Below are 60948 nucleotides of genomic sequence, written 5' to 3'. Positions count from 1 at the left end.
CCCCTGGCTAATGTGTATGATACCGTTAGGATTATTACCATAAAATTCATATGTGCAAATTAAATAGAACAGTTGCATTTTGTTACTACTTTTTTTTAGCCTTTCATTTTAACATTTTGGTTTTATTAGTAAAGCAACATTTTAGCAGCAAATATATTATGTATAATAACAAAACACATAGAGCCTGCAGTCTTTAAAACAAAAAAAAAGAAAATTTTTCAAAGATCTAGTAAAATCTTGTGCATGTTTAAACATGGTTCATAATGTGATCATTCTGTCCAGTATACAGTATAGAGACATATTTATGGCAAATGTGCCTAGCAGTAGCTGACAAAGTAATTACTAGATTGTACACTCAGAAACTGGTATGGTTCCATATATACAAAGTACCCAATATTTCTAAATCTCTGTTTATTTCATCCTTATGTCACCTGACGCACATCCATCAGGGCATCTAGAGAAGATCAATAGAGCTCTTTATGCCAAATCTCTATTCATGCAATTGGTGAACCCTCCATTCTTGGTCATGTGCAGCCGTAATGCTACTACTGGCCTTTCAGTTATAAAGTGTGATTTCAGGGATTAACCAGAACTGTCTTGTAGCCCTTGAGGACCCGGAACTTGTTGCTGCTCAGATTCACTAGAAGCTGTTTGAGGCCTGTTTTATAGGGAACCAGCTCTAGCTCCAGGATTGATTTTTCTTTCTTCTTCATAGTATCCACACTAAAAGGAAAGGGATAGGCACATGTTTTTATTCAGTGGTTATCATGTGACAATAGAGAACTTATATTTACGAAGCGGCGTGTTTTGCATTTAATAATATTGCCGTATTAAATCCTGCCACCAGACCTGCCAACAATTGGAGGCTTTTAAAATCCACCACTCAGTAACTGTACCTTGAGGTTTTCTAATCTGTGGGATTTTATTGGGGCCCTTAGTCAATGTAATAACAGAGTGAGTCCTAATTTAATAAATAGGGATGCAGTCAGGATCCCGATGGTGCCGGTATTGTGACCGCCCAGATGGTCAACGCCAGAATATCGTACCCATCCCAGTAAATACAATTACATTTATTTTTAAATGTAACGCTAAGTGAGTTTTAGAAGAGATGTTGCCCATAGCAACCAATCAGATTCTAGCTATTATCTTCTAGAAGGTGCTAGTTAAATGTTAAGTAGAATGTTAAGTAGAATCTGATTAGTTGCTATGGGCAACATCTCTTCTAAAACACACTTCTAAAAACTCTCACTTTATTACATTGGGCGAGTTTAAAAAGTGTAAGAGGTAAATTTACTAGAGTCCGAGTACAAGCAAACTCGCATGTTTTTAAACTAAAAAAACTCTCACGATTTAGGGGTCTATTTACTAAGAAGTGTTAGGAGACAGAGTGAAAAGTGATAAGGTGCCAGCCAATCAGCTCCCAACTGTCATTTTTCAAACAGCCTGTGAGATGACAGTTGGGAGCTGATTGGCTGGTACCTTATCACTTCCTTATCACTTTTCACGCTGTCTCTTATCACTGCATAGTACACAGACCCCTCTGTCTCCTAACACTGCTTAGTAAATAGACCACTAAACTCTTATGCTGGGTACACACTGACAGATACTTGCTATTTGCGATATTTGCTGCCCGTCGGCCAGTGTGTACCCGCGATATGTCGGTGAACATCACTGTTCACCAACATGTCGCATTGACTGTGCTGCACAGCCGATGGACAGGTATGTCTACAGACACACAGCGGCAGCCGCGAGGTGGGGGGTGTGACCCGAGGGTAGAGGCGGATGATGGCCGTTCAGTGTGTATGAATGACCATCATCTGAAGATATATCTGTCAGGTGTGTACCCACCTTTATCCAGATGATTTCCCATTTTGAAGATAAAACTCGACCAATGTGAAAGTTTACTGCTAAACTCTCACATTTTCTAACCTCTCACCCTATTACATTTGGTTGTAAGCTGTTTACGTTATATAGTTGATTCTTGCAAGCTGTAGATTAGTATAACAACAGTTATTGATAGCTATAAATGTCATAGTATAAATTAGCAACAGTTGTTATAAATTGTAGATTGATGCAACAGCAATTCTGAAAGGCTGTATTACACTTATATAAATACATTGAATATATTTTCAGTTTACCTCAAAACATGTACATGTATGAGGTACATTTTATTACCTAAACACTCTATAAAATATATATGTTCTTATTAAATAGTTTTACCTTACAGGTTTATAATTATATTACTAATTTAATTTATAGAAATAAGTTTACAAATTGGAATTTATAAACCTCTTGTGCCCTATGGTGTTATAACAAATCAGGGCTCCATTAAGGTCAACAATTTGGTACAGACATATTCTTCACACCCATTAAACAACCCAGGTCAGGGCTGGAGCTACCATTAGGCAGTTTTATGCAGCTGCTTAGGGCGCCAAGCTGTTGGGGGCGCCACTGAGGTCAGGAATAAAAAAAATATATTGCTTGCTACTGCATTGCTTACATGTTAGTCGTGGAGCAGCCCAATTCAGACCCATCCCTCACCTTCCTTGTACTCCTCCTCAGCCCCCAGCCTGAAGAAGCTGTAAAAGAGGTGCAGCGCGCTGTGGAGCCACCTAGCAGAGGTCAGTGGCCTGGGTTACTGTGGTGGTGGGGTAGAGCGTAGAGTACTACATGCGTCTCTCACCGGCTACAGAGAGTGACTATAACGTATGTGCAGCTCAGTATCTGGAGGAATCAGTGCAGGGGAGGTCTGTATAGCAATAGCGGCTCACACACTCACAGCCATCATGTTGGATCACAGCATGAACTATGGGAGGAAGGGCTGCTGATTTCTAAAGGTGCTTATATGTAAAGATTAGAGATCTGTTCGGCATCTGCTCTCTGTCGGAGGCTTTCTGACCTTAGTAGCATTTTATTTGAGGAGTGTCAATGTTTATATCCTCATTCCACCACTTTTCAATTACTATGGTTTGTGGTTATGTGGCTTGGGTGTTTAAAAGCAGCACATTACGGTGGACATTTATATGATATTATAAATGGAGAGTTGGGGGAATAGGGTTACTGTCTATGGGTTTCCCTGGTGGTAACATTCTTTTTTCTATAGTGATAGTTACATTTATTTTATTTTATTTATTTATTTATTGGGACTCTACCCTAGAGTGTGATATTCACCCCTCTATCCAGCACAATGCCAGGCTCCTGGAAACAGTGTTCATATAGTATGCTCTATGTAGAATGACTTTTAGTGAATTCCCAGGGACAATAATTACCCTGCATTCGAAGTGACCTCCCCTGAGGCTGCTACTCTCCCTTAATGTACTGCATAAAACCAGTCTCCTGTGTACACCTTTCATACACTATATTAAACATGGACACACTGGGGTAAAGTGTGATTCTTTAGAAGTGGAGATGTTGCCCAAAGCAACCAATCAGATTCTAGCTATTATCTTCTAGAAGGTGCTATTTAATTGTAAAGGAAAATCTGATTGGTTGTTGGGCAACATCTCCAATTCTAAAAACTCTCACTTTAGTAAATATACCCCACTGACTCTTAGGTAATGTCCTGGAATAAGGACTTGCCATTAGGTAACTATAATCCCCCCTAACTTGCTAAGTATTGCAAAATGCCAGTCTCCTGCATACAACATGCATGTACTGTGTTCTGGGCTTGGCTTTTTTATTTGACAAAAGCCGAGTGTGTGAGGTGCTGGGAAGTGGGTAATGTGGAAGTAGAGGGGGAGAGGGTGGGCTATAGCTTTGCCTAGGGTGCCGAGAAACCTTGCACCGGCCCTGACCCAGATATTAGCTCATGAACACCCATATATGACATTTTGGTGGAACCAGTTGGATTTAGTGCTGAGCAAGATAAGACAAGATCAGGAACATCTGTCCATCGACAAACCAATGCAATGATGAATGGATATTCAATACAAATAGCAGAAGAACAAAAAAGTGAATAACACATTATTACTGCTGCTGTGGAATGAAGTATGCAGATCACATATTTAGTTAACACGCAGCAGAACAAATACTAATTTTATTTAGACCCGTGGTTCTCAATTCCAGTCCCCAGGTACCACCAACAGGTTACGTCAGCAAAGCCTTCCAGGCACTGCGCAGATGGACCGCATACACAGGAGCCCCGTCACAGGCAGCGTTAAGTTGCCAGCAGCCCAGCGGAGGTCCCCGCAGAGGAGGAGGACTTTGCTGGACTTCGCTACCAGTACATTTTTTGTTTGTATCACAGTGATACTAAACAAAAAATTGCGTTGGTGTTTACCATCGTTGATAAATGGAAGCCCAACCCCTCCTAAGTATGCCACTGACCACAACTGAAATGAGGATATAAACATTGACACTCCTCAAATAAAATGTTCACTCAAAATCAGTGTCAACTAAGGTCAGAAAGCCCCTGACAGAGAGCAGATGCTGAACAAACAGAGAAGCCCACTCCAGCCAGAAAAGTGCAGATCTCTAATCTTTACATATAAGCATCTTTAGAACTCAGCAGCCCGCTGGTTTTTGTTTTACTTGCCATATATATATATGTTTTTTTTCATTATATGCTTTATGATTATGTGTATTTGCCAATTATTGTATTTTTTTTTTTATGTACATTATATTGGTTATTGCACAATCTCTGTATTATTTTTATTTGCTCCTTTCTGAATAAAAATAAGTAAAAAAATAAAAAGAAATCAGCAGCCCTTCCTCTTATAGTTCATGCTGTGATCCAACCTGATGGCTGTGAGTGTGTGAGCCGCAATTACTATACAGACCTCCCCTGCACTGATTCCTCCAGATACTGAGCTGCACATACACTATAGTCACTCTCTGTAGCCGGTGATAGACGCATGTAGTACTCTGCGCTCTGCCCCACCACAGTAACCCAGGCCACTGACCGCTGCTAGGTGGCTCCACAGCACACTGCACGTCTTATTCAGCTTCTTCAGGCAGGAAGGACTGTAGAGGAGTACAAGGAAGGTGAGGGATGGGTCTGAATTTGGGCTGATCTGCGACTCACATGTAAGCAATGCAATAGCAAGCAATATATTTTTTATTTATTCCTGACCTCAGTGGCGCCCCCAAAAGCCTGGCGCCCTAGGCAGCTGGGTAATGGTAGCTCCGGCCCTGTCTAAATGTTTGCCTTTACATCCTAAAAAGGTAAAATCACCATGTACATAGTTACATAGTTTTGCTTTTTGCAGATATTTGTTCATTCACTTACAGTAATTTCATTGGTGTCTTCAGGAGACCACAGCCTTCAATAACCAGCAGACAGTTGGAAATATCCTCACTGAGAGGATTGCAGATGGTGAGTTGTACTTTGCATGGCTTGTTCACTACAACAGACCCCAGGAACTGCAGGAGACCACACAGAAAGGTTATAGCAGTTAGAATGTAACAGATCTGTAGTCTTCCCTTTGCATTCCAACCCTTCCCCAGGGAGCAAACAACATCAGGACAGGTGCTGCTACCCCGAAGATCTACATCTAAAACAAGACAACTAACAATATGCAGTTGTCTGTGTGTATATCCATACTGAATAGGGTAAAATACTGTAATGTATCCAGACTAAAAAACAAGAGAAGTGATTTAGGGACCTATTTATCAATAGAGCCATGATCGCTGCAATTGTGCTGGGTACACACAGGAGCGATGGATATTCGTTCCGACATTGGAACTAATGCCCTTGAACAGGGATTGCCCTCCCACACTTGAACGAGTTAAAGAACAATGGAACAATCACTGTTTCATCCTTCATTAACTTACCATAGGTCGCTAGCGATGTCGTCAGGTTTGATGTGCAGCACATCAAACCTAGCGATCGTCGATAGCGACTGAGGGAGTGCGCAATCACCCATACACACTGAGCGATGTAGACGATTTGTGGTTATGAAACTCGGCCCGACATTGCTCCAGTGTACCCAGCTTCAGGCTGATTTTTATATTTGATTTTATTGTGCCATATTGTGGCAATTACAATTTAGTTTTCACTACAATGTAACAAATATCTATCTCCGGAGCTGCTGCACAATACTGGGCTAGTGGTAATAGCACATTTGCCTATGTATGAGCTATCTTGCCGGCTTACGTATGTGCTGTGGCAACAAAAGGACCACTAATGTTGAAAAAAAAAAAGTAAAAATAAATAAAATTTATTCAAAATGTTTTAATAATATTTTAAAACAACTGTTCTTTAAATATGTTTTATTCAAAGAGTAAAGCATTGTTCATGTGTCTTTACTCTGTTATTTCCATACTGTTTTTGCAGTAGTCCTTAGATAGTGCCCTACGTATAGTGTGATTGTCTTATGATGCGTCTCTTCTATACTTCAATAGGAATCACTTCACTTTACAAAATCAATATTTAAACCGATTCAACAATGACTAGTGCTCTGACTCTAGGCCTGATTCTGATTTGGGTATAGAGTAAGCAAGAGCAAGTATTGAAATGATTTTATTTAGACACATATTGCTATTCTTAATAACACTGATTCTGTTTGTGTTTTGGAATATTTTGGTACTCTGGCTACAGGTTGGTCCGCCCCAGCGATTCCAGTCCACTAATTGGCCACTGGTTGGTCCATCCTTGTGAGTGTTCCAGTGCACTGATTGGCCTATACTTGTGAGTATTCCAGTGCACTGATTGGCCACTGGTTGATTTACTGTATACTTGTGAGTGTTCCAGTGCACTGATTGGCCACTGGTTGGTCTAGCCTTGTGAGTGTTCCAGTGCACTGATTGGCCACTGGTTGGTCTAGCCTTGTGAGTGTTCCAGTGCACTGATTGGCCACTGGTTGGTCTATCCTTGTGAGTGTTCCAGTGCACTGTTTGGCTAGATGTTGGTATATCCCTGTGAGTGTTCTAATGCTACAGGTTGGGCTATCCTGATGAATGTTCCAGTGTACTGATTAGTTACAGTTTGATCTATCCCTGTGAGTGTTCTAATTCATACATAATTGGTTAAAACATAAAATTATTAGCATAACAAATATTTATAGACAAATATCTATTTACAAACACAGTTGTCTCACATTGATCATGATCTGTGGCATAGCTAAGTTGATATCTTTTTTCACTAGAACTTTCTCCCAGGTTACGTTCTGTTCCCCAACAGCGGTCACTCTAATCAAATTGTTGTCATCAAGGAACTTTCCGTACTGTGAATATGGGATTTGTAACAAAAGCCATTTCTCTGCCAGTGAATAATGACAAAGACATTGTTAGTTATTCATACATTCAATATGCATCACCTGTTGACCATTTGTACTTTTGTGTTTTTTATTATCCATTCTACACTAGGCTCTAGCAACTAGCAGATCTGCCCATCTAAATACCAGTATAATTTCAATTGCATGGCTATTTCAGTATTGAAAGATATTACATTTATGTAATATACTGGTGGGGTGTGTTATGACTAGTCATATACAGTACCTGTAGCTTTTAATCCTTTCCACTTGTGTTCATCTTGAGGTCAAGGTGTATAGTTAGTAAACACATTTTGTGCAAAATCCTCAAAAATTTTTAGTTTTCACAGGATACCTGCAAAATGGAACTACCCCCTGAATGTAATACATTGGGGGCTGCTATGTTGTGAGCTTTACCAAGCCCTGAAATGTGAACCATTTTGGAGTTTAGCCCTGTTAGCTAATGCTATTGTAGTCTATGGGCTACATATTGCATAATTTACCTGGAGAGGGATCCTCCCTCTCTCACTCTCTCACTCTCTCTCTGTCTCTCTCTCTCTCTCTCTCTCTCTCTCTCTCTCCCTTTTTCTGTCTCTTCCCATTTACCTGTTGTTCTTCTGTCTCCCCCTATATTTATTTCTTTCCTCCTGTTGTTCTACTTAGATTGTGCTATTTTTCTTTTGTGTTACAGGCCTCCCATAACAGCCAATCAGATGCTTGATTTAATTTCCTAAACTGTGGAAGAAAATTAAAGTTGGACTCTGATTGGCTGCTATACTTGACATCACATTTGTTAGTTTAGGATTTTCATGACCATAGAACATTTTTTATATATGATCAATAACTTGCAGTATGTGTCTACTGTGTGTACTGTACTAGAGATACTAGACAGAGCCGTAACTAGACTTTTTGGTACCCTGTGCCAGAAAGAGCATTGGCGCCCCCCTCATTTTTCAAAGGGACATAATGTACCCAAAAAAGGGCCATGGCTTCCTGGGGAAGGGCCAGGGAAGAGATAGGGGAGGCCAGGAGATGCTGGGGATGAAATAAGAGGAAGCTACAAGCAAGAATGATAATAAACAGAAATTTGACAGGCCCAAACAGCGCCCCTTGACCTGTGGTGCCCTGTGCGATGGCACCGGCCGCACTACCCTAGCTACGGCCCTGATACTAGAGATGTAATGGTCATTTATGACAGATTCACTCTGTCCCTTACTTTTAGACAGATTAACCGTGCAATAAGATTTAAGTCCATGCTTACTGGAATAATGTTTCTTTAATATTACAAGCCGTGATCCTACTATAGCTATTCATTCTTTATCTCCGTTATTACTACTGCTACTGGATAAGTGTACTTTTTCTAGTATATTAATATTTTGTGTCATTCTTAACAAGAATGATGCATATTTATGTCATACTTGCCGACTTTTTATAGTTACTGTCTGGGAGAAAGCGGGAGAGGAGACTGAGCTGGCCACTTCGGGGGACAGGGCTGGCTACATTGTCATTAGGCCCTGCCCCTGCCATGGTAAACTGCCGGAATTGCGGGACCTTGAGTAGGGGGCAGGCTAAATGACTTGTTTTTTTGCGTCATTTAGCCTCGCCCCCTCCATACGGAACTGCGATTCCCGGAAATTATCTCCCCATCCTTCTCACTTCACAGGGAAGTGGGTGGGATGTGGGAGATCTGGACACTCTTCTGCAGGTGGGGGGGTACTCGAAAATTCAGGAGCCTCCCACAACTTTTGGGAGAGTAGGAAAGTATGATTTAAGTACCACTTGTTTTAACACCCACGCGGGAGATGTATCAACCTTCTAAAGAGGACAAGTGAAGAAGTTGACCATAGCAATCAAGTTCTACCGATCATTTTATAGAATACACTAGAAAGCTAGAAGCTGATTGCTTGCTATTGGAAACCTCTGCACTTGTCCTCTTTAGTAGGTTTGATACATCTCCTCCAGGACCTCTTCCACAATGTTACATTAACTGGGTGCAATAACTGCTGCTTTGACAGTGGCCCCTCGCATCGTTGAGACAGTTTAACGAACCAAACTCTTTTGCTAAGAGTATAGCCTATTTGTTTGCCAAGTGTTATCAGTATATCATTTCAATATAAAGAAATTATTTACATTACCTTCATGAGGCCCAAGATCAATGTACTTGGAGTCCTTCCAAAACTGGTGACCCACTTTCCCCTTGTGCTTCATGGTCTGCCCATTAAAGCTTAGCTTTAAGGTCTTGGCAACTGAGAGCAAGTTCGCAGCCAATAAAACCAAGTTGATGGTTTGTCCAACCTGTGGCGACTCTGTCAATTTAAACTTAAGTAATAATTTAGCGTCTTGTAGTGGACGGTTGAGGGGTTCATGGTCAGGAAAGGATCCATTTTGGGAAGTCTCATCGTGGTCATGTGAAACACCATTGGAAGAAATGCTATTGGTAACATCAGAATGCACACTGCCGTTTGAAGATAACATTATATTTTTCCTTTGTAATTTTCGCAGAGCTTTCTGGAATACTTTTCTTTCTTCATTGGATCCTTATTAAGATACACAAGAAACAAATACTGTAACTTTAAGAGAAGTTTTAAACAAAGGCAATAAAACAAGACAAGTCTGTATAGATTATTTTGCCTTCTGTGAGAACTGGCAAAGACTCCCTATGACTGTGTTTTTGGGATATAAAAAATATTTAAAAAAAATGTTTCATAGACAAAAATAGAGCTTGATGTAGCAGCTTGCATTTGTGAAGTAATGTAATACCCAGTAAAAATAAGTCCAGCACATCTCTCTTTGTAATATCCAACATACAATTTCCGGATAAGCTGCGGAGTTGGACTATCGGCAATAGTTTTTATGGGCTCCAATTGCCTCAAAAGACAAAGATACATGTGTAGGATATTCTATATGGAGTATCCTTAAAACTTGTACCTTTATTTTGTGAGAAATTTTCAACTGCCAAAAAAGAGCTAAACTTTTTTCTAATCATATAAAGACAATCTGTATTGTTTTGTGTTGAAACATTATCTGCCTTGTGGCAATTAAAATTTGATAACTATGTGTTTATATAAACTTTATGATATCTGGAGTTCTGGCCTTACACTGAGAGATAACCTGATGAATCAGACTGATTACCGACCATTCTGAATGATTATCTTTCAGTGTATGAACATGAATGGTAATCTGCCATCGCTCAAGAATGGCAAAAACTATTTTCATATCTTTGAAGTGTATTATACTTCACGATTATTTGTGGAAGATTCTTCAGATAATTTTCTGATGAAACGTCAGCGGACATCTACATAACTTATAGAGATTTAATAAATAAAGTAAACAAAAAAAACAACTGTGGGGATCTCCCTAAATTGTTACTAGCACTAGTGATTTCAGCCTAGTGCTGGTTAACCCCGAAACAGGGGAAAAACTGATGTGTGGTCTGTCTGATTTTAGGGTAACAAGCACTAGACTTTGCGCAGTGGGGGGTCCATCCACCATGGTTCCAATCAGCCCTGGGTCAGTTGCCACCAGGCTGGGCTCCCTAGGAGGATCAAGCCTGCATCTCTAGGGGTACACAGCCCTAGACCATGATTTTGAGTCGCACACAAATTAAAGAAAATATGAAGTGGGCATTCTGGGAGTAAAATAGGCAGCTACCTTGTGGTAGCACACAAAAGAACCATTTTGTGGGAGTGTCATAGTAGTCTCATGGGCATCTATCCATACAGCAAGGCATGCTGTATGGTGAAGAGACATCTGTTTCAGATGGATCTCTTGCACCCAGCATGGTGTCAGGGGCAGGAAGCGGGTACCTATACTCCATGCAAATGAATGGAGCACACGTGTGCTCCAGACATTGTAGGAGCCACCAGCCAATCAGCGGGCATCTCCGTCGGAGCAGCTCGCTGATTGGCTGTGTGTGGTCAGCGTGTCTCCCCCATAGAAGTCTATGGTCGGAACCGTGACATTGTATCTACTGCTGTAACCACAAAGTTCACCTCAATTAACCTTGTGGTTACAGCAGTAGATACAAGTTTTTGTTATAGGTACCCCTATGGATTACTACGAATACTAGGTGAGTATGTGTGAGTGTGCAGGTATGTTAAAATAAACTTTTACTATCATGGTGTGTGTTGTGTTTATTTACATATTTCTTAAGTTGTAGAACTACAGCTACCAGCGGGCCCGTAATGCCCTGCATGCTGGTATTTGTGGTTCTCCAAATACCAGCATGCGGGGGAGGCTTGCTGGAACGTGTAGTACCACAACTAAAGACAATATTTAACCCATTATTTAGCACTACACTAAAACACTATCAACCCGCCACCCACCATCCAGGGGTGGCGGGGATAGCCCTGGGCTATCAGCCTAGGCCAGGGGTGCCCTGGAAAGGGGGACCCCTTTATTGGAGGGGTCCCAACTCCCCAGGGATCCCTGGCCTGGGCTGACTAGCAGTCAGGGCTGATGCTGTAGCTGGGGGGCCCGGTGAAAGGGCACCCTTGGCTGTGGCATCAGTCCCCCGCTAGAAAGTGTCCAGAGCTGGTTTTAAATATACGGGGAACCTCACGACAATTTTTTTCTCCATATATTTAAAACCAGCTCTGTCCCTGCTGCCTGGTGCTGGTTCTTAAATTACAGTGGAACCCTACACATTTTGTTCCCTGTAATTTTAAGAACCAGGACTGGCTGGCAAGTCAGGGACTGGTTAGTCTTTTGGGGGGGACCTCATGTAATTTTTTTTTTACAATTTGAGGCGAAAGTCCGAGGTCGGACTTTTCTCCATCATCGCTGGTTTTTCCTGGGATAAAGTATCGGGCACGTGCCCGCTTATCTCCGTATTCAATTTGGATCCGGAAAAAACAGGACCCGGCGGAAAGGTAAGTATCGGAAAAGTCCTGGCAATTTTTGGGAAATCATCCTAGCACCCTCTAAAGATGTCCTGACATGGGGGATCACTATGGGTACCCCTGAATAGCCCTGCTAAAGGTATTTGGGGTTTTTAAATGATCTCAATAGGCGCTATTTTGCGTCATTGAGCAAATGATGAAGAATAAATTTTTGAATTTTTTTGGGGGGAAAATAAGTATTCGCATCAAATTTGGGGTGCATGAAAATGAGTGCAAGCATAGTTCAAAGTCACTAAAATAAAGCTTTAAAGTGCACAAAAAAAGCACCTTCAGCAAGCACCTGCAATAAAAAAATACATCCCCCATACTTCCAGACCACCCCCAGAGGCTATTTCACTAGTTTTTTAATTTGTACCCCAACTTTTTTTTTTTCGCCCATTTTTTCAGTGATTTTTTTGGGGTGTCCTTTTTGTAATTTTTCGCGTTTTTTGACGCAGTTAGCGTCAAGGGGGGTGTAAAAAGGGTTTAGGGTGGTCCCCGCAAGTTTGCACCCCAATTCTGCACTTTTTTCTGCTGGGCATCCATTGCCGATACTTTTCCGCTGGTTACAATGCGAAACTTTTCGCACTGGCGAAAAGTTGGGGAAATTGAATATGGGATAAATGAAATTGGCAATGACATCATCGGCAAAAAAGTTTTGCTGAAAACGGCTTTTCGCTCCAAATTGAATACGGCCCTAACCCGTTTTTTACAGGTACAACACAAGCAGCTTACACATATCTCACTGATATGTGCAGGCTGCTTGCTAGGGAGAGTTGTGCAGAGAGAAATCATTGCAATCTCAGGTGAGATAACTCACTCGAGCTTGCTTACAAATCACCCAAGAATCTCCACCTACATCACCATCGGCAAACTCGTTTAGCCTCAAATCGCCTGTTGGTAAATTTGGAAAAAAAAAGAAAAAATCACTTGAGTTCCGGCGATTTCTACCGAGATGAATCACTTTGCAAATCTGGTCAGTCCCGATTCTTAGTAAATTTACCCCTTATTCTCTGCTTCATAACAGAGCAGAGAATAAAATGGTACACAGAGCTGAGGGCGGTCTGTTGTTCGCCACTGATCTTATTTCTGTTCCACCCACTGCACCACAAATGTTATATCAATAGCACTGGGTTTAAAAAGCAAAGAAACAATAAAAACAATGTGGTTAATTTTGTGATAAGTGTTTTGTGTTGTGTACCTTCTTCATATTTATAGCTGTGCGTGATATCCTCTCGTTCATCCGACCCCACACACTTTGTGCTGATGCGATTTCCAATCAAATGTGGGTCACAGAAATGCTTCTCTTTTCTTTTACCATATATTGTCCATGACACACAATCTGCATTAACCATGGAGAACACAAATAAGGAATCATAGTTGAAGTCAACCTCTCCTTCTTTGATAGCCTTCACTGATGCAGGACCACAGCAATAGATCCCTGTTGAAAGGCAAACTGTTTAACACAAGAGACTTACTTAGTAGGTATGTAATATGGAGGATGACGTTATCTGTGCTTACCATCACTTGTTTCCTGTGGAGTTGGATCTAGTACCTGCCACCCCCCATAGCCTGGATGTAAGTCTTTTCTCGCCATCCAGCATTCACACCACACATGGAAGTTCCTAGAGGAAAATACATCATGTAATTCCATGTATTTTAGTCCAGATTACTTTGACACAACAAGCAGGCATATATTTTCTTAGACGCTAAAGGGAGATGTATCGAATCTAAGAGAGAGATATGAGGAGATTTACTAAGTTCTGGAAAGTGATAATTTGGAGAGTGATAAACTACCAGCCACTCAGCTCCTAACTGTCATGTTACACGCTGAAAAATGACAGTTAAGAGCTGATTGGTTGGTAATTTATCACACTCTACTTTATCACTTTCCAGAGCTTAGTACATCTGCCCCATTAAGTGGAGAATCTGCTCATGGCAACCAATCAGCTTCAAACTGTCATTTATCTAGCACAGTCTATAAAATGACATCGGAAACTGATTGGTTCCTGTGGGTAACTTCTCTACTATATATTTCTCTAAGGTTTGATACCTCTCCCCTAAGTGAGATATAGAGATGAACTGTATTATTTTACAAAGCCCAGTTTTCATACATAGGGCCGTATTCAATTAGACACAATTAGCCGTTTTCCGCAAAAAAGTATTGCCGATCGGGGCTTTTCGCGTGGTTGGAACTTATCTCCAAATTCAATTCCAGCTGGTTTTGGCCTACGCGGAAAGTCAATGCAATGTAATAGGCAAAAAAAATTCACCTCTGAGTAGCAGGAGAAAAGAAGTGCAACATTTTTAATTTGGGGTGCAAAGGTGGGGAAACCGCTCAGAACCCTTGGGACAGCCCCCCAATGGGCAACTGTGTCAAAAAATCCTGGGGAAAAATTTGAGAACACCCCAAAAAAGTACTTTCATTTTGGGGGTGAAAAAGCACAAAGTGGGGGGACAAGCATAAAAACTAGCGAAATAGATTTCTTGGGGGGCTGCAAGGATGGGCCAAGTGTTTTTGGGATTGCAGGTGCATGCAGCAGGTACGTTGTTCATGTTTTTTAAAACTTCACTTTAGAGACTTTAAAAGATGCTAGCACCCATTTTCATGTACCCCAAATTTGACAGGACTACTTATTTACTACAAAAAATACTGCTTTATGCCATTCTTCACCACTTGTGCAAAGACGCTAATAAGAAGCTATTGAAACAACTTCAGTACCCCAAACATATACGGACACGTCTGCATTGATCCCCAATGTTAGTGCATCTTTTTGGGGGGTTCAGACTGATTTCCCCAATTCTGACAGCACTTTCCACCTGTTCTGAATTCGCCGCTTGCCGTTTCCGCGTGATTTGTAGTTGAATACAGCGAATAGCGGGGACGCGCATGATAAGTTTCCGCTTCCAAAACACGCAATGTCAGCGAAAAGTCGGGCAGGCAAAACTTTTCCGCGGATGCCAAACTAATTGAATACGGCCCAAAGCTTGAGAGTTTGTGGTAGACTACACTGTCTAAGGACCAATCATAAAGCTGCAAAAGTGCTGTTTTTTTGTCTTAGGCTCAGATTTATCAAAGCTTGGAGAGAGATAAAGTGGAGAGAGATAAAGTACCAACCAATCAGCTTCTAAATGCCATTTTGCAAGCTGTGTTTTAAAAAATGACAGGAGCTGATTGGCTGGTACTTTATCTCGCTCCACATTATCTCTCTCCATGCTTCGATAAATCTGGGCCTTAAGTTGCCTAGCAGTGGTCGGTTGCCATGGCAACCACTTCAAATTGCCTAGCAACGGTTGGTTGTCATAGAATCCAGTTCAAATTTCCTAGCAACGGTCGGTTGCCATAGCATCCAGTTCAAATAGCCTAGCAACGGTTGCCATGGCAACCAGCTTGAGTTACCTAACTACAGTCGGTTGCCATGGCAACCAGTTCAAATTGCCTAGCAATGGTAGGTTGCCATAGCAACCAATTGAAAGCGCTTAACAATGATCGGTTGCCATGACAACCAGCTTAATCTGCTTATTCATGTACTATTTTTACAGGAAACCGCGTGGCTCTTCAAAATGGAGATGGCTGCATGGATGCAAATTGTACTTCTGATGGGGGAGCCGGGCGCATCAGGACATTTCTTACAGAGTACAGGCCAGGCAAAACAAATGACAATATATTATGCCAAAATGCAAAAGAAGTTATTTAGATGAGTTTACAGATTGATAATTTAGGTGAGCATTCCCTGTTTTAGCAACCAGGCACAGAGCCTTTCCCTGACTGTATCACATACTTGGAGGGTTAGGGTCTGGGTCAGTGGCATATATCTAGGGATGGCAGAGCGGGGCATGTGCCCTGGGTGCTGTCGGACTCGGCGACGCTGCCAGGCGCCGTCCAGGGAAATGCACACTAGATGCAGTTGAGATCGCATTAGTGTCCATCTCTGAATCAGGCCCATAGTTGGGGGGAGAGGCTCCATTTGTCATGTTGCCCTGGGCTTCAAATACACTAGTTATGCCAATGGTCTGGGTTTGCAGTTTACACTTCCAATAGGGTGTCTGTACAAATAAGGACCCTGATTCAGATTCGGGCACATCTGCATCCACTTTTCTGTACAGCTGCAGTAGTCTACTTACTTCGTTAAGCTAATGCAAGAGAACACTCGCGTATAATATCAATGTGCATCTGAATGTGGAAGCCCATCATGCCCACTGTTTTTATGTCCACAGCCGGAACCATCATCATCATCTGAAACAGCCGTCCCATCTCCGTCTGCACACTGTGGGCCTGATTCAGACCCGTTCGATACACACGTAGCCTGCCGATGTTTGCAATCTGCGCATGCGTACAAGACGCAGTGCATGCGAACTAGTCCATGCGATCGGGAAGAGTTTGCACCCAGTATAAAGATGCTCCGCAAGCATGAGTGACAGGACGTGCTGTTTGTGGGTGGTTGTAATGGGAGTACAGAAAATGGTTGCTGAAAGCCATATTGTTGTGTGATTTTATAAATGTACAGTATAAGGCATTAGACAATGGTTAGACATTAGAAGATGGTAAAACATTGCATAAGGTGTTCTTGACAGAAAGAACCTAAGGACAGGACAAAGTTCTCTGTGGCCAAACATTACTAATCCTGATTCCATTAATCTAAGCAAACACCATAAATGTCTCTTTAGATGTCCAACATTCATAATTGATGCTACAGTGCCCCCTTGTGTCTATTCTTTCTTTCACTTACTGTATATTTCCAAACATGACCTTTATACTTGTTAAATGATTATGTAGGGAGTTTTTCACTTAAAGCTGTCATTTGTCAGCATGCAAGGAGCTTTAACCAGCCTACAGCATATAGCCTATGGCCGAGGCCTATGCTCGATGTACGAGATCCAGCTCCAAACTGTTGGAGAGAGGCTCCTGGGAATGAAACCATTTATGTTCTAAGTAGATGATCTGTCAAGCAAGTTAAGTGTTTATTATATTTTACTCTCTTTCTTTTACTTTGTAATAAATGTATTTTTAACTGATATTTATTGTATGGCTTGATTAACGTCTTTGAATCCCGCAAATCTTATCTCGTTGCACTGAAAACAATGGTCGATGGTAACAGGGGTGTGGCGGTGCGAACGCAGGCATGTCTGTGCACCTGAATGCCATTTCAGGGGCATGCATAATTAAGATGCATAGTCAGCGCACACGTCACATGGCTGAATTACACACAGCAGCACTTGCAGTGTTTGCGGTAGGGTATGGTCAGCCACAAGTGCTGTGTATGGGTCCGATGTTAACGATTGTTTAATACACTTCCTGGTGATGACGTATGTTACTAAGGGAAAGTGGGCATCTTGTGTCAGGCTGGTAGGCGTCTAAATACATACCGCGATCGCACGGCAAACATAGTGGGCATGTTAATGTCTTGCTACCGATCTTTGCATACTTTGGGTGCGATGTACTAAAGGAAAAATGCGGTAAAAACCCCGTTTTCTGTGTTTTTACCGCATTTCCATATGTACTAAGCCCCGGCCACCTTATTATCGGTGCGGAGGGTAACGCCAGAGAAACATGGCATTACCCTATAGAAGCCTATGGGTTTCTTACCGCACCCGATGCTTTGCCACCACCTCGCCTCCCCGCTGTTGCCCAGTAATGGCTGCCACTCACCTGACTCTCCATGGTCGTCGGCCGTGCTCCTCCTGGGTCCCCTGCCTACTCCTCCTCCTAATCTTCCGGGTTCAGGGAGGAGGAGGAGGAGCCCAGGACTTCCTGCACAGGTCACCAGCAGGAAGTTCCCGGGGCTCGGAGGGGGCAGGGTCCCATGGAGACCCCCTCACCCAGCATTGGCTGCTTCCCAAAAGGCAGCTCTTATCGCAAGAGCTGTCCTTTGCGATACTAATCGCATATGTTAGTACATATGCGATCAGCAAGGTTGTGGTGACTGGCGGAATGGTCACCGCAACCGTAGTACATCCCGTCCTTTGGCTGCTGACGGATGCGTCTGAACGCATTCTAGAGAACGGGTCTGAATCAGGCCCTGTGATCAAGCACGGAAGTTGGCATACACGCCTATGATACACCCATGACACTCCCACAGTTCCGTGTGTTCAGATGGTCACCGCCCAGACAATAAATGGACAGATCACTCCGTATGCACTAGCGAACTCTGTCTGTGTGTGTATATACCGGATCCAGCACATGCACAAAAGCGGATTTCTTTCTTCTGCGCATGCACAGTATGCTGAAATCCCGGAGATTTGTGCGCATCTGAGATTTGCGTGTGACTCAGAACGACTCAGAACTACCGTATGTGTAGTTTATATCGTACAATATACACCATTCTATACAGAATCATTAATATTTACAAACATACAGGTATCACAAGAATAACGCCAACATTGGTGTCACCTTACACTCATGACATACATAAGACATAAAGCGGTCTTCACCCAGCAATATTTTAGGGGAAAAAACGGGAAAGCTGTAATTAGTTATGGTCCAAAAACTGATCCTTTCTCTACAGTGTGCACCTTCTCATATGTACCACAGTCCTACAAAAGTGTCTACATGTAGGGACTTGGTAAAAGTGTAATGTGGGTATATGTTGCACTATAGAGCAATGCGATTTTATGGCAGATAGCAACCATTTGGCCCGTCTAGTCGGCCCATTTAGGGTTAGGAGGTAGGGATGGCAATATGCAGTATGTGCACGTTGATAAGAATCATGTACTGTACGCCCCTGTTTCTGTGTTTCTGGAAATAACACTAAATACATATTATTATTATTATTATTATTATTATTATTATTATTATCATTATTATTATTATTATTTGTTATGGAATCAGCCTGTGCCTTACCAGATGCTGTCACTGCTTTCTTCAGGAAGTTTCTTGCCAGTCGTATCATAATACTCATCAATAATCAGATTTCCATTTGTGTCATGAGCAGAGTCAAAGTTTGTTACAACCCGGGTTGGGATCCCTAAGCTTCTCATCACTGGGAAAAGAAGGAAATGTGAGTTACTTCACAATAGCCCGGGTCATTGCAGGAGCTAACATAAATTACATATATATATGTGTGTGTGTGTGTCTCTTTCCATACCTCTGGGGGAGTGGGCGGGGGGGGGGGACAATAGGTCATCTACTACATATTGGAACTGTTGACAATGATAACCTTGAAGGCAGGGTTGGCTCCAGGGGAGCTGCGCCGTGTGTAGAATGGGACTTATGCGCCCGTTACCTGCGCATATGACCGAAATTGGGGGCGTGGCCTATTCACCATAGACCACACCCCCTGAATGATTTTTTTGGAGAGGCGAGCCCAACACTACATCACTAGCTAGGCTGCCCCCAGCCCTCTTCTTGCATTCCTCCTCTCTGGGGTTGGCAGCGCCGTACATCTGTGGCGGTGGAGGTGCCCAACCTCCCAATCGCCCGCGGGAGACTTCATCCTGGGGATGGAACAGCGCGTCAGTGCCCGAAAAACGGGACTGTCCCACTGACATCGGGAATGATTGGGAGGGGTGCGCCCTCTATGGGTGGCATCCCTGTTCGACCGCATTGGTCGAATGTGCCTCGATCCAGCCCTGATTAAAGGTTTTACATATATATGTTTCCTAACTAGAAATTTACCTTACAGAAATAGAAAAAGATGTTTACATGTATTCAATTGTGCAGAGACTAAAGCAAAAAATTATATTACAGCCAGGGCCAGTTCTAGACATTGTGGAGCTCAGGGCGAAAGTTCCCAATTGCGCCCCCCCCCCCAAAAAAAATAAATAAATAAATAGAAATAACTTTTTTTAGATAACATAACATTATGCCAAACGCAGTAATGCCCTTTATAACACACTATGCCACACGCAGTAATACCCTTTATAACACACTATGCCACATGCAGTAATGCCCTTTATAACACACTATGCCACACGCAGTAATGCCCTTTATAACACACTATGCCACACGCAGTAATGCCCTTTATAACACACTATGCCACACGCAGTAATGCCCTTTGTAACACACTATGCCACACGCAGTAATGCCCTTTATAACATCTTATACCACACGCAGTAATGCCCTTTATAACACATTATGCCACACACAGTAATGCCCTTTATAACACATTATACCACACGCAGTAATGCCCTTTATAACACATTATGCGACACACAGTAATGCCCTTTATAACACATTATGCAACACGCAGTAATGCCCTTTATAACACATTATACCACACGCAGTAATGCCCTTTATAACACATTATGCGACACACAGTAATGCCCTCTATAACACATTATGCTATATGCAGTAATAACCTGTATAACACATTATGCCACATGCAGTAATGCCCTGTATAATACATTGTGCCACACACAGTAATTACCTTTATAATACATTATCCCCAATTCAAATTACACCACACAGTAGTCCCTTATGTTATGACACAAAGTGGTGCCCCTTTTACATAATGCCAAAATTAGTGTACCTTATACACAAGGCCCACAGTAGTAGTGCCCCTTACACAATGGCCCCAGTAGTGGTGCCCCCCATGCAGTGCCCCCATTAGTAGTACCCGCAGTGGTAATGCCCCAGTAGTAATGCCCCCTATAGTAGTTCCCCCAGTAGTAAAGCTCCACAGTAGTAATCCCCCAATTAGTAATGCCCCCTATAGTAGTGCCCACAGTAGTAATGCCCCCATTAATAATGCTCCCCAGTAGTAATGCCCCCATTAGTAGTGCCCACAGTAGTAATGCCCCCAGTAGTAATGTCCCTTATAGTAGTTCCCACAGTAGTAATTCCCCCCATTAGTAATGCTCCCCAGTAGTAATCCCCCCATTAGTAGTGCCCCCATTAGTAGAGCCCCCATTAGTAATGCTCCCCAGTAGTAAACCCCCCATAAGTAATGCCCCCCTATTGTAGTGCTCCCATTAGTAATGCTCCACAGTAGTAATGCCCCCATTAGTAATGCCCCCTATAGTAGTGCCCACTGTAGTAATGTCCCCAGTAGTAGTGCCCCCATTAGTAATGCCCCCAGAAATAATGCCCCCTGTAGTTGTGCCCACTAGTAGTAATGCCCCTATAGTCGTCCCCCAGTAGTAATGCCCCCCAGTAGTAATGCCCCTATAATCGTGCCCTCAGTGCTTCCAACTGAAAACCCCCCACAATACTTACCTTTAGCCCCACTCCGTCCGGTCCAACCGCGGCTCCTCGGATCTATGGGAGAAATGTCATGACATCATGACGTCCCTCCGATAGTACTCTCTCTGCCGGAAGCCGGAGCTCAGGAGTGAGCTCCGGCTTTCGGCTGCTGCTGCAGGGAGGGTGCCGGGTGCCTGCTGATAACAAATATCAGGGGGTGCCCGGCAAATGCAGCCTACCGGCTGGTGGGGGGTTTGGGACCGGTGTATTTTTTATTTTGTTTTCCTTCTAGGTTTTTTTTTTCTCAGTGGCGCCCTCTAGGTGTTGGCGCTCCGGACGACGGCCCTATTAGCCTGCACCTAGAACCGTCATAAAGTAAAATGCAGATATTTCTATATGGCTACAGGACTGTAATTATATTTCTGCTTATTTTTTGCTTGAAATAACTCCTCATCTGTCCATTGGGCTGAATTTAACAATTACATCCTGTAGACACAAATCAATGGTGTCTTGTTACTACGCACCTGTCACATTATAAATGACAAAAAATTGTCCAACAAAAAAATTATATAAAGTATTATTTGTCTATGTAAGTGAAGCAATAAATGCAAAAATTAATATATCAACATTATAATTGAGTCTAGTCCACATTCCTTGGTAAGGACACCAGCAGGATTCTTCTTGCTGACCATGTGAACCACATTAACAGTTACTTATTTTTAGGGGTGAGCGGGTTCGGATTTCTGAAATCCGAACCCCCCCGAGCCCCCCCGATCCGAGTCCGATCCGAGTCAGGCTCGACTTTTCCCGCCTGACTCGGATCTGAAATCGAGGAAAAACGTCATCATCCCGCCTTCCGAGTCTCGCGGGTTTTGGATCCTATATAAGGTACCCGCTTCGGCGCCATTTTCTCACTCGGCTGTGGACAGTGAAGAGGGAGGGTGGGAGTTAGGGCTGGCTGGGCTGTGTAGTGTAGTGTAGTGTAGTGTAGTGCTGCTGTTGTCCACTACTTCAAAGTCCATAGGGGCTGGCTGTGTTGTGCTGTGCTGCTGTTGTTAATAGGGGCTGTGTCCACTACTTCAAAGTCCAAAGGGGCTGGCTGGACAGTGTTGTGCAGTCAGTTCTCCATAGGGGCTGTGTTCACTCCAAAGTCCTGTGCAGTGTCCCAGTCCTAAAGGGGTGCTGTAGTGTTGTCCAGGGGGTGCTCTGTCCATCAGGAGTGCTCCCCCCAAGTGCTAAAAAAATAATATATTTTCTGTGTTTGTGAATTGTGTGCGCAGTAGCCGCACGTGCATCAACAAAGTAGTGCCAAGCGTGCGCCTGTGTCATAAGTAAAGGGCCGGCTGGCTTGACCGTTAAAGGGTGCTGTAACCCCCAAAGTACACTCCAGTCCAAACCAAAAAAAAAAATATTTTCTGTGTTTGTGAATTGTGTGCGCAGTAGCCGCACGTGCATCAACAAAGTAGTGCCAAGCGTGCGCCTGTGTCATAAGTAAAGGGCCGGCTGGCTTGACCGTTAAAGGGTGCTGTAACCCCAAAGTACACTCCAGTCCAAACCCCAAAAAAAATTATATTCTGTGTTTGTGAATTGTGTGCGCAGTAGCCGCACGTGCATCAACAAAGTAGTGCCAAGCGTGCGCCTGTGTCATAAGTAAAGGGCCGGCTGGCTTGACCGTTAAAGGGTGCTGTAACCCCCAAAGTACACTCCAGTCCAAACCAAAAAAAAATATATTTTCTGTGTTTGTGAATTGTGTGCGCAGTAGCCGCACGTGCATCAACAAAGGAGCAGCGCCAAGCGTGCGCCTGTGTCATAAGTAAAGGGCCGGCTGGCTTGACCGTTAAAGGGTGTTGTAACCCCCAAAGTACACTCCAGTCCAAACCAAAAAAATATATATTTTCTGTGTTTGTGAATTGTGTGCGCAGTAGCCGCACGTGCATCAACAAAGTAGTGCCAAGCATGCGCCTGTGTCATAAGTAAAGGGCCGGCTGGCTTGACCGTTAAAGGGTGCTGTAACCCCCAAAGTACACTCCAGTCCAAACCAAAAAAAAAAATATTTTCTGTGTTTGTGAATTGTGTGCGCAGTAGCCGCACGTGCATCAACAAAGTAGTGCCAAGCGTGCGCCTGTGTCATAAGTAAAGGGCCGGCTGGCTTGACCGTTAAAGGGTGCTGTAACCCCCAAAGTACACTCCAAACCAAACCCCCAAAAAATATATTTTCTGTGTTTGTGAATTGTGTGCGCAGTAGCCGCACGTGCATCAACAAAGTAGTGCCAAGCGTGCGCCTGTGTCATAAGTAAAGGGCCGGCTGGCTTGACCGTTAAAGGGTGCTGTAACCCCCAAAGTACACTCCAAACCAAAAAAAAATATATTTTCTGTGTTTGTGAATTGTGTGCGCAGTAGCCGCACGTGCATCAACAAAGGAGCAGCGCCAAGCGTGCGCCTGTGTCCCATAAGTAAAGAGCCGGCTGGCTCATTTCTTAAAGGCTGGTGTAACCCACAAAGTGCACTACTCTCCAGCAAAAATAAAAAAATATTTTCTGTGTTTAGCCGCACGTATATATCAAATCGATATAACATAAATGGAGGACCAAACTTTCTCCGATAAAAATAAAATAGAGAAAGATCAAGAACCACTTCCTCCTAGTGCTGAAGTTGCTGCCACTAGTCATGACATAGACGATAACATGCCATCAACGTCGTCTGCCAAGGCCGATGCCCAATGTCATAGTAGAGGGCACATACAATCCCAAATGACAAAGTTCAGGAAAATGACCTTGAAAAAAACATTTAAATCAGCTGAAGAGAAACGTAAACTTGCCAATATGCCATTTACGACACGGAGTGGCAAGGAACGGCTAAGGTCGATCCCTAGTATGTTCATGACTAGTGGTTCAGCTTCACATGACGATGGAAGCCCTCCTCCCACTAAAAAAATCAAAAGAGTTAAGCTGGCAAAAGCACAGCGAAGAACTGTGCTTTCTAAGAAGATATCACAAATCCCCAAGGAGAGTCCAAGTGTGGTGGTGGTTGCGATGCCTGACCTTCCCAGCACTGGATGGGAAGAGGTGGCTCTTTCCACCATTTGCACGCCCCCTGCAAGTGCTGAAAGGAGCACCCACAGTCCACTTGCTGATATGCAAATTGAAGATGTCACTGTTGAAGTACAACAGGATGAGGATACTGGTGTAGCTGGCGCTGAGGAGGAAGTTGGCGAGGAGGATTCTGATGGTGATGTGGTTTGTTTAAATCAGGCTCCGGGGGAGACAGTTGTTGTCCGTGGGATGAAAAAGCCCATCACAGTCATGCCTGGGCAGAAGACCAAACATTCCACCTCTTTGGTCTGGCAATATTTCTATCCAAATCCGGACAACAACTGTCTTGCCATGTGTACCATATGTAAAGGTGAAATAAGTAGGGGTAGGGACGTCAACCACCTAGGAACATCCTCCCTTATACGGCACCTGCAGCGCGTTCATAAAAAGTTACTGTCAAGTTCAGAAACTTTGGCTAAGACCGTAAGCAGACCAGGGAGACCTAAATCCCGTTGTCCTGTTGTATCCAAGCACCTGCAAACCACACCGTCAACTCCCTCCTCGTCAATTTCCTCCTTAGTCAGGATCGGAAGTAGTCCTGCAGGCCATGTCACTGGCATGGCTGACTCTCCTATCCGGGATTCCTCCGGAGGATCCTGTATTGCTACGCCTCCTGCTGCCGCTGCTGCTGTTGCAGCTGGGAGTCGTTCATCATCCCAGAGAGGAAGTAGGAACACCACTACTTTTACTAAACAATTGACCCTCCAACAGTCCTTAGCGAGGAGGATGAAGTACGACAGCAGTCATCCTGAAGCAAAACGTATAACTGAGGCCTTGACTGCTATGTTGGTGTTAGACGTGCGTCCGGTATCCGCCATTAGTGCAGTGGGATTTAGACAATTGATGGAGGTAGTGTGTCCCCGGTTCCAAATCCCGTCTAGATTCCACTTCACTAGGCAGGCGATACCGAGACTGTACAGAAACGTCAGAAAAAGTGTCCTCAGTGTCCTGAAAAATGCCGTTGTACACAATGTCCACTTAACCACGGACATGTGGACAAGTGGAACAGGGCAGACTAAGGACTATATGACTGTGACAGCCCACTGGATAGATGTATCACCTTATGCAGCAACAGCAGCAGCGTCACCAGTAGCAGCATCTCAGAAACGCCAGCTCGTTACAAGGCAGGCTACGCTGTGTATCACCGGTTTCAGTAAGAGGCACACCGCCGACAACCTCTTAGAGAAACTGAGGGAAATCATCGCCCAGTGGCTTACCCCACTTAGACTCTCCTGGGGATTTGTGATATCTGACAACGCCACCAATATTGTGCGGGCATTACATCTGGGCAAATTCCAGCACGTCCCATGTTTTGCTCACACAATAAACTTGGTGGTGCAGAATTTTCTGAAAAGCGACAGGGGCGTGCAGGAGACGCTTTGGGTGGCCCGAAAAATTTCTGGCCACTTTCGCCATTCAGCGACTGCGTGCCGAAGACTGGAGCGCCAGCAAACACTCTTGAACCTGCCCCGCCATCACCTGAAGCAAGAGGTTGTGACGCGGTGGAACTCAACCCTCTATATGCTTAAGAGGATGGAGGAGCAGCAAAAGGCCATACAAGCCTATACATCCACCTATGACATAGGCAAAGGAGGGGGTATGCACCTGACTCAAGCGCAGTGGAGAATGATTTCCGTGTTGTGCAAGGTTCTCCAGCCCTTCGAACTTGCCACACGTGAAGTCAGTTCAGACACTGCCAGCTTGAGTCAGGTCATTCCCCTCATCAGGCTTTTGCAGAAGCAGCTGGAGAAAGTGAAGGAGGAGCTAAGACGGAGCGATTCCGCTCGGCATGTGGGACTTGTGAATGAAGCCCTTCATTCGCTTTGCCAGGATTCCAGGGTGGTCAATCTGTTGAAATCAGACCACTACATTTTGGCCACCGTGCTCGATCCTAGGTTTAAAGCCTATGTGGTGTCTCTCTTTCCGGCCGACACAAGCCTGCAGAGGTGCAAAGACACACTGTCAGCTGAAGCGGAACGTGACACGTCAACAGCTCCTTCTTCATTTTCTCCCGCAACTGGGGCTGCCAGGAAAAAACTTAGGTATCCTAAGCAACCCGCTGGCGGTGATGCAGGGCAGGCAGGACCAAGTTTGGACATCTGGTCCGGACTGAAGGACCTGGCAACAATTTCTGACATGTCTACTGTCACTGCATATGATACTGTCACCATTGACAGAATGGTGGAGGATTACATCGGTGACAGCATCCAAGTAGGCATGTCAGACAGTCCATACCTGTACTGGCAGGAAAAAGAGGCAATTTGGAGGCCCCTGTACAAACTGGCTCTATTTTACCTGAGTTGCCCCCCCTCCAGTGTGTACTCCGAAAGAGTGTTTAGTGCAGCCGGGAACCTTGTAAGCGAAAGGCGTAGGAGGTTGCTTCCACAGAATGTGGAGAAGATGATGTTCATCAAAATTAATTATCAGCTCTTCCAGGGAGACCAGCCTCCAGAACGTACAGAGGGACCTGTGGTGGTGGATTCCAGTGGGGACGAGTTAATACTCTGTGAGGATGAGGATGTACACACTGAAGAGGGTGAGGAATCGGTGGATGAGGAGGATGAGGATGACATCTTGCCTCCATAGAGCCAGTTTGTGCTGGGACAGATTAATTGCCAGCTTGTTTTGTGGGGGCCCAAATGAACCAATCATTTCAGCCACAGTTGTGTGGCAGACCCTGGCGCTGAAATGATTGGTTTGTTAAAGTGTGCATGTCCTGTTTATACAACATAAGGGTGGGTGGGAGGGCCCAAGGACAATTCCATCTTGCACCTCTTTTTTTTCTTTGCATTATGTACAGTTTGGGGCCTAGTTTTTCAAACTGCCATCCTGTCTGCCACTGCAGTATCACACCTAGATGGGTCACGTGTTTGTGCCGCCCACTCGTGTCGCTTAGCATAGTCATCCAGCTACCTCGGTGCAACCTTTTGGACATAAAAACACTATTGTGAGGTGTGAGGTGTTCAGAATAGACTGGAAATGAGTGGAAATTAAGGTTATTGAGGTTAATAATAGCATAGGAGCAGAAAAACCTACAAATTCTGTGATTTTAGCTGTTTTTATGCCTTTTTTTCAAAAAAATACAGATCCAAAACACAAAACCCAGAACCCAAAACACGGAAGGGTGGTTTTGGCAAAACCAATCCAGATCCAAAACACGAAGAAAGATCCAGATCCAAAACCAAAACACAAAACACGAAAAGTGGCTGGTGCACACCACTACTTATTTTACAAACTCACAACTGTTGTCATTAAGTGACTTCATCTCCTTATCTGTTGCTAATTTCCATTCAAACCAGTCATTTCTTGAGGATCACTAAGCGCAATATTTGCAAATACCTTATAGTATCTCCTTGGTGGTTTTCCACAATTTGATATCACAGAAGTTTTTCTCTGTCATTGGATATCCACGCTGGTAGCCTCTGGTTCAGATATGTCTCCAGCTGCTGGCATATACAGTGACACATACTTGTTGTGCATTTCCAACTCCAGCTTTTCTTTAAGTGGTGCTGTTTCTTGTAATATAACATCTCTTGACTTGACAAGTTTTTTAGTGTTTGGATTCCAGAGTCTATATCCTTTAATCTCATAGCAATAACCAAGCATGATACACTTCATGGACTTTGAATCCGATTTGCGTCTTTATTTTTTGGGTGTGTAGACCTTAAGGCAGTGGCGGGCTGGGCCGGGGGGGCAGGGTGCCATGTGCCCCCCGGGCCGCAGCGCCATGCGGGCCGCGGGCAGTCTGTGTCTCTGTGACACAGACTGCACCGCGCGTGTAGCGCTGACCGGACGGAGTTCGGTCAGCGCTACACAGTGACTGACAAACACACAGCCACCGGCTCCAGCAGCTGTGTGTTTGTTTTGAGTGGCAGCCAATGAGAGTCTGTTAGACTCTCACTGACTGCCGCTACTCCCACTGCAGGAGCCGCTCCATCTTCCGGCTCCTGCAGTGGGTAAAGGGAGAGACGTCATGACGTCATATGACGTCTCTCCCATAATGCGGGAGCCGGGAGGACAGATGGAGGAACGGATAGCGGGAGCGGGGATTCAGGTAAGTGGGTTTTATTTAATTTATTTATTACGTGTGTGTGTGTGTACTGTGGGAGGGGGGGCACTACTACTGGGGGCTCTACAAGGGGGATTACTACTGGGTGCACAACAAGGGGGGGATTACTACTGGGCGCACAACAAGGGGGGGATTACTACTGGGGGCATTACAAAGGGGGGGACTACTACTGGGGGCACTACAAGGGGGAGAGAGCACTACTGGGGGCACTACAAGGGGGGAGAGCACTACTGGGGGCACTACAAGGGGGGACTACTACTGGGGGCACTACAAGGAAGGGGGGGGACTACTATACTACTGGGCGCACTACAAGGGGGGGATCTACTACTGGGGGCACTGCATAGGGGGTACCACTACTGGGGGTACTATATAAGGGGCTTACTACTGGGGGCACAAGGGGCACTGCACAGGGGGGACCACTACTGGGGGCACTATATAAGAAGCTTACTACTGGGGGCACAAGGGGCACTGCACAGGGGGGAGCACTATTGGGGGCACTGTATAAGGGGCACTGCATACGAGGATCACTACTGGTGGCCCGTATAAGGGGGTCCTCTCCTGGGGCACAGAGGGCACTGCATATGGGCACCACTACAGGGGGCTGCCCCATACCTTTATTTTTACTTTACATTAACTCCATATGGACCCGCCTCCTCCCTGGAACACTTGAGGGGGGGGCGCCTAAGCACGCACGTGCTCCAGGCACCCTGGCTACACGTTACTCCTCTGCCAGGGCCACCTGCATACATTTGCCCCCAGGCTAAAAGTTGCCAGCCAGCGCCTGCCTTAGGGGTTGAGGGTCTGAAGGGGTATAAACTGAGTTGGCGCTGTAATCTTCTATATTTTTTTATATATATATATATATATATATATATATATACAGTTTCTTGGCCTCACAAGCCGGCCAGCCTGAGTAAGCTGAGGCTCACACAGCTGGCTGGTGGCCTGGCGCCGTCCACCATCGTGATGGATGGTCGCGATGGTGATCCCATCTGTGCAGCTCTATCTTCTGCTCAGACCTCAGTTGCATAAACTGCATGTGTGTATTCCAATGAGCACACAATTCTGCTCCACCATTTTGCGAGTGACAGCAATCTCACTCTGTGAGAGTGCTGAATCTGCAGTTAGCCACAGAGTGTGATAGCATACCATATCTGTATTGCGCAAGGAACACGTCCATTAAGGCGTCAGCCTTAATGATCGGAATTTCATTGCTTTTATTTAGTCTGAGTTGCACAAATTCAGTAGGTTTTGTGAAATTTCAGATCATACAGTATCTAAGAAGCCTTAATGGGGCATGTGAAACCGTAAGGTTTTTTGTCTATGGAATTTCATTGTTTTTTTATAATTTATTAACCATCAGGGTTTTGAGGAGCAAACCGGGCCACCTGCAGGGGGAAGGACAACAAATAGGTACACTAGCACAGGTGGAGGAGCGGACAGCACATAGGAGGTTTTTTGGGGGTGCAAAGGGAGAAACGGCTGCAGAGGCAGGCTACAGGTGTGTGTGGCAGTGGCAGCAGTGGGGGTGTGGAGCAGTGGCAGCAACAGGGCCGTGCACAGAAGAATCAGCGGGCGACAGAGGGATTCACGGGCGCTGGGCATGCATCTGAGAAAATTAAATCAATAAGACACAGATGCATGGACGTATCAGTGAGTTCCATCCATGTAATATATAAAAAAAAATGGCGTGCCCCCACAGCACAACCAGCATCGGGCTTTGGAGTCCCAGTGCTGGTTGTGCTAAATACAGTGGACAAATGAAGTAGGGGTATTAAGCACAACCAGCACCAGGCTAATCAGAGCCAGTCCTTGTTGCCAAAATACAGGGGACAAATGACGTAGGGGTCCCCTCGAAATGAAACGTAATTCTCCCATAGAGAACTCCCGAGGGGGGATGGTGTTTAAGGGGCTACACCTCAAAAGCTATTGGAGGTACCAAGCTGAAATTTGGCATGGACTGGTAGAAATGTTGCTTGGTGCTGCATGCCAAATTTCAGGACAAAAACTTAAACAATTAGGATTTGGGAGTAATCTAAAGTTCCAACACTTTTCTCTGACACTCTCAATTAGGACCATTTTTCTGCTGTTCTCTACGGGGGATTTTTGGGAAGGCTTTAGTCAGGGTACAGAGCGAACTTAAACTTGGGGTTTGTTTTATTAGGTACCTATTCCACTGTAGGTGCTTTTGGGGTTCAGGTAAATTAGAAAGTTACAGTTTTAAACTATTACCTCAGAAATGCGCCATTATACAGATAGGAAGCTTTAACTTCTTGTGCAGCCTCAGTTGGTCCCTTTAGCAGGTGTACTCACTGTGGCTTCACTTGAGTGCACAAAGATAGCTGGCCAGTGCGGGTGGTAGCGGTGGTGGAACTCGGTGGAGGAAGCAGGCGCTATCTGCAGCCGTGATCCGAAGGGGGGGTGTAGCGGCGTTGGCGGCATGACCGGTGCAGGCTCTGATCAGGGATATCCATGATGCCTGCATCTGTGTGTGATAAAATTAACACAGATGCATGGACGGATCAGTGAGATCCGTCTGTGCTGCTGTTTAAAAAAATGAAAGTTAATATTTAGAAAAAAGCAGCGTGCCCCTCCGCCCCAAAGGAACAACCAGCACTGGGCTCTGCAGACCCAGTACTGGTTGTACTAAATACAGGGGACAAATGAGATAGGGGTCCCCCGTAATAAGCACAACCAGCACGGGGCTATTCAGAACCAGTCCTGGTTGCCAAAATACAAGTGACAAATGACATAGGGGTCCCCCATATTCAGCACAACCAGCACTGGGCTCTGAGCCGGTCCTGGTTCTGGAAATACAGGGGAAAAAATGCAAAGGGTTCCTCTGAATCATCCAGTATCAGCACCGGACTTTTTCTAGTTGGGGGCTAATGCCATAGCCAGGGGAGCCCTTTCACCAGGCCCCCCGGCCGAAGCATCAACCCTGACCGCTAGTCAGGCCGGGGATCCCTGGGGAGCTGGGCACCACCCCAATAAAGGGGTCCCCCTCTCCAGGGCACCCCAGGCCCAGGCTTATAATTATTTTTGAAAAGGAAAGTGGCTGAAGGGCCAGCTGCCTGGCAGGTTGATTGCACCATGAAGATTTAACATCACCGCACTAGCGCAAAAGTACAATGGAGCTGATTGGGCATGAACTGGCATGTCCTCCTCACTCCAGGGGTAGCTGGATTGCCCCATTTGACACATTAGGTGTGCCCAGTGGTGGAACTCCCGGAGACAATGGATTCATTTGCCGCCGGGCGTCAGCCATGAAGGGGGCACCTGGCTCCATTGTCCCCGGGAGCTGCATGGAGAAGGAGCGCCGCTGTTCGGCGCTCCACCTCCATTGGCGTAACTACGGAGGGTGCGGTCGCACCCCTGCACCCTCCATTTGCCGGGTGCCCGCTGAGTGTGTTACCAGCGGGCGCCAGGCTCCTATCCTCCTGGCGGTAGCCGGAGGATGGAGCTCCCTCCGTCTTCCGGGTCCTGCAGTGTACTATGGGAGTGACGTCATAATGTCACTCCCATAGTGCCGAGGAGCAGACGCTGGGGACGGAGCTCAGGAGTGAGCTCCGTCTTCCGGGTCCCGCAGTGCACTATGGGAGTGACGTAATGACATCACTCCCATAGTGCCGAGGAGCAGACACCAGGGATGGACGGCAGCAGCACTGGAGCGGGGATAAAGATAAGTGTAAGGGGCAACTACAGGGGCTCACTACTGGGGGCAACTACAGGGGCCTACTACTGGGGGCGACTACAGGGGCCTACTACTGGGGGCAACTACAGGGGCCTACTACTGGGGGCAACTACAGGGGCCTACTACAGGGGGCAACTACAGGCGCTCGCTACTGGGGGCAACTACAGGGGCCTGCTACTGGGGGCAACTACAGGGGCCTACTACTGGGGGCAACTACAGGGGCTCACTACTGGGGGCAACTACAGGGGTCTCACTACTGGGGGCAACTACAAGGGGCCTCACTTCTAGGGGCTCACTACTGGGGGCTCACTACTGGGGGCAACTACAAGGGGCCTCACTACTGGGGGCAACTACAAGGGGCCTCACTACTGGAGGCAACTACAAGGGGCTCACTACTGGATGTACTGCATAGGGGGACCATTACTGGGGAGCACTACATAGGCGGACCACTACTGGGGGCATTATATAAAAGGAACTGCTGAGTGTGTTACCAGCGGGCGCCAGGCTCCTATCCTCCTGGCGGTAGCCGGAGGACGGAGCTCCCTCCGTCTTCCGGGTCCCGCAGTGTACTATGGGAGTGACGTCATAATGTCACTCCCATAGTGCCGAGGAGCAGACGCCGGGGACGGAGCTCAGGAGTGAGCTCCGTCTTCCGGGTCCCGCAGTGCACTATGGGAGTGACGTAATGACATCACTCCCATAGTGCCGAGGAGCAGACACCAGGGATGGACGGCAGCAGCACTGGAGCGGGAATAACGATAAGTGTAAGGGGCAACTACAGGGGCTCACTACTGGGGGCAACTACAGGGGCCTACTACTGGGGGCGACTACAGGGGCCTACTACTGGGGGCAACTACAGGGGCCTACTACTGGGGGCAACTACAGGGGCCTACTACTGGGGGCAACTACAGGCGCTCGCTACTGGGGGCAACTACAGGGGCCTGCTACTGGGGGCAACTACAGGGGCCTACTACTGGGGGCAACTACAGGGGCTCACTACTGGGGGCAACTACAGGGGCCTCACTACTGGGGGCAACTACAAGGGGCCTCACTACTAGGGGCTCACTACTGGGGGCTCACTACTGGGGGCAACTACAAGGGGCCTCACTACTGGGGGCAACTACAAGGGGCCTCACTACTGGAGGCAACTACAAGGGGCTCACTACTGGATGTACTGCATAGGGGGACCATTACTGGGGAGCACTACATAGGCGGACCACTACTGGGGGCATTATATAAAAGGAACTGCATAAGGGGGGCGGCAGCTGGGGCTGGCATAGGTGCTGGGGGGTGGTACATTTTAGTTTGGGGGGGGGCACCAACATTTATCTTGCCTCCGGGCACCTGGGATGAAGTTACGCCACTGGGTGTGCCTCAGCATAAAACTACTGCAGTTGAAAACTAGATCCAGTAATGTTGTATATTACACTGTGTTGCATGCTCAAAACAGAACTTTTCATAAACTGAAACACAAAAATAATACTTTAAGCAACATCATAATGTATTGCCCATTACCTGTGCACATCACAGCAGCAAAGACCCAACACTGGCCATATTTGACAGGATGACAGTCACTCTTGTACCATTGTCTTAAAATGGCAGTACTTCCATTCCACATAGAAGGACTGACTCCATTTTTATAATCTTCACTCCAGTTGCCTTGTAGGACTCCATTGTCATCATTAGAGTTGATCTACAAAATGGAAAAATCACATTTTATTGGGAAATGTGGTTGTTTGATCACAACAAAGGATAATTTTAGCAAACCAAATGACTCCAACATAAAAAAATGACAGCAATATGTTATAATTATTGCTGCTCGGCACATTTTATTCAGACTGCATTGAATAGCTATAGAAGGGACTGACAGCCTCCATATTGCTGCTGCTGCAGAAAAGCATCTGGTTCTCAGTACCAGCAACAGCAATTACCGTGTTTCCCCGATAATAAGACACTGTATTATTATTTTTTTTTGGTTAAAAAAACACCATAGGGATTATTTTCGGAGTAGGGCTTATTTTAATTAACATTGACACAGTAATTTCAGTAAACAGGTAAGATGGGGATAAAAGCAGTCCTGCTTTTATCCCCATCATGCCCTCAGTCCTCCTTTTATCCCCATCATGCCCTCAGTCCTGCTTTTATCCCTATCATGCCCTCAGCCCTGTTTTTATCTCCATCATGCCCTCAGTCCTGTTTTTATCCCCATCATACCCTGAGTCCTGCTTTTATCCCCATCATGCCATCAGTCCTGCTTTTATCCCCATCATGCCCTCAGTCCTGCTTTTATCCCCATCATGCCCTCAGTCCTGCTTTTATCCCCATCATGCCATCAGTCCTGTTTTTATCCCCATCATACCCTCAGTCCTGCTTTTATCCCCATCATGTCATCAGTCCTGCTTTTATCCCCATCATACCCTCAGTCCTGCTTTTATCCCCATCATGCCCTCAGTCCTGCTTTTATCCCCATCACGCCCTCAGTCCTGCTTTTATCCCCATCATGCCCTCAGTCCTGCTTTTATCCCCATCATGCTCTCAGTCCTGTTTTTATCCCCATCATGCCCTCAGTCCTGCTTTACTATTCTTTACTTACAGTACCTTTATTTGTTTCCTCTTTTTCTCTACTCTCCTCCGTGGCGCTGCTGTAAATGACGCTGCCACGCACGCCAGCTGCCGCACGCTCACTGTGAGACAGTGAGACGCTACAGCTGTGTTTGGATGCCACTGTTAAATCTTTAACATTGACATCCATTTCATACGGGAGCGGAGCTGGGGGCATTTTAGTGTAGCGCAGGGACCGGACAAAATGGGAATTTTGTTAGGGCTTATTTTTGGGGGAGGGCTTATTTTGGACCATTTTTCAAAAGTAAGGGTAGGGCTTATTTTCGGGGAAACATGGTATGTTTCCAAAAAATCTGGAGACTTTCCCAGTTTCCTTCATAACTTTTGTCGCTATTCTTAAGGGGTCCATACTGTACATCTAAGGCCAAATTTCATCGTCTTTAGATGCTCAAATACCATTAGGTGCATCTTTAGATGAAACCATCAGCAGCACCATCGAAGCTTGTACAAGTCTCCCTAAGAGTATGGCCACCAATGTCAGTGATTGTGCATCTGAATTTGCAACCAATACAACTACAGACCTGCGACATTACCATAACATGGACCATCTCCGTGTTTCTGCTTAGCTACTTCCCTGTCACCGACCGGGAACGCCCAATACATTTTCAAGACATTTCTGAGATCCTGCGTCTGAATCGCAACTGTGACTCTGTGCCCATGGCCTCTGGACAAATGCATAGTGTGATTAGACGCATGAGCATTAGAAAGAAATTACTCAACTGCGTTCAACATTGCGTCCAACTCAGAATGAGGTTCTCACAAGTTTATGATGGTGCGATTGATAATTGCGTCTTAATATGCACCAAGTGACGTTTGAGTGTCTGGAGACACTCAAAGTGGTCATCTCAGTCCTTACACATGCAGATGCACTGATGTACCCCAGGGAAGAACTTGTAGTGGTATTTGCATAAAGCCGTATAAGTAGTACCTGCAAAAGGTACACACACGGGCACTGCAGCATCTGACTAAGAATCAGAATGTAAATGTGTGTGAATTTAGTGTGGATCTGGCTGTTTCAATATATGTAATATGGATCCTTCTTTTAGATCTGGCTTTTCATATATATTTAGTGGATCCAGCTTTTCTAGGGGTGTGTGTGAAATTAGGGTGGACCCTGTTTTTCCAATACAATTAGGGCCGTATTCAATTAGTTTCACCTCGGCGAAAAAGTTCCACCTACCCGACTTTTTGCCTACATCGCGTGTTTTGGACGCGAAAACTTATCGTACGCGTCCCCACTTTTCGCCCTATTTAATTACTAACCAGGCGAAAACGGCAAGCGGCAAATGCAGAACAGGAGAAAAGTACTGTCAGAAGTGGGGAAATCAGTCTGAACCCCCCAAAAAGATTCACTAACATTGGGGATCAATGTAGAAGTGTTCCAATAACCCTAATAAAGCTCTTTGGGGTACTGAAGTTGTTTAAAATCCTTGTTATTAGAGTCCTTGTAAAAGTGGTGAAGAATGCCATTAAGCAGCATTTTTTGGTGACAGTAAGTAGTCCTGTCAAATTTGGGGTACTTGAAAATGGGTGCTAGCATATTTGAAATGATCTAAAGTGAAGTTTAAAAAAATGTGAAAAATGCACTTGTTGCAATCCCAAAAACACCTGACCCATCCTTGCAGACCCCTAAGAAGGCTATTTCGCTAGTTTTTATGCTTTTCCCCCCACTTTGGATTTTTACGCCCTCAAAATGAAAGTACTTTTTTGAGGTGTTCTTTGGTTTTTTTCCCTGAAGTTTTTTACACAGTTGTCCTTTGGGGGCTGTCCCAAGGGTTCTGAGTGGTTTCCCCATGTTTACACCCAAAAATAAAAATGTTGCACTTCTTTTCTCCTGCTATTCTTAGAGAAATCTTTTTCGCCATTGCATTGCATTGACTTTCCGCGTAGGCAAAAACCGGCTGGAATTGAATTTGGAGATAAATTCCGGCCACGCGGAAAGCCCCGATCAGCGATACGTTTCCTCGGAAAACGCTTTTCGCTTCTAATTGAATATGGCCCTTAGTATGGATCTGACTTTAACCCACACCCGGCATAGTATGGGCCTGACAGAGCCACGCACAATGCCGATATTTATGTCGTTGAGTGATTTTTTTGCTACTGTGTGTGCGTGAGAATCCCTAAAATCTCCTATGGTGTATGCATTACACAGAGTGTATACACAAAGGCGCTGCAGTGATTGAGATGGACGGTATCAGCAATGACTTGGAAAAGTGATGGGCGGTTACTGGGAGGTGCCTTAGGTCGACATGGAGATAATCCATGTTTTTGGAGTGTCGGTGAAAGTGGTGTCATACACAGACACTCAGTTGCTCATATAGGAGACCACACGCGGACGGAGAAACTGCACCTGCCAGAGGGCTGGTGCAACTTTCAATGATGCAACTGATGGTACGTCTAAAGATGCAGCAATCTTTATTTTAGCGCCTATGGATACTGGCAGTGGGCATTTCAGTCTTTGCACGTTCGCCGCACTGAAGTACACCAGGAAAGCGCATTTGCATAAAGTCATGGCTGTGTCTCATTCCAGTTATGAATCAACCCCTATATGTCACCCAAATGTTAATTAAGACAGTTTAAAATACTCTGAATTTGTGTCTTTCTCATTTGCATACTCCAGAAGTAAAAAATAAATACAATTGAATTAACTTACAGTACTCAACATGTCAATAGTTACTAGTTTGTTGTATAAGTGATTACTTACTTAAAATTCAAACTCACCATGGCACATACTATTCTGCTAATGTATACAGGATTATTCCTGAAAGATAAATCCTTAAATGCATCCTGAAGGTAGTTTAAATTCTTGTCCAATATCCTTAGGCTGATGTCCAAAATATCATCTTCCCACTACAAAGAAGGGTTGAGTTAGTTTATTATATAATAGTATTCCCCAAAGGGCAGTTACAGCCTTGCACATAATATACAGTACATAGATTTATGCATGCTGAATGATCCAACTGTTATTGTTGTCCCTCTTGTTATGTCTCTAATTTCATAGAGGCCTATTTATCAGTCTGGGGCTATAAAGAATCCATTAGTAACAGTCTTTATAAGCATTATTTGAAATTATTTTCATCTGATATCAACATCCCGAGAATGCGGTAGCAGAACATGTATCACCACAATTCTTGTTAAACAAATGCGAATATTACCATCGGTGGGAGAGATCACTTTGATGTATAAGCCCTATAGCTGGTGAAGACATACTCTTTCACCACCACCAGAGTTTTTCACTGATCAATAAAATGACCACTTACAGTAGTTCACTGACTTAAATAGTTTATTTTCAACTTAAAGTTAAACGGGATGTGGCGGAGCATATGTCGAGTCCCTTTGCTAGTCCCTTTATAACACACAATATTAATATATCATATGTGTAAGTATCTGTAAAAAAAACTTTATAAACAATGAGTTCTGATGTCATTGGTTATAATTTGCGTTGATTAGAAGTAATGGACTGCTTACTATGAATTATTATGGATATTAGAGGTCATGTACAATTTCTGTGACTTGTGTAAAAGCAATTTGCATACAGCTTTGTGCTTTTATAAAACTTCTAATATTTATATTTTTTACAGTAATGAGTGCAATCCCCATAGATCTACCACTAGAACTTCTGACTCTTTTACAATGTAATAGTTGTGGTTATGATTTATTGGCCATGGTTATGGATAACATAATTGGGGGGGATACGCTTAGAATACCGTTGCCGAAATCCCGATACCTGTCAGAATCCTGGCGCCGACATCCTGAAGGTCAGTAGCAGGGTTAGGGGTTAGGCACTAGGCGGAGGGGGGTTAGGGTTAGGCACTGGATGGGAGGGTTAGGGTTAAGCACTAGGGGGAGATAGTTAGGTTTAGGGTGCGGGGAGGGGGAGGTTAGGTTCAGGCAGCGGGGGGGGGGTTATGGTAGGGATACGGGTAGGGTTAGGATACCTACCGACAAGTGTCGGTATCCTAACCCTGTTGCGATGCTGGTGTCGGGATTTTGACAGCCGAGGTCCCGAGCGCTGGCATCCCGTACCCATCCCAATTGGGGAAGTGGCCAGGTCCAGAAAAGATCAATAAAATGGCAGAGAGAAGGAAAAGTGGAAACAGGCACAACTAAATGACTTTGCTCATAACTATCATAAAGGTGTAGCATAAACTAGCATAAAACTATGTCTACCATAGTAAACAATTGAGCAAAAAAAAAACACCATACAACCAACAACATTTGAGGTTATAGTTCCTTTAAAGATGATCCAATTGCATAACATAAATGCATGTGGCTATACCACATGAATAACGCATTACACACTGTCCAAAATATATACAAACATATAATGTAAATATGTTGTAATATCAAAATGGAGGGATAGGTGCTAGGAGAAAACATAACCGAAAGCCACAATAGATCTAATGCAAGAATATATAGGATCTACAAATCTCAAAGTATATGCACTTACACCATTGCTGAATCTCTTGTGTCTGACACATGATTAAGATCTTTCGCTTTTGAAACTTCATGGTTCAGAGTAACACTATCGCTGTGTACACACCATCCGATCGTGTAACCCAGAGATGCGGCGACCAATACAACGATACATTGCGAGCGCTGTACACACTGCACAATCCGGCACGATGTATTGCTACATAATGCATGTAACTACACTGTGTCGTTCATTATGTTGTCCCATCTGCCTGGGCTATCGGAAACAACGTATCAGCGTACACACTATACCATGTGTAGGATATATTGTTCCGGTCCGCGTCAGAACAGAAAAATATATATTGTACAATATAGTGTGTACCCAGCTTAAACTTCAACATGCTCTATATCTGCCAACACTGTAAATCCATAGTTTTGTTCTTTTATCTATAGCAACATGTTTTCCCACTTTTTTATTATTGGTCCTGGTGAGTCCTTCTAGTTATCCTGCGTCTAGGACTGGGGGACAAGTTACACCACGAAGATAAGGGACTGCAATAGTACCAAAGTTGATTTAGCAAAATTGGAAGTACAGAGGCAAATGCAGGATTTCCGGAGGGAGGTTTCCAAATGCTTAATTTTACAGCGACAGTAGCCACCCATGAAGCATTTAACCAGCTATAGTCTGTCTTATTTAAAGTATAATGTATGTAATAATACTTCAGACATATACAGGGCCAGCTATCACGGTAAGCTGTTATATGTGGCAGTAGGGCTAGCCTGAATGAGATTAATATTTTTTCCTGGATGTAGGCACCATTCCACAATCCAAATCCCCTGCCCTGTGTAGCATTGGAGCAATTCCGGGAGTCTGGAGAAGCAACAGAAGAACCTGGACAAATATGTAAACATATGTGTATGTTATGCAGTATTAATAATTAGCAACATTGATAATCTATAGCAATATACCCGTAACAGTGCATCTTTTCCAAATTTCCTAGTTAGTGCACAGGTTCTAATTATTTCACTTGTGATACTGAGATCTGGAAAACATGCAACTCTAGTAAAATTATAAATATACATTTACTATTTTGATCATGGTGTGAGCCAGAGTGTGGGGTTTCCAAGCAACTGGAACCTCCCCTGCATTTGCCTATCAAGTACATTTTACTAATTTGATTTGTACTCGTATATATCCAAAACCTTCTTTCATTTATGTGTTGTGTCTTTCTTTCATGTTTTCACATACTGTCTATCTTTCCATTTTGATACTGAACTTATTTATAAATTAACTGTCATGAATATTGGTGGCCTTCATAATGTATGTAGGTTATATGGGTGTTCCCAAGGCAAAGTATCTTCTTTTACTCTTGCACAAAACTCCTTACCCATTCCAACTTGCTTCGAGGTAGGACATGTACATATATTACAGTAATTACAGTGGATGAAAGCAATACACCAATTACCTGTCCATAATTCCAGGGACAGGGAGAAATCCATTTATGATTGCCTTGGTAAACAAATCCATAATCATTTATGATGTATTCCTGCCGCTTGGCTTCATCTTCCAGAAACACCTCATCATCTGTCAAGTTCAGACAAGATATTACCATAGAAACTATTGTAGACGACTACTACAGTATCATACATAATTGTCTTTTAGCTATGTCACATCAATTTGAGATATTAAGCAATGTTTCCATTTTCTAAGTACTCGAATTGTTTCTGCAAATAAATGTAAACATTGATTCCCACCCAAGGACTTAATTGTATGGAGTTTGTATATTCTCCAGGTGTTTGTCTTGGTTTCCTCTGAGTACTCTGGTTTCCCACAAATAACCCTAGTATGCATGTGTAAATGTGGTAGGAATATAGATTGTAAACTCACTGGGGCAGGGACTGATGTGAATGGGCAAATATTCTCTGTAAAGCGCTGTGGAATATATATGTGATACATAAATGTTAAATAAACCCATACTCGCCTACCCTCCCGATTTGGCCGAAAATCGGGTGCAGCTCCCGGCCCCCCTGGAAAGGCAGGCAAGCCTCCTGGCGGCCGCCGATCCCTCCCCAATCCCCCACATTTAACAGTTAAACCCACGCAGTGGAGGGGGGCGGTGACGTGATTTACGCTGAATTGCATCATTTTAGCCCCGCCCCCTGCTCCACAATGCTTGTATTATCAGCATTGTGTAGCGGGGTCGGTGCCAAAATGACGCGGTCACGTGGCCCCGCCCCATCATGACCACAAATGCCAGTCACCTGCCTGGCCACTCCCCCTTGTACCGGCTACGCCCCCTGCCAGTGATACGAGCAAATGATTTTTTTACACAAGGTGCGCGTGACGTCATGACATCACGCGCGCCGCATTGCTGCTCATACTGAGGAGCCTGCCGCAGCCTCACCACAGCGGAAAGATACAGCGGCGCAGCGGGAGCCAGCCGGAGTGGGAGCCAGCGTGGTGATGAGGTAAGTACTGGGCGCGGGGGGGCAATGCATAACGTGCACTACTTTAGGGGGCCAGGCGTATGGGGCACTGCATAAGGGGCACTACTACTTTAGGGGGCACTGCATAAGGGGCGCTGTATATGGGGCAAAACTACTATTGGCACTACTTTAGGGGGACCCCCTCAGCCAGCGCCCCTGGTGAGTGCCATCCTGGCCAATGGGTAGATACGCCCCTGTCCCCTGACACAGAAGGGAACACAGTAAGGACATTTAAGGGGAACTGTATAAAAACCATATAAACACGCAAGAAGTGTAAAAGTTGCCCATAGCAACTAATCAGCTTCTTTAAGCATTAATCAAGTGCATTATATAAAATGATTGATTCTGACTGGTTGCTAGGAGCAACTGCTATACTATTTGTAAGGTTTGAAATTATTTTCCCTTAATGCCCTAACTTATGTACTGATAATTCTGCCAACCACTGAGCCCCAGTGAACGAGTGGGGTTTCAAGAGGTTAAATTTAGACCCCTTGCCTACTGGCATAAAAAGTAAAAATGTCTATTACAGTAGCTCTTTTTGATTGCAGACATATTTCTATCTCATGATTTCACCTGTATGAAATGTAAAGCGATTTACCATACCTGCACACCAGGGATTGAAGAGTAGCACAAACATTCCCAGCTGATAGATGGTGGCTTTACCTCCTTTGGAAATTTGAACTTTTAGAGCATATTGCCCAATTCTAGCATTGGGAGAAGGCAACATGGTGATCAACACTGAGTTGGGCTCATTGCTCTGAATAACTGCACTCCAGGCCCTTCGATTTAAAGCCTTTGTTAGAGTAAATATTGCTTTGGTTCCAGACGCCTCGTCAGGCCATGGTCCTATTAACACAAAGTAGTTGGAGAACATGAGTTAAGGTGGATGAAAGGCAGTGTTCAGCATAGAAGGTTTGCATTACTGTAGGCGTCATACAACATCTTTTATTTGTTATGGGATATCTTCATTGTTATGCTAATATTTATGTTGGATATCTTTTATTAGTTCCTGTAGTCACTTGCCTGTTTCTGCAATGAAGATTATCTTGTCGGTCCCTTCTTGAAATCCCAATGTTTTGAAGTGCAACGCAATTAAAAATGGCTGTCCTCTTCGTATGATGAGACGTTTGTCACTAAGTTCCTTCGTGTGATGCAAAGTGTTATTTTTCTGGCAGTGAAAATCTGAGAAAGCAACCTCCAGCACTGGACAAGCAATAAAATATTAGTGTGGCTGTGTATAAATGCTCATTAACGGTAATTTGGGCAAAAACCATAAGAGATTTTAAAAGAACAGTTTACAAGAATAAAACATATTACAAGGCTCTTCTTTATGAGTAGGACAAAGATATGGATATTTCCATGTTTGAAAGATGCCTTGTTTCACAACACAGTAACACAGAGCAACCAATCAGACACCAGCTTTAATAAGTCCGCCATACAGGAGATCGATCCAATTCCTCATCATTTGTTATGAGCTGTTGAACCGCAACAATTGCACCAATTTTAGTAACAAACTTCCAACAGTTGGAGGTTAATTGCTAAAATTCCAACATAAGGGAGCTTATATAATTGGTTGTGACCTGCAGCCTCTACGGGAACTCCTTCCTGTATTTTTAAAACGGCATTCATTTTAAAGGCAAGACTAACTTGGCTTTGCCTTTAAAATGAATGCTGCTTTAAAAATACAGGAAGACTTGCAGGAGTTCCCGCAGCAGCTGCAAGTAGCAACCTACTGTAGAGCGGCCGCTGATTGGCTCCGGCTCCAGACAGTTCCCACGTGGGCTGGTCAGTGAGTCAGGAGCCGGAGCCAATCAGCGGCCGCTCTACAGTTAGCGGCCGTTGATTGGCTGGCGGCTCCTGACAGTTCACACTGATCAGTCAGGAGCCGGTTAGCGGTGTATGTGGTCACACACATACACCGGTAATGTAAGTATATGGTTCGGGTGCCGGTTTGTTTTTTTTGCCAAGACCCTTGGATGCTACGGAGACCAGCTGGAGGATGGAGGTGAGTATAAGATCTTTTTTTCAGGTACATCCAAACAGAATCTATGGGGATAAGTGGAAGTGAACAACTGGCAGTAGGTAAGTATGTGAGTGAGGTAGGTGTGTAATAAAGCTCTACTATATACTAGGGGTGAGCGGGTTCGGATTTCTGAAATCCGAACCCCCCCGAGGCCCCCCGATCCGAGGCCGATCCGAGTCAGGCTCGACTTTTCCCGCCTGACTCGGATCTGAAATCGAGGCAAAACGTCATCATCCCGCCTTCCGGGTCTCGCGGGTTTTGGATCCTATATAAGGTACCCGCGTCGGCGCCATTTTCTCACTCGGCTGTGGACAGTGAAGAGGGAGGGTGGGAGTTAGGGCAGGCTGGGCTGTGTAGTGTAGTGTAGTGTAGTGTTGTGCTGTGCTGTGCTGCGCTGTGCTGCTGTTGTCCATAGGGGCTGTGTCCACTACTTCAAAGTCCATAGGGGCTGGCTGGACTGTGTTGTGCAGTCAGTTGTCCATAGGGGCTGTGTCCACTCCAAAGTCCTGTGCAGTGTCCCAGTCCTAAAGGGGTGCTGTAGTGTTGTCCAGGGGGTGCTCTGTCCGTCAGGGGTGCTCCCGCAAAGTGCAAAAAAAAATAATTTTTTTTTCTGTGTTTGTGAATTGTGTGCACTGTGGCTGCACATGCATCAACAAAGGAGCAGCGCCAAGCGTGCGCCTGTGTCCCATAAGTAAAAGGCCGGCTGGCTTGTCCGTTAAAGGGTGCTGTAACCCCCAAAGGGCACTCCAAACAAAATAAAAAAATATTTTCTGTGTTTGTGAATTGTGTGCTTAGTAGCCGCACGTGCATCAACAAAGTAGTGCCAAGCGTGCGCCTGTGTCCCATAAATAAAGGGCCGGCTGGATTGACCGCTAAAGGGTGCTGTAACCCCCAAAGGGCACTCCAAACAAAATAAAAAAAATATATTTTTTTGTGTTTGTGAATTGTGTGCGCAGTAGCCGCACGTGCATCAACATAGTAGTGCTAAGCGTGCGCCTGTGTCCCATAAATAAAGGGCCGGCTGAATTGACCGCTAAAGGGTGCTGTAACCCCCAAAGGGCACTCCAAACAAAATAAAAAAATATTTTCTGTGTTTGTGAATTGTGTGCGCAGTAGCCGCACGTGCATCAACAAAGTAGTGCCAAGCGTGCGCCTGTGTCCCATAAATAAAGGGCCGGCTGGATTGACCACTAAAGGGTGCTGTAACCCCCAAAGGGCACTCCAAACAAAATAAAAATATATATTTTTTTGTGTTTGTGAATTGTGTGCGCAGTAGCCGCACGTGCATCAACAAAGTAGTGCCAAGCGTGCGCCTGTGTCCCATAAATAAAGGGCCGGCTGGATTGACCGCTAAAGGGTGCTGTAACCCCCAAAGGGCACTCCAAACAAAATAAAAAAATATTTTCTGTGTTTGTGAATTGTGTGGGCTGTAGCTGCACGTGCATCAACAAAGGAGCAGCGCTAAGCGTGCGCCTGTGTCCCATAAGTAAAGGGCCGGCTGGCTCATTTCTTAAAGGGTGGTGTAACCCACAAAGTGCACTAGTCTCCAACAAAAATAAAAAATTATTTTCTGTATTTGTGTGCGCCTTAGCCGCACGTATATATCAATATAACATAAATGGAGGACCAAACTTTCTCCGATAAAAATAGAATAGGGAAAGATCAAGAACCACTTCCTTCTAGTGCTGAAGCTGCTGCCACTAGTCATGACATAGACGATAACATGCCTTCAACGTCGTCTGCCAAGGCCGATGCCCAATGTCATAGTAGAGGGCACATACAATCCCAAATGACAAAGTTTAGGAAAATGACCTTGAAAAAAACATTTAAATCATCTGAAGAGAAACGTAAACTTGCCAATATGCCATTTACGACACGGAGTGGCAAGGAATTGCTAAGGTCTTTCCCTATGTTCATGACTAGTGGTTCAGCTTCACATGACGATGGAAGCCCTCCTCCCACTAAAAAATCAAACGCGTTAAGCTGGCAAAAGCACAGCGAAGAACTGTGCTTTCTAAGAAGATATCACAAATCCCCAAGGAGAGTCCAAGTGTGGTGGTGGTTGCGATGCCTGACATTCCCAGCACTGGACGGGAAGAGGTGGCTCTTTCCACCATTTGCACGCCCCCTGCAAGTGCTGAAAGGAGCACACACAGTCCACTTGCTGATATGCAAATTGAAGATGTCACTGTTGAAGTACAACAGGATGAGGATACTGGTGTAGCTGGCGCTGAGGAGGAAGTTGGCGAGGAGGATTCTGATGGTGATGTGGTTTGTTTAAATCAGGCTCCGGGGGAGACAGTTGTTGTCCGTGGGATGAAAAAGCCCATCACGGTCATGCCTGGGCAGAAGACCAAACATTCCACCTCTTTGGTCTGGCAATATTTCTATCCAAATCCGGACAACAACTGTCTTGCCATATGTACCATATGTAAAGGTGAAATAAGTAGGGGTAGGGACGTTAACCACCTAGGAACATCCTCCCTTATACGGCACCTGCAGTGCGTTCATAAAAAGTTACTGTCAAGTTCAGAAACTTTGGCTAAGACCGTAAGCAGTCTAGGGACACCTAAATCCCGTTGTCCTGTTGTATCCAAGCACCTGCAAACCACACCGTCAACTCCCTCCTCGTCAATTTCCTCCTTAGTCAGGATCGGAAGTAGTCCTGCAGGCCATGTCACTGGCATGACTGACTCTCCTATCCGGGATTCCTCCAGAGGATCCTGCATTGCTATGCCTCCTGCTGCCGCTGCTGCTGCTGGGAGTCGTTCATCATCCCAGAGAGGAAGTAGGAACACCACTACTTTTACTAAACAATTGACCCTCCAACAGTCCTTAGCGAGGAGGATGAAGTACGACTGCAGTCATCCTGAAGCAAAACGTATAACTGAGGCCTTGACTGCTATGTTGGTGTTAGACGTGAGTCCGGTATCTGCCATTAGTGCAGTGGGATTTAGACAATTGATGGAGGTAGTGTGTCCCCGGTTCCAAATCCCGTCTAGATTCCACTTCACTAGGCAGGCGATACCGAGACTGTACAGAAACGTCAGAAAAAGTGTCCTCAGTGTCCTGAAAAATGCCGTTGTACCCAATGTCCACTTAACCATGGACATGTGGACAAGTGGAACAGGGCAGACTAAGGACTTTATGACTGTGACAGCCCACTGGGTAGATGTATCACCTTACGCAGCAACAGCAGCAGCGTCACCAGTAGCAGCATCTCAGAAACGCCAGCTCGTTCCAAGGCAGGCTACGCTGTGTATCACCGGTTTCAGAAGGAGGCACACCGCCGACAACCTCTTAGAGAAACTGAGGGAAATCATCGCCCAGTGGCTTACCCCACTTAGACTCTCCTGGGGATTTGTGATACCACTTTCGCCATTCAGCGACTGCGTGCCGAAGACTGGAGCGCCAGCAAACACTCTTGAACCTGCCCCGCCATCACCTGAAGCAAGAGGTTGTGACGCGGTGGAACTCAACCCTCTATATGCTTCAGAGGATGGAGGAGCAGCAAAAGGCGATTCAAGCCTATACATCCACCTATGACATAGGCAAAGGAGGGGGTATGCTCCTGACTCAAGCGCAGTGGAGAATGATTTCCGTGTTGTGCAAGGTTCTCCAGCCCTTCGAACTTGCCACACGTGAAGTCAGTTCAGACACTGCCAGCTTGTGTCAGGTCATTCCCCTCATCAGGCTTTTGCAGAAGCAACTGGAGAAAGTGAAGGAGGAGCTAAGACGGAGCGATTCCGCTCGGCATGTGGGACTTGTGGATGAAGCCCTTCATTCGCTTTGCCAGGATTCCAGGGTGGTCAATCTGTTGAAATCAGACCACTACATTTTGGCCACCGTGCTCGATCCTAGGTTTAAAGCCTATGTGGTGTCTCTCTTTCCGGCCGACACAAGCCTGCAGAGGTGCAAAGACCTGCTGGTGAAAACACTGTCAGCTGAAGCGGAACGTGACACGTCAACAGCTCCTTCTTCATTTTCTCCCGCAACTGGGGCTGCCAGGAAAAAACATAGGTATCCTAAGCAACCCGCTGGCGGTGATGCAGGGCAGGCAGGACCAAGTTTGGACATCTGGTCCGGACTGAAGGACCTGGCAACAATTTCTGACATATCTACTGTCACTGCATATGATACTGTCACCATTGACAGAATGGTGGAGGATTACATCGGTGACAGCATCCAAGTAGGCATGTCAGACAGTCCGCACCTGTACTGGCAGGAAAAAGAGGCAATTTGGAGGCCCCTGTACAAACTGGCTCTATTTTACCTGAGTTGCCCCCCTCCAGTGTGTACTCCGAAAGAGTGTTTAGTGCAGCCGGGAACCTTGTCAGCGAAAGGTGTAGGAGGTTGCTTCCACAAAATGTGGAGAAGATGATGTTCATAAAAATGAATTATCAACTCTTCCAGGGAGACCAGCATACAGAACGTACAGAGAGACCTGTGGTGGTGGATTCCAGCGGGGACGAGTTAATACTCTGTGAGGATGAGGGTGTACACAACACTGAAGAGGGTGAGGAATCGGTGGATGAGGAGGATGAGGATGACATCTTGCCTCCGTAGAGCCAGTTTGTGCAGGGACAGATTAATTGCCAGCTTGTTTTGTGGGGGCCCAAACGAACCAATCATTTCAGCCACAGTCGTGTGGCAGACCCTGGCGCTGAAATGATTGGTTTGTTAAAGTGTGCATGTCCTGTTTATACAACATAAGGGTGGATGGGAGGGCCCAAGGACAATTCCATCTTGCACCTCTTTTTTTTCTTTGCATTTGCATTATGTACAGTTTGGGGCCTAGTTTTTCAAACTGCCAAATTCTGTGATTATAGCTGTTTTTATGCTTTTTTAAAAAAAAAATACTGATCCAAAACACAAAACCCAGAACCCAAAACACGGAAGGGTGGTTTTGGCAAAACCAATCCAGATCCAAAACACGAAGAAAGATCCAGATCCAAAACCAAAACACAAAACACAAAAAGTGGCCGGTGCACACCCCTACTATATACGGTGTGTGTTCTTTCTTTTTTTAACTATTTATTTTACAGTCGGGTACAGGTGCCGGCCACCTGCTGGCACTTGTAGTTCCACAAGTGCCAAAGGGCAGGCATGCTGGCATCTGTAGTTCCACTGTAAAATACAATAGTTTTCTACTATTTAACACTTTATTACTCCCGTACCCACAGCCCAGGGGTGCGGGGAAGAGCCCTGGACTTCAGACCAAGCCTGGGGTTTTGGGAGAGGGGGGACCCCTTTTTGGGGGTACTCACCTTCCCTGAGATCCCCGGCTTGGCCCGACTGGCTTGGGGTGAGAATGCTTTGGCCATGGAGACCCGGTAATAGGGTCGCCTGGCTGTGGCATTACACTCCGGTCGGGTGCTGGTTTTAAATATAGGGGACCCCTATGCAATTCCCCCCACCCCAATTTTTTAAACCAGCAACGGCCCTGCAGCCAGATGCTGGGTCCTAAATTACGGGAGAACCCTACTCGTTTTGTTCTCCATAATTTTTGGAACCAGGACTGGCTGACTAGTCCGAGGCTGGTTATGCTTTTGGGGGCGGGACCCTACGTAATATTTTTTAAAACACACATGTACAACACACAAGCAGCCTTCACATATCTCACTGATATGTGCAGGCTGCTAGATCGAGAGAGAAAACATTGCAATCTCGGGTGAGTAATCTCATCTAGACTTGCAACTCGGGGGAGATATCTCAATCTGCTTCACCATCGGAAAACTCACTTTCAGCCAAACTCACTTCTTAGTAAATTTGCGAGATGAAAAACGGGAAATTCACCCGAGATTCGGCGATGCAAATCAAGATAAAAAAAAAAAAACTTGATCAAACTCTAATCTTAGTAAATTTACCCCTAACAGGGGTATTCAATATGAAACGAAAACTTTGCCGTCTATGCGTGACGAAGTTTTCGTAGCACATTGGAGCTTTTGCTGGCGAAAAAGTATTGCGCGCGCCTCCGATTATACCCGTATTCAATTTATATAATATCGGCGAAAGCGGCACCCGGCGAATGTGAAATCAGCGAAAACTTCGCAGATTTTTTGGGAAATGACCCTAACACCCCCAAAAAGATGCTCTGACATGGGGGATCCCCCCCGATTAGCCCTGCTGAAGGTTTTGGGGTCTTTAAACAGGCTCAATAGCTGCTATTTTGGGGATTTGGGATTAGGGAAGGTGGTGAAGAATAGTATTTAGAAGTTTTTTTGCAGAAAATAAGTAGTCCCAGCAAATTTGGGGTACTTGAAAATGGGGGTGAGCATATTTAAAAGTTGCTAAAGTGAAGTTTTAAAAAACGTGAAAAGTCCACCTGCCGCAAACACCTGCAATGAAAAAAACACCTGGGGCATACTTGGGGACCCCCCTAGATTGTAGTTCGATAGTTTTTGACTTTGTACCCCCCATTTTTTTTTTCACCCCCAAAATGAAAGTGCTTTATTTGGGGTCTTCTGAGGTATTTTTTTTTTATTTTTTGACACAGTTTACCTTTGGTGGACTGTCTGAAGGTTGCTGGGTGGTTTCCGAAATGTTGCACCCCAAAACCCCAATTCTGCACTTTTTTTCGCCTCCCATTCCTTGGTAATACTTTTTCGCAGGGACAAATGCAATATACTTTTCGCACCGGCGAAAAGTTTTCAAATTGATTACGGCGTAAAAGTAAAAGCGGCGAAAATGACGTCATCCGAGCGAAAACCTCGCAGAAACGCCGTTTTCGATCCATATGGAATACCCCTATAAATGTTTTCATGAACATAAATCAAAACAGAGACATCTAAAGGTTATAACATGTACTAATTCTGCCCAACAAAACAATGAAATCATTTGTAAAGTTCAATTATGTTTAATTACAATAAACCAATAAACATTTATATAGTTTTATGAACAATAGTATATTATATTATTTCTGTACTCCAGGCATAAGACTTATTATTTTTCAGACATATAATTAGAAGTTAATTGCTGAACTTCTGTCTAGCTCTGTAGCGATTGTGGTGAAATAATTAGGATACAGACACCTGAATTCTAAGCTTTAGGTGTTTGGGGGTTTAGCATGTATATACTTTAACTCTTCCTGCTTAATATTTTAAATACTGATACAAATACAGTAACTAAATCAAGGCTAAATAGAAAGATTTCTAATCTCAAATTTAATATGATGGTGCCTTTGTAATTAATTAGAGGAGTGGAGAAAAGTGGAAAGATGGGAAAATATTTGTTATGGTATTAAATAATAAAAAAATATGAATCTAGGCTGATTTACATTTTAAATAACTGCTGAAATAGCTGCTTGTCATGTATGCCTACAGTAGATTTTGCTGGCAGCGTTCAGAATTTGTGCTACATATGGTGCATTGAAAATTTTGGACCTGAAGTATTGTGACATGAGAGTACATAGTGAAACCATATACTTAGAATGAATTGCTTGTTGATATTAGCACAGACATGCATGAGCCATCTGTCCACGAGAAAATGCATAACATACACAGTAAAGAAAAACTTTTGTAGAATAAAAAAAGGTGATCAGTATGAATGAACGCCGGACGAGAGCCCGGCGGTCAAAATTCCGACACCGGCAGGCCGAACAGCGGAGATCCCGACAGAGATGAGTAAACTACCTAACCCTCCCCTCTCCCCCCCCTAACCATAACCCTCCTTTAGGGGTGCCTAACCCTAATCCCCCAATCTGTCCAATCTTGTGGTTGGAATGAAAATCTGGTAATGTGTGGGAGCCAATGACAATTGACCATTTGCTCACAAACACTAAAAAAGAGACAAAAATTGTCATCCAGATAAATTGGTTAAATCAAATTAATTTAACCAATTTGACCAATCATTTTTGCCCATTTTCCAGTGTTTAAGACCATATGGTCGATTGTCATTGGCTCCCATACATTACCAGATTTTCATTCCAACCAGCCAGATTGGACAGATATCTGACAGATAATTGTAGAGTGTATGCCCAGCATGAGGAATAGATAACCTTAAGTGGTCAAACGAAATCACCTGAGCAAGAAATATATGAAAGAGAGACCTAGCTTCTGTTTAGAGTTCTTGTAAGGACACAAGAGCACAACATGGAACATACAATGAAAAATAATATTATTATTAGTAGTCTGCTTCTAAAATACCACAGTCTCAGGTCCTAACTCTGGTGAATGATACAGATTTACAGTGATGAACATGAGCCGGAAACACTATCATTTTGTATACTTCACATGGATTTCTTTCTATTTATTTTATAGGTAGGCTGCATTTATATTTGTTTTATAAATACATGTTCACAAATTAGAACGCATTTATGGTATTTATAAAGGTGCCATTGTTCAAAGGCCATATCTGTCCCATCATCCGCTTATTCTAATCTGGATAATAATGGCAGCATTTATTTTATATGTTTTTTTGACAGTATAATTCAGCTATATATATAGTTTAATGCTATTATTAACTAGCTGACCCATATACCTTTTGCCATAAAGGGAAAATAAACAATTTTGTTGCATGATATATTTGCATACTTGGAGCTACATGAGTGGAAACAGCCATATTGTTTGCTCGAACAAAAGGTCAAATAAAATCTCAGCAATATGGGGCCCAAATTATTGTTATATAAAATGCAAAACACTTGTAACAGAATAAAATATATCCCAAACATGAAAATACTGTTTTACTGAGCAGAAGCTCTACGAAGCATGTATAACTTATACATGTTTATTAAATGTTTTAGTATATGTCTGCTATTCAAACTGTATTAGCTATTAGAGGTTTCATGGAAAAGCACTATAAAATAGTTATACTTCCATTACACCCATCACTAATATTGTTACTACTTTTATACCCTATAGTACCTACCTTGCGCCATTATTTCTTGCCTTTGTCCTTATTGAACAGATCCTGCTTTTTTCTAATATGGAGCCAAATCTACTAGACGGACTACATGGAGACACTGACTGCTTTGTTCCCTGCTGGATGGAATATAAAACAGAAGAGAGAAGGTGGGGCGGCAGGAGTCATTGCGGTGTTTCTGACTTGGTAAAATCACAACTGGTTTGCTCACTTGAAACAGTTTTTTTCTTGCCAACTTTGTAGGCGCGGCTATGGATTACTAGGTCTTTTTCATTATTTCATCACTTTCTTGGAGAAGTACTTTCTTTTGTATTGTCTGATAACAAGCTATTAAATATGTTAAGATGCACTTAAGTGAAAATGTCACGGTTTTCTGTAATATATATCTATATATATTAGGGATGTGCGTCGACCAACGTGCTTTGGTTTTGGATCTATATCTCCTTGTGTTTTGGATCTGGATTTGGTTTTGGCAAAACCACCCCTTGCGTGTTTTAGTATTGGTTTTGGATCTGTATTTTTTTTAAAAACTGATAAAAACAGCTTTTTTTAGTTCCTACAGTATTTTTAACCTTAATAATATTAATTTCCACTTGTTTCCAGTCAATTTTGACCACCTCACAGCTCACAATATTGTTTTTATCTGGTTTAGGCCCAAAATTTGCACCAAGCTAGCTGGCTGACTAAGTTAAGCGGGAGCAGTGGGCAGCACAAACACATATGTTTTTATTAATAAAAAGGCCTGAGGTTGATTGGTTGATAGGTAGTACATTTTATTTCATTTTGATTCTGGAGCAAATTTATGAGGGAGGAGGGGAGGGGAGAAGGGGAAACATAGACAAAAAATATTTTACTCATTCACATAAGTCCTTGCCCCAGAAGAATCCTTGAGCGCTATGCCTGCTGATGCTGCTGGGAGTGGATTTTCATCCCAGAAAGGGACCAGGAAGACTACTAGTAGTGTTTTAAAAAACAATTGACTGTTAAACAATCCTTTGCAAAGATTCCACTTCACTAGAAAAGCATTTCCCAACCTGTACAGGGACATTAAAAAACTTAATTAGTGGCCTCCAAAATGCTGTTGTACCCACTGTCCACTTAACCACAGATATGTGGACAAGCTGAACAGAGCAAATGCAAGATTTAAAATTTGAGGTTTAAGTCTTATGTTGTGTCTTATGTTATGTTGTGTCTATCTTGAGAATCCTTGAGTGCTATGCCTACTGTTGCTGCAAGTGGATTTTCATCCCAGAAGGGATGAAGATGTTGTGTCTTTCTTCCCAATGGACACAGATCTGAAGAGATGCAAAGAGCTCTTGGTAAGCAAATTGTCAGCTCAAGTGGCATGTGATGTAGCGGTGGCTTCTCCTTCAGTTTCTCCAGCAAGTGCATCTGCAGAGAAAAATCTAAACTTTCCCAAAAACCCACTGGTGATGCAGATGAGTCAAAACAACCAAGTTTTTTTTGTCTTGTACCCAGGCATTACAATGGGCTTTTTCTTATCATGGGCAACAACTGTTTCATCCACTGCTGCCTAATTTACATAATCAACATCCTCATCAACAACATCCTCATCATCAACATCCTCATCAACATCCTCATTAGCGTCAGCTACACACATATCCTACTCATCCTGGTGCACTTCCACAGAAGCATCCTCGATTTCTATGTCAGAATGTTCACTTGTGCTTACATCATCATAAGAGGCAAAGCTACCAGTCATAAATAAAGGCCAAAGCCTTAGCCTTTCCTTGCCACTTCATGTGGTGAAACTGGCTTATTGCCAATTTTATGTCTTTCAGCAACTAACTTTCCCTTTGATGTTTTCTTCTTTACCACTGTAAAAGATTGGTTCTTAATTTTAGATTCCCTGACTTAACCCCTGTATGCCCTTGGGAATCGGCTTTAGTAGATGATGTAGATGGACTAGTATCGTCATGACTGGTGGCACTGGCAGCAGCCCCAGCACTAGTATGTGGTTCCTACTCTCCTCTCAAGTCTCAACTGATCGTTCTCCATATCAACAAACACGAATTAAGTGGGGTACAGCACACACGTCAATTTGTACCAATTTTAAATATTACAATGCGGTTTCAATGACCTACAGTGTCACAAGATTTTTTCTGAATAAGAAAAGAATAACACACTGTGCTGCCACTTACCGTGTCACAAGATTATTTATGAATAAGAATAACACACTGTACTACCACTTAGTGTCACAAGTGGATGGTGTCACCCGGTGCAGCCCGCACCCCTCTAGTGATGCTAGTGGTCCCACTTCCAGCTGCTTTCCCATTCCAGCTCTGCCATTAGCTCTAACCCTGTTGTAGTGTCAGAACGCTATACTGCACAACACAAAATACTGTTCTATAATGTGGGTAGACTGCAGTGCATCGGAGACATTGTCATTGGGAGTCACTGATGCTCTACATGGAGCTCATTCCCACATGGAGTAAACAGATGTTGGAGCTGCTGTGAAGACCACAATCCACCTCATTGGAAAAAAATGGTGCTCAGACCACCATCCTTCTCATTAACTGGCCCAGCCACTAAAGCATTGAAGTAGGACTTGATACCTATCAGCCCAGTCTACAGGTTTTAATCTGTTACAATAATACAATTTATAAAAAAAAAATGTATTTAAAATATATAAGACCAGCAAAACTCAGATTCCAAAATAATTGCCGTACATTGTTCTTTACCGATTCGACTCAAGCAAAAGAAGACGTCTCACGTATGTTCAGACGACAAGACAGTCCTCCACACGATTGATTGAACTTATCTAATTTACCTGGTGTAGTTCATAGATTTAATGCATCTGTACTATAATAAGCTACTTGGGATTTGTTGTTTTCACAAATCTGGAATATGATAGAGAACAAATATAAACAATTTCTTTCAAGTTATGTTCTGCGACCGCCAATGTGTTTATTGGTGCTCGCTTGGTTTTGGATAATTATGGAAAATTTGAGAAAAAGATGGATAAAGCAATGTATGTTTTTCAAGTTAGTCTATAAGAGTGTCTGGCTAGCCTTCCCCCCCTTTATGCTGAGATTGTCCTGCTTAAACTGCAGAATGTACACACACCTGAACCTCCCTGCTTGCTGGGACGGGGAGAAGGTGGTTTTTACGATGTCTCTGAGTCAACACGTCCGTCCACGTCAGGGTATTGGCTAATGCAGCTATAACAAACCCTAGAGTTCTGTCCTCTTACTCTGACAAATATTTTGGGATAGTTTCTTGGAACGTGGGGGGTCTTAACTCTCCCATCAAACGTAAAAAAGTGGTCTCTCATCTTAAAAAACTTCGCCCACAGGTAATGTTTCTTCAGGAAACACACTGGCTGGCGGGAGGTGCATCGTCCCTAAAGGCTCCTTGGCTGGATCAATGTATTTCTGCGGACTACCAACGGAAAGCTAGGGGGGTGGCGATTTTATTCCATAGAGATCTTCAATACACCATTTTAAATACTGTATCAGATCCTAACGGTAGATATCTTCTATTAGATGTAGAAATCTGGGGTTTCAAATATACTTTAGTTAATATATACGCTCCTAATGTTGCAACTTCCGAATTCCTACAGGATTTTACCCATTTCTTGGCTCAAAGGAACAACTATCCTATCATTATGGGTGGTGACTTTAATTTAGTAGATAACCCCTTTATAGATAAACAACCTGTCCCACGTAATCCAAACTCCCCAGTTTGGAAACAGATTCAGCTCCTCCGCTCAGCCCTCCAGCTCACTGACATTTGGCGCCTTCTCAATCCAACTGATAAATCTTTTACGTTCCACTCGGGGGTTCATAAGTCCTGGTCTAGGATAGATCTCATCTTACTATCTGATTCCTTGGTTACACGGGTGGGAGAAACGGATCTTTTGAATATTGTTGTTTCAGATCATGCTCCAGTGTCAGTGACCTTGGAAAGAAAGCAGCAGGCGGGAGGACAGAGAGGATTGCGATTTCCCAGTTATTTGTACAATTCAGCTGATTTCAAACAATTTCTGACTGATAAATGGATGTTGTTTGTAGATGACAACATAGAACACTGGGATAATCCTACTTTATTCTGGGGCACCTCAAAAACCGTCCTAAGAGGCCACATTATAGACTATGTATCTCGAGTAAAAAAAAAGTAAAATGCTGATTACTTCGCACTGCATAAATCATTATTTGGCCTTACAAAATCATATGGCTAACCCATGTGACGAGACGTTAGCTAGATACACCGAAGCCCAACAGTTATTAAATGACTTTTTATTGTCACAAGCTCAACGGAATTTAGTTTTCTCTAAATTTAAATATTATAAATGGGGCAATAAGACTGGCCGCCTCTTAGCAACAATGTCCAAAAGTAAGACATATAAACGATATATAACGGCGATACGTCACCCCCAAACTAATCAAATATTGACTGGTTCCAGGAGCATACTGGAACAATTTGACAGTTATTTTAGTACCCTATATTCAACTCTTCCGTTTGATGCAGAGCATCATAGTCGACTAATGCAAGAAGCGCATTTACCTAGCATATCCGTAGAGCAGTCTGAGTCGCTCAGTCTGCCAGTTACTCTTTCAGAAGTTGGTTCGGCTATTTCTCAGCTACATCTCCATAAGTCCCCGGGCCCGGATGGGTTGTCAAATGAGTTTTACAAGATACTCCAACCACATATAGCCCCTACTTTAGTAGAACTATTCAATAATATCTTGCAGAACCATACACCCTTTCCCTATTTTAACTCGGCTTATACTATTTTGATCCCCAAGCCCAATCGAAACCCTCAGGAAATAGATACATATAGACCAATAACGTTACTTAATTCGGATATAAAAATATTTGCAAAACTTATGGCAGAGCGATTGCAAAACATACTCCCCCAAATACTAGCAGTACATCAATTAGGATTTGTGCGAAACACACACTCTGTTAAAGGCATACGTTCAGCCATAGCGGCAACAATTGCCTCTTCACAAACACCTGCTTCTAAAAATATATTATTGCGTTTAGACACAACAAAAGCTTTCGACACAGTTGTTTGGCCACATCTATACTCGGTGCTTAAAGCTAGAAATTTTCCCTCTTTGTTTATTGACCTAATTCAGTACTTATATACCTCGCCAACCACCACCCTACAAATTAACAGCCACAACAGTGAGCCAATTACTATGTTTCGAGGAACTCGTCAGGGTTGTCCCCTGTCTCCAATTCTATTTAATTTGGCAATAGATCCCTTGCTGCGTCTTTTGCAAAATGACTTGGAATTTCATGGGATCAAAATAGGAAATAAAGAAATAAAACTCACCGCCTTTGCAGATGATATTCTGCTTTATATATCAAACCCAATGGAATCACTACCTAAAATATTTCATATTTTAAAGCAATTTGGAGACTGCTCGAGATTCCAGGTTAATTGGTCAAAGTCGGTAGCACTTAGACTGGGCTCCGGAAACTTTTTGATAAATGCTTTGGGGGAAGCTGAACTCAAATGGAGATCGGACTTTATAACTTATTTAGGTATTGTTATACCACGGAAGCCAAGTCTTTTGGACGAGCTAAACTACACGTCTGCTATCCGGGGGGTGTCTGGTGAGCTGGAGGGCTGGAAAACACTGCCACTATCTTATACAGGCAGGGCAAATTTAATTAAGATGGTGTCATTCCCTAGATTGTTATATTTGATCCAAGTTTTACCTTTGATGTTAGCACCTAAAGACACACAACAACTTAATTTCCTATTTCGGAAGTTCATATGGAAGGGTAAGCGTCCCCGTATTGGGCTTATAAAGCTGCAACAAACTGTAACTAATGGGGGAATTAACTTTCCAGATGTCCAGTTGTATTGCCAGGCGGCCCATCTTCGATGTCTCAAGGATTGGCTGCATTGTCATGATAACTATGCAGTCACATCTCTGGAGAGGGAATTTCTTCAGGGGGGCGATCTAATATCTTTCTTGCATTTACATGATCAAGAAATTTTACCCCAATATCGAGATAACCCTTTACTGTGGTCTGTCAGAAAATTATGGTGCATCACACGCCACAAATATAATTTGAACGCTCGTAGTACATTGTTTCTCCCATTGATATCAAATCCAGATTTTCAGGAAGGGCAAGCTGGTTTCCCTTTTAATATTTGGAGAGTAGGCGGAGTGACCAATATAGGATGCATGGTAAATTTGGAGACCCACCAACCCCTCACGTTCCGGGAGATGTCTGAAAAATATCCAGTGATAACTGGATACCCTGTGGCATTTTTGCTGGCACAGCACTATGTTAGTATGGTACTGAGACGCTTTTCTTCAGCTGACTGGGATAATTTATTCGATGTGATGTTGAGGCAACAATCTCAGAATAAAGGGGCAATTTCTTCAGCTTATAACTGGCTTCGAAGCTCGTTAGACCACACCAAATCTCAGAGAGGTATAGTGGTTTGGACCTCCCAGGTTCCGAGGCTGCAGGTGGATGAATTGTCAGACGCACATTACAAAGCCTGCAGATCATTCCCTTCCGTTATGTATACAGAAATGTTCCTTAACATATTACACAGAATGTATCTTTCCCCACACAGGAGATTTTTGATTGGTTTATCTGATTCGCATCATTGTTTTAAATGTAGAAATCCCCGAGCAGACCTAAAACACTGCCTATGGGATTGCCCTATAATACGTAAATTTTGGATTGATGTTCGTGCTTATTCAGTAACACATTTAATCAATTATTTACCTCTAAGTCCAGAGTGGGCACTGTTTGGGATTATTTCTAATGATCTACGTATAACAAGAGGAAGCCGTAAACTATTGTTGGCAGTGAGTGCTGCGGCAAGGAAATCCATCCTGCAGAGCTGGATTAAACCGGAACCACCTTCTATGAGTCTTTTCAAAGCTAAACTTTTCTATCTCTTTAGAATGGAGTGGGTGGGAGCTACTCTGGAAAAGGAGGCACAGGTTGAACGTTTCTTTGCAGTTTGGGAGAGTTACATTGTAACCCTTTCTACAGCTGTTAAAACACAGATATGTAACTCGTTTTCAAATACTATATGGTTCCTGCAGCGTATGGTAGATATTGATCCTCCAATTGTTTTGTGAATCTGGATTATAGATATTAGTTTATGGACATAATTTTCAAGGGTACTGCTCGAGGAGGTAAAGTGGGGGTTGAGATAGGCGAGCTAACAAAGACATCTTTTGTCATATTTCTTTTTTGAAATGTATTTCTTTTTATTTTTGCTTGTTGTACTGTCTGTTCAATATGTTTCCCTTTTCATGAAGGTAAACTGTCAAAAACAGTGTTTGTTATGCAATATTTGATTTATTTAATGTACTTCTGAAAAGACACAACTTGTACTAACATTTATTATCATTTTTCTTGACTATTTTGTATACTGTTTGATAATATGCATTGCTTTAATAAATAAAATGTTTAAAACATATAAGAAATACTTTTTAGCAACTAAGAAACTATCTCAGATCCTACGCAATATGTAACAATATCATACGTGAACATTCAATGATTCACTTGTGTAAAAATTTCAAAGGGACATGATATTTATGTTATCCAGATCGCAACATTGTCTCCTTCTCCGTGCCATATCTCCTGCAAGGATAATGAGAGCCCGACGTGCGAGGTGAGACCACACAAGAAAACACTAATTCGCCTGAATTAACACAGGGAAGGGACCCCACGACTGCACAAAATCAAAGTACTAACACCGCTCTGGACCGGCATTGTTCTCGCAGAACCAGGGAAAGGAGAACTGGGTAAATATACAGAAACTGAACAAACACAATATCACTATCTTTTGAAATAGTTGCTGCAGATTGATCTCGGCTGGCTGCAGATAATGTTGTTTGGAAATTACACACTAACTTGCATGGAAGCTACATCATCCCCTTTAATTGGGAGCTTTAACCATTAATGGGGACTAGAGAGAATTACTCTCTCACTTGGATAAACGCACAATTTGAAGGAGACATTGAAATTGTTTACACAAGTGAATCATTGAATGTTCACGTATGATATTGTTACATATTGCGTAGGATATGAGATAATACAGGTTCAGTTTCCCATATCCAAAAAGCTTGGGACCAGGGGTATTTTGGATAGCGGAATATTCCGTATTTTGGAATATTTGCATATCATAATGAAATATCTTGGGAATGGGACCCAAATATACACACAGAATGCATTTATGTGTTATATACACCTTATACACACAGCCTGCAGGTAATTTTATACAATAGTTTCAATAATTTTGGGGCTCAAACAAAATTTGTGTATAGAAATGAAATAAATTTATATCTCATATACACCTTATACACAGGGGCGTCTTAAGAGAGGAGGGGGCCCGCGTGCACTCCCCGTGCGGGGCCCCCTCCTCTCTTCCTGGTGCAGCGGCCATTTTCCGGTGTTCTGAGCAGCGCTGACACCCGCCGCGGGACAATAGACAGGTAAGTTTAAAATAATATGGATGCAGGGTGTGCGGTGCGGGGCCCCCC

The 60948-nt window shown here is 44.0% G+C and overlaps 1 protein-coding gene across 1 annotated transcript; it reads right to left on the bottom strand.

Annotated features, from left to right (window-relative positions):
* Positions 1-316: 316 nt before the first annotated feature.
* On the bottom strand, positions 317-52561 carry LOC148512613 (protein-glutamine gamma-glutamyltransferase 5-like). The gene is made up of 13 exons (XM_088481940.1): positions 52457-52561; positions 42592-42771; positions 42172-42414; positions 40548-40666; positions 37390-37518; positions 33562-33739; positions 18912-19050; positions 13592-13695; positions 13272-13511; positions 9326-9727; positions 7038-7198; positions 5228-5361; positions 317-723 (listed from the first exon to the last, which is right to left on the bottom strand). Exons 1-13 carry the CDS (start codon positions 52464-52466, stop codon positions 576-578), a joined length of 2187 nt encoding a protein of 728 aa, XP_088338066.1. The 5' UTR covers positions 52467-52561; the 3' UTR covers positions 317-575.
* Between the last annotated feature and the right edge of the window lie 8387 nt (positions 52562-60948).

The sequence above is a fragment of the Taudactylus pleione genome, unplaced genomic scaffold (assembly GCF_031769625.1).
Source record: "Taudactylus pleione unplaced genomic scaffold, aTauple2 ptg000279l, whole genome shotgun sequence".
Lineage (NCBI taxonomy): Eukaryota > Metazoa > Chordata > Amphibia > Anura > Myobatrachidae > Taudactylus > Taudactylus pleione.
This window is presented reverse-complemented; position numbering and strand designations above follow the sequence as displayed.

Coding starts and splice junctions, on each gene's coding strand:
- LOC148512613 (XM_088481940.1), bottom strand. Junction 33,740..37,389: donor GCAGAATAGTATGTGCCATG/GTGAGTTTGAAT, acceptor TCCATTTTGTAG/ATCAACTCTAATGATGACAA. Junction 13,512..13,591: donor TCCACAGGAAACAAGTGATG/GTAAGCACAGAT, acceptor GCCTTTCAACAG/GGATCTATTGCTGTGGTCCT.